This window comes from Phasianus colchicus, chromosome Z, assembly GCF_987193195.1.
Source record: "Phasianus colchicus chromosome Z, bPhaCol1.hap1.1, whole genome shotgun sequence".
NCBI classification, from domain to species: Eukaryota; Metazoa; Chordata; class Aves; order Galliformes; family Phasianidae; genus Phasianus; species Phasianus colchicus.
The window spans coordinates 22544353-22614908 of record NC_143476.1 but is presented as its reverse complement, the minus strand read 5'-3'; the positions used below and the strand labels follow the sequence as shown (position 1 = coordinate 22614908).

General features: G+C 49.0%; 4 protein-coding genes and 1 pseudogene across 4 annotated transcripts; all 5 read left to right on the top strand.

Moving 5' to 3' along the window:
- The first annotated feature begins 20730 nt into the window (after positions 1 to 20730).
- LOC149912718 (uncharacterized) lies at positions 20731 to 22748 on the top strand. Its single transcript, XM_090131374.1, has one exon. The coding sequence runs from the start codon at positions 20814 to 20816 to the stop codon at positions 21723 to 21725; it is 912 nt and encodes a 303-aa protein (XP_089987500.1). The 5' UTR covers positions 20731 to 20813; the 3' UTR covers positions 21726 to 22748.
- A 3492-nt stretch (positions 22749 to 26240) lies between these two features.
- On the top strand, positions 26241 to 31527 carry LOC149912717 (uncharacterized). The gene has a single exon (XM_090132002.1). The coding sequence runs from the start codon at positions 29890 to 29892 to the stop codon at positions 30799 to 30801; it is 912 nt and encodes a 303-aa protein (XP_089988128.1). The 5' UTR covers positions 26241 to 29889; the 3' UTR covers positions 30802 to 31527.
- A 6824-nt stretch (positions 31528 to 38351) lies between these two features.
- Positions 38352 to 40542, top strand: LOC149912716 (uncharacterized). Its single transcript, XM_090131969.1, has one exon. The coding sequence runs from the start codon at positions 38905 to 38907 to the stop codon at positions 39814 to 39816; it is 912 nt and encodes a 303-aa protein (XP_089988095.1). The 5' UTR covers positions 38352 to 38904; the 3' UTR covers positions 39817 to 40542.
- Positions 40543 to 43135: 2593 nt separating this feature from the next.
- Positions 43136 to 50216, top strand: LOC149912715 (uncharacterized). The gene has a single exon (XM_090131967.1). The coding sequence runs from the start codon at positions 47940 to 47942 to the stop codon at positions 48849 to 48851; it is 912 nt and encodes a 303-aa protein (XP_089988093.1). The 5' UTR covers positions 43136 to 47939; the 3' UTR covers positions 48852 to 50216.
- A 6727-nt stretch (positions 50217 to 56943) lies between these two features.
- Positions 56944 to 58330, top strand: LOC116234841 (uncharacterized; annotated as a pseudogene).
- Positions 58331 to 70556: the final 12226 nt, after the last annotated feature.

The window sequence follows — 70556 nt, the reverse complement described above, 5'->3', positions numbered from 1 at the left end:
TGTATCTGCTTATCTGAATGCATGTGAATGGCATTTTTGGTATTTGCTTTGCTAGATGGTCGTGCAGATGTATGTTCCTGTTGTTTACAAATCTGAATATCCATGAACAAGTCAAATGTTCATAGCACCAAATCTGTGAATATGAACCCTGGAGGAAAAATGTCTTCTCGTTCTCACTGTGATGAACGAGAACTTCTTTAAGTGGTGTTTTAATCTGAACTAATGAACATGTCTAGGGTTGTGGCACTTGCTGTTCGGAGTTATTGCAGTGCTGATTCAGTGCTACTGGAGTCTAAGTCTAGACACTGAAAATTACCCTAAAATGCTAGATAGATTCCTGTCTACCAAATGAACCTGTCTAACTCTCTAGTTTGTAAATTCATTCACATGATATTGGTGATAGCAACTGAGTCAGGTATTTCCCAGGTGGATTTCTAAGAATCTTGGTCATTGTTAATACATTCAGACAAAGCACAGGCAAGGCTCACATGCTTAAGGCTCTTGTTTCAAATGGTGCAAGTAGGTGTGCACACTGCTAAGTACAGACCACTTCTGATTCAGGATGTGCAACTCCAGGATGAACTTCCTATCTAGGCAGGAATAAGGAGTGAAATCAGTGTGAGTGAAGGAGTTGTTTAACATGAGGAGTACTAGAGACAGGCAGACATTTGCAGAAATGAGAATGAGGAGGAGAAGGAGGGAAGAATGCTGAAGGTGGCTGGAAAAGCCTGGAGACTGGGTATGAGCAGAGAACCTGAGGCTAGGAAAGGAAGAGGCTGATGGAGACTTCACAAGAACTGCTTGAAGATAAGGCCTATCAAGTGGGAACCAAACTGGATGAGGGTACTGGAAGGCAAGCTAAGATGTAGAGGAACCTGATACCACATGCATGCAGATCAGTGGTGGTGCCCTGAGGAGCAGTGTGAAGCTTATCTGTAGGATTGGAGGACATGCTAAAAGAGGAGCAGAAAACAATTTTTCATACAGTGAGTAGAAGATGAAATGAAGGTAGGGTGAGATAATGGAGTTGCTGCAGCAAAAAGGAAATTGCCAGGCAAAAGAACTGTGCAAGGTATTTGGCAAGCACCTGCATCCATGCCCTGCTCTTGAGAAGCTGCCAGTGAAGGTCAGAGACCTGTGGAGTCTGCAGCATGGCAAGAAGTGATGAGGAAGTGATGAGTGTCTGTAGAATAGAAATTGGTAGTGTCTGGTGACAAATCTCTAATGGAAGGAACTAGCACAGTCCTGGCTGTTCATTTAAGATTGCAGTTATTTGGGAAGGCAAAGAAAAAGACTGGAGTAATAAAGCATCCTCTAAATGCTGTGTCTTCTGCCAAAAGTAACCATTACCAAGTATGATAGACTGATCTCCTGAGAGTTCATGAAAATAGGAGAATGTTGCCTTGGTCTAATGTGTCCATAATGGCTCTCCTCTATTTTGAAGTGACACCACACCTCTGGGGGAAGCTGTTTTGGATAATGATTTGTCAGATCTTGTTTGCAGGCCAGATCTACTGTCAAGTTACAGTTCTGAGATTTGAGCCCAGGTACAATGGACATCTCTTGTGGAGCAGAAGGGCAAAAACTCTATCTTGGCTCTCAGGTTTTTGTGAAAGAGGGGCCTTACAGTATTGTCTAACTTCTTGTTTGCTAAGCTGGAGCTATCATCCAGAAAGTTACCAAAGAAATGACTGTCACATGGAAGTGAAGTGAAGACACAAGAGTTAAAATTTGAAGTTTAAAATTGCTTTTCTATCTTCCAGTGTCTTGGTCTTCTGTGATCTTCCAATATTTAAAATTTGTTTATAAACGAGAGATAAATCAAATTTTTACAGAGGTAGATAGTCCCCCCCACCACATTTAGCCATAGAATTGGGCCAAACTGGCCCCAAAACCTGGTGGCAGGCTGGAAGGCCTACTGAGCGCCAGTATTCCATGGCTCAGATGCCTGTGAGCTGGGCATCTTACTCATTGAAAGTTTGAGAATAGGTTGAGATTGTTTCAGCCCCAAGACTTCTGATCATTCTCTTTACCAGGTAAAAAACTGCCCCACTACTGAGAGCACCAGCTGTCCTTCAGGGAACTCCAGAGGGAACCAGCTACTATATGGTTTGATTGCTCTTTCGCCGTCTACACCTGGATTGGGTGACCAGTGGCCATGTCAGGACGTCCACCAGAGTTTCCTGTGGCTTTGTCCTGCTCAGGCATAGTTCATCATCTTTCGGGTCCTAGCTCATGCACTCATGAGTGTCATGCTCCACTTGCCTGGCGAGGTGGGTGAGACGGACCGGTGGTGTGCCCAGGGGCCTTTTGCAGATTTCACAGTACATGTTTACTCTTTCCATTTCATGTTCTGGGCCGATCAATATTTTGAGCCTGATGGTGGTGGTTGGTCCAACACATTTATGCTGAGCTTTCACAGATCCCCAGGTTTGGTGTACCTTGAAACATTAATTGTGCTGTGGGCTTTCATGTGAGTGCGTGCTGGACTTTTTGATCCTTGTTTCAAGACGGGTTGAAGTGGGTAGCCAACATCGCTGCAGACCCCAGGCAGTCCAGTGTGGCCTGAGCCCTGCGGCACTCAGCACTGTCCTCCCCGGTCGGACAGCGGCGTGATGGGTTGTTCCCCCAACAAATGGGCAAAGGAACGAAGGAAGGCGGTTCCCCCGAGTGCCCCACCTCGCTGACACTGGGTTGGAGGTGTGTGCCCCAGTTGGACCTGGGGTGGGGAACAAGAGAGTGGCGACGGTCCTCTCTGTTGGCCCCAGGATTCGGTGACACGCAGGGCCCTGCAGCTCTCACACCTGCCACTGCTCTCTCTGCAAGAATGTGTAGTTTTCTGAGAAAAACATGCATTTCTCATGCCTGTCTCTGTTTCATACTACTTCTGACACATCACGGATGCTAATAACACTTCCAAATTTAGTGATTCTGTGAATTCAAGAGGGTCGTCTTACAGCATCATTAAAATATTAGGAAATATCTGGCCAGGAATTCAATATCTGACCAGTACTTTTGACAAATATTGCCACCTGTCTTGATTCACTACTGTTCAACAGTGCCTTTTCTATGCTACTAGCATTTCATGCTGGTGAAATTTATGCAGCAGCATTCACAACTAAGAAAATCTGAGTTACATTTTGGGTAACATAATACATAATAATAATTACAGGTTTTGCTTCCAAAACCACAAAGAAACTTCACTGCTTAGGTCCACCTCTGCAGAGAATATATTAAGGCTTATAGGTATGAAAGCTGATACAAATTCAAGTAGCAGTTATATAGCCATTACTGGGTTAGCTGCTGTATTTGACAGTATAGCTGTTACTTAGCCATAGCTAACTCTGTTAGAAAAGTAGAAATAACAATGTTGGGGTTTTTCATTTTTCTTTTTTTCATTTTTTTTTTAAATATTTATTTTGGTGTGTGGAAGTTGTTAGAAAATAACATAGCTGATCTTGTACTAGGCTTACATGACCAGGTTTTGGTAGCAGGAGCTGCTGGAGGGCCCATGCCCACTGAGCCCAACAGTTCTCCATGTCAGAGCAGCACTGCTCCAGCACTTTGGTAAAAGTAATCTTTATGTGCAGCTCACAATCCAGCCATCCAAGCAATACCTGCTGTTTGTTTTTACTGCTGATGTGGCATGGATCCTCCATACAGGTATCACAATTGGAGAGGGCACTGTGAATTTCATTCAGCTGTCTTGACTGCAGACATGATGAAACAAAATGGACAGAGTGTAGCTTGTAAACAAGTGAAAACATCCTGTTCTACTGGCCATTCGGTAGATAACAGTGGATGGCAAGAAGGCCATGTGTGCACCAAGGCAGAAGCCTAATTTTAGTTCTACATGAGTGAAGAGCCATAAGCAGGGCTGCTTGGATGCCCCATCTCCTTCATGGAGAAAAGCACATCTATCCCTCACATGTTTATGGAGAAGGAGTCACACTTTTGAAACCTGGTCACATTACATTGGCACTAAAAATAGTACAGATGTGTACTTCATGCTTTATGTAACAGACCTGGTACTGCTTAGCTGATCAGAATTCTGGAGATGATTTGTGAAAGAGCAGTTGAGATGTTTTTTGCAATGGTTCATTATGCAGTAGAGATCTAACAAAGGCAGCTTTACAAAAATGCAAGTTTTGTTTGCCTTTGGGAATGGCTGTGTCTCAACCTCAATCTCAGCAGGAAGTTATTGTGATCTGTAAATTGTTCCGAGTTGCCCATCAGAACAGGTTGCATGCCACCGAAATCATACCTGGCCATCAGCTTCTCTAATTCATGTGATCATCTTTTCAAAAGTTATGACTGCCTTTCTGAGACCTGATGAATCGACAGGGTGACCTTTCAATGTTCAGACAGTATGTTCGGGCTCTTTAGGGCAAAGTGAAAATGCAGCCTTCTTAAAATGGAAGAGGAGCTGTCCTTACTCATTTTTTTTCCCCAGTCATAGCCCTCAGTGAAGTGGGAGTAAGAGAGTAGTGACACAGTGCTGTGAACACATGACATACCCATTTAGCTTGTAGGAACAGTTCTGTTCCTGTCTTGCATTCCCCATGGAGCAGGGGAGGGAGCAGGTGGGAGACCATGCTTTGAGCCCACATTCCTTCTCTGAGTGCCACTCTTGGCTAGCTTTTCCTGCCATAGCACTAACAGCAGTCCTTACTCAAAGTTCTGGAAACAGAATTGTCATGCTTTTTATTTTTATTTTTATTTTTATTTTTATTTTTATTTTTATTTTTATTTTTATTTTTATTTTTATTTTTATTTTTATTTTTATTTTTATTTTTATTTTTATTTTTATTTTTATTATTTTTTAAATTATTGTTATTATTATAAATGCCAGTCAATTTATAACTTGACTTCCCTGGAGCAGTTTGGAGCTGGAGCAAATACTGGTGGTGATTCTTGGCTTGAGGCAGGTGTAGATGCACTATGAAAGTTGCCATCAATCAATCAGCACACCCGCTGGCATCTTTACTCATGCAGAGAGGAGGAGGGATGTGCCCATGAGTCTGATTATAGATATCCAAGGGAGGGAAGTGTAGGAAACTGTGACTATCTGCTTGTAATTTGAAGATTAATTTAGACAAGTGCAGGTGTAGGAAACTAATCACTAACTTGGGGATGAACACTGCTTAATATTCATTTCTTTGTCTTCAGGAACTACCTACACACTCTCTGTGAGTCTGGAGTGAGAGCCTTTGTGGGAGCAGTTTCTGAAGGAGGCTAGCCTGTCAGGACAGAACAGGACTTAAAACTAAAGTGGGTCTTGATGGAACAAACTCCCCTGTGTCTGTCAGACCTTGTCTAGCTGAGGCTTGCTAATTGGAGCCATTAAATTGGAGATTTGATCTCCAGCCCTCTGGACGGAGAGCAGGCTGCCTGGTGCCAGCTGACCAGTAATACTGAGTGGCTCCAGTGTACAATCTGAGCCATAATGTCTCAGCTGGCCTGCTGCTCCAGGGGTTTTGTGCCACTTGGTGCTCCCTGGTTGTTTCCCTCGAGACTCTTCAGAGCAGCAATTTATGAAACTGCCTTGCCTGCTGGTTAGATGCTGAGGACATTGGCTGCCTTTAGGTTTCTTTTCTTTTTTCTAAGGATGCTCAGCTGTGATACAAGGACCAGGGAGGGAAGCAGAGGACAACCTTTCTCCTCATTATGCCAGCAAGGTGTGAGGAGATGTGTGGACGTCTGGACTTATTCCCATCAGCTTGTCTTCAAGCAGCTGGCTGGGGCTGTGTGAAGGGTAGGATGAAAGCGAAGGAGATGTCACAATTTCTCCTATTAAACAGAATAGGATGGAGACCTTGCTGGCATCTTCAGAGTAGAATGCTCTCATACATTTCTTCCTGAGACAAAGGGAAGAAGTTGTTCACTGAATTTGCAGGCAGCAGCTGACATACTGCTTGTTTGCTTGTTCTAGAAACTGTGTTGCTACTGCTCTTATTTGTATCATCTGAAATAATGTACATCTTACAGCTTTTTTTATTTTGCACTGTACAGGGAGCGAGAAACTATTCTTCGATGCTTAAGTGCTAGATGGCTTTCTTTATCATGGACTGCTGAGTGCCCCTAATGTAGAGGACATTAACCTTCAACTCCTGCCTGCATAACTGTTTCTTCTTCACTCTGGCATCCTTCTACTTTATTTAGTGCTAAGCCAAGAATTTTGCACCAAGGGGGTTATATATATTTATGTTGGAGCTAGTACTTGACACCTCTTTGTTCTTACTGGTGGGAAGCATCTTTGAGCCTCAAGAAGGCAGTTACGCTTGTCTGCTGTGTCACCTGCATTATTGCTATTAATAACAAATATGTGACATTTAAACAGAGGCTTTTCATGTGCAAAGTACTTCATAAACAATTTCGGACTCCCCAGATAACCTATGTTGAAAGGGGTAAAGTTGTATAGAAAAGCATTTGAAAGACGGAAAATGATAATGCAGACCTTCCCACCATGGTTCTGTGCTGGGTGCGTTATTACTATTTATTAAATACCGACAATTCCCCCAAAATTGCTGTTAAAATGAGAATCTCACTGAACTAGAGTAAAGTCCCACTAAACCAAGACAAATTCTGAGACTCCAGAATTATGGACTATACCTTTAAGGTCTGATCACTCAACAGACAAAGGGCAATCAGATTTTTCACCCAATGTTTTCCCCTCCATTTTATTTCCCCCTTGCACTGAACATCATAATTTCTGACTATAGAGGATGCAGTAAAATATATTTCCTGGACTAAATTTGCATCTGCTGGCAAAATGCTGTGCAACATCTGTCCCAAGCTTGACAGAAACTGTGCTGCCAACACAGGCTGTGCCCAGCTAAGTTTGTAGTTAATTTAATCATTTTTAGGAGTGCATATGAGAACAGCAATCTAACACAGAGCTCCCAGCTTGTACTCAGGCAATCTGCTGACTCACGGTGATGCTGTCTGAAGCAAGGAGGACAGTTCTGAGCCTGCAAGGGCTGAACAGTAAAGTTTGCCCAGCCTGCCTAAGTGTGAGTCAGGAGCTCTTAATCACAAAGAAGAGTAAATGGGCTTGATCAGCAGTCTCTCTCAAATGCTTCTGAACTTTTCTATACCAGTTTGGGGATCAAAATCAAACTATTTGTGACAGACATGGGATGGGAAGGTGTGGTCATTTAATTTGCCTTGTAGGCATGACATTACAGTTCCCTTCTAGGGGCATCTCGCAGTACTGCAGAGAGCTGGGAAGAGCTGTTAGCTCTGGATAATCCTGCTCTGGGAGGGATTTCCAAAGTGATGGCTCTGTGTAACCTCCCCCAAGTTCCCAGGACAAGCCACCATCTGCCATTCCCCCGAGTCAGCGCAGGATTGACACCAACCTTCCACGCTCTTCTGTACTGCTCCAAAAAGACCTTTTATTTAAGAGTCCTGTTTTGTCAATCCATGTAAACCTAAAAAGTATAAAAATTAGAATCAGTGCAAGTTTTTCATATAAATATGGAGTCTGCAGATAGCAAGAGAGAGAGAAGCAGAAGAAGAAAGGAAGAAAGACAAACCAGTCCAAGCCCAATCCTCGGGATCTTGACTCCACTCACCCCATATAACACCTATAACACATATAATTATCCTCACATGGAAGAGAGAAACATGGAAGCTCCCTTTCTCTCTGTCTCTCACTTTTTTTTTTACTCCTTCTTTCTATTTTCTTGTTAATCTCAGAGAGTGCTATCTTTAGTCAGCCACTCTCGCTGTGAGTTTCTTTAACTTATAATTGGACTGTCTCCCAGATTCTGGGGAATCCTTTTGTGAGAAGGATTTCTGAGTCTACAGGCCCTGTCTGATGGAATAGGAGCTGTCAAATTAGCAAAGGACTAATGGAAGATACCGTTTTTTTGTGAGTTGTGGAAGCCTTTTTTAACAGACTTACTTAAAGACCTATATAATAAATTATTGCAGGCTCACATTTCAACATTTTCTGTCAAGTAAAACTGTGAATTCATGAATATCACAATAGATGTACATATCTCACCAATTTGGACTTCAGCTTGTTGCTGTTCAACTTAGAGGTCCCAAATCTATAGGCATTATTTGAGCTTACCTCCCCCTATTTATTAATTTTATTTAGATAGTTAGTTAGTTAGTTTTGCAGTCTTTTTGAGTGCACATGCGGTCTTAGTCACATGCATACCACTGCATGTAATTCAATTATGATGATAACAGAAAGGAAAAAGTGAAGAATTATTTTTAAGATGTTTTACTGGAAAACCAAAGAGAAAGATGTTACCATATGCAAACTCAGAGAGAATCACAGTGTTTACTAAAAGGGTGTTTAAAGGTAGGCTTAAAGGTGAAGAGGTTCTGTGTAAGAAAATCAGAAGTCTTCATGTGATAGCATATTGTTAAAGTCTGTAACTGGCAAAGATACACCTGAGAGTCATGCAAAGTATTTTAAATGACTTTGCTCTCTCTTACTGCACCTCCAGCAGTGTGACTGTATTACTACAGAAAACAAAAAGAGGGAAATGCAGCTACATACAGCTAGTGTAGCTTAACTTCTTTCAGATCACTTCTGTCTCAACTTTTCACCCAAGTTTGTGGTCTTCCATGCTTGAAATGTATCAGAGCAGCAAAAGTCAGATCAAATGTCTTACATAACTGCTTATAAAAGTCAGCAAAAACTAAATATAGTCATCTAATGCCAGAAATGCCTGTTGATCATGACTGAGATGTGCACTAAGAAAATAGGTAGCGGATTTGGAAAAATAAAAGAAAATCTAAAAAACAGAGAAAATCTATGTCCTGTATAGCAGGAAATAATTTTTTTTTTTCCCTGAAAATTAGAGTTATTTTGTTAATGAATTACAGAAAATGTGAAGTGTTACATCTGCACTTGGACGTCTCCCAAATGGACCTGTTAATTGCATACAATTACATAATGACTCCCATTTCCTGGGTCATATTTTGACACATTGAATCTCTGAATAATCTGATTAAGCCAAAGAAAAGGGCAGAATCTAGAAAACATGCATATCCCCACTGAGTCTGCAGTGTACTGATGTACTACACTTGGATAGGAGAAGTGTCTTCCTGCTGTCTCCTTGGCTTTCAGTGTGTCCATTTTCCATTAAAGCCTTACTTTTCACACAGTGTTGTGCATAGCCTGACGGAGCTGGGCTACGTTGTTTGTTCTGAAGTGCTGTTGTGAGTCAGTAACCGAAGATGCATCCAGAGCAAGACATGGAGCAGTCCAACAGTGGCATGAGTTCTTCCAGGTCTGACAAAAAAACTTTGCACAGGTGCTGATTGTGACCTCCACCACCAGGGGGGAACTGCAAAACTGAACACTTAGTGCTGAGCCACAGAAGCTCTAGGTTTGTTTGTTTGTTTGTTTGTTTTCCTTTTTTTAATTTTATGTTGGCTTTTCTCTTCCCCTTATACATTTACTTCATTCTGTCTCTTCAAGGCAGATGGATTCAACACTAAGCAACAACAGCAGAGAACATCTCCATGCCAGCTCACATGGTCCTTTTCCTCTCTGTCCTCCATAGGGAAGAGTTCCCAAACTTGGTTTCAAACAAAAGGTTTGCCAGCTGCGGGGGTTAATGTGTGAGAGCTCTGATCATCTGCTAGTGATGCAGAATACCACTTTATGACAACCTTGTTTAATGTTTTGTACTTTCAGTGCTTCAGATGATCTTTTTAGTCTGTTTCTTTTTAGTATTATAATTAATATTTAATTATAATTAAATGTGCTACATTATAAATAATTTAATACATTATTTATACATAGATGAATATTTTAAGCCAAGCTTCCTGGAGGGAAAAGACTATGGAGAAATATGCGTGGGCGTATTTGCTAGTTTTTCTGTTCCCTTCCAAAATTTTGAAGCTGTCAGCTACTTTTAAGCCAAGTTCACACCAGGCAGAGGTCTCAAACAAAAATTGCTTTAAACTTTTGATAAAATGGTTATCAAAGTTAAATGAATGCAAAAGACTGGTGTTTCAGTCACTACTCAAGATACCAGAAACCTACTTAAAAGACTCATGCTCCTCTGCTGCCTTTTCTTAGCCATAGAAATACTTTTTTGTACTGGAAACCTTCTATCACATACCAGCATCAGTGTGGTCAATGTGATTTTCTTAAATTGCTTCAGATCCTTAGTTTTTCTCAGCACTTTTGGTGCTATCTGCTCCTGTCCTTCATTTTATCAGTCATCTACCTAACTCCAGCATCGTTTGCTATTTCCTCATCTCTCCATTCTAAGTAAAAATTTCATGTCCACCCGTTGATCAATGCTTTGTTGAAATCCAGGTGAAAGAACACTCGCAAATTTCCTTTCTCTAGGAAGTAGGTGATTAGTGACAGACACCAATTCAGTGCGATGTGAACTGCATATGATAAAAGCACAAATTCTGTATTTCTCCTTCCCCCACTTCAGAAGTGCTTGTTATGTGCTCTAAGACTTGTTTACTATTGGCTTGAATACAAACAAGACAAAAGCCTAGGTGCTTTCTTCCTACAGGCCCTTCCTACATGCAACAGAGTTCATGTTGTGGTTTAACACTAGTAGGCAGCAACATTACCACTCAGCCCCTCTCTTGCTCTCTCTTCTCAGCAGATTGGGGGAAAGAAAATGAGATGAAGAAAAAAAATACTTCTGGGTTTGAGGTAATGGCAGTTTAATGAAAGGAAAGAAAAGGCCACGAAGAAAAAAAAATAATAATTATCTACTTGTCACCAGCAAGTGATGCCCAGCCATCTTTTGGGGGCATGGCCTTGTTACACATAGCAGCTGCGTGGATAGACAAATACCTTCACAGTGAGTGCCCCCAGCTTCTTCTTCCCCCAGCTTTTTTTTTGCTGAAACTGATATCACACAGAATGGAGTGTCCCTCCTGTCAACTTGGCTCAACTATCCTGCCTGTGTCCCCCGACCTCTTGCCCACCTTGGCCTGCTGCCCCTGGGGGCAGCTGGAGAGCCAGCCCCAGTGCTGTGCTACACTGCTTGGCTGCAGTCCCAGAACAGCAACAGTGCTGCTCTGACTTCAGATGCAAGGCACAGCATTGCGTGGGCCACTTTGGGGAAGATAGCTTGAGCCTGGCCAGATCCAGCAAAATCTTTCAGTAGAGCTCCTGATTGATAGGTTTTTTAAAGATTTTTTTCTGAAGTTTGGAAAGGAGTCATCAGAGTTTCTGCTGGTTAAACACAACCCACTATACCTGGAAAGGAAGGACTCCAAGAGTTCCTCCTATATTAGAGTGAATATCTGTCAGTTGAGTATCTTCCTAGAATAGAATAATTAAGGCTGGACAAAACCTGTTAGATCATCTAGACCAACTGTCAGTGCATATCCACCACATCACTAAACCATGTCCCTCAGTGTTACATGCGCACAATTTTTGAACACCTCCGGGTACGGTGACACCACCACCTCCCTGGGCTGCCTGTGCCACAGCATCGCCACCATTTTGAGGAAAGATTTTTTCCTAATCTCCTAATATGCATCCTTCTTGTTAACAGTGATTGCAGGCACAAGGAAACAGAAGTGTGGAATGATCCTTCCTCCCAGATGCCTTTACAGTTTGTCCCCAAATTCTTCACTCTGCAAACGTTTTTTTTTTAAGTTGTTTTGGAAGTTACATGAACCATCAGACAGCCTCCACTGACAGCAATTTATTTCTGCAACATGCTTTCTCTTGATCCTGTCTCAGAATTTGTGACAGACTTGTGACTGAGTGGCGCTGCAGGTGTTTTTATCTTCTATACCTTCAGTTGCAGGAAGGGATACTGAGAGGATCAAAAAAACCCACCTCATAAATTAATGGCTTAGAGGCTGGTGCAATCACAGGAATTTTGGTATTTTGACCATGGGGCATTTACTCGGCACCTGGCATGATGGCTGCAGATGGAAGGAGCCAGTCTCCAAAGGGTGAGAGGATCCTAGCCGAGGAACTGATGGGACTCATTGAAAAGTCTTTAAACTAGGTATGAAGGAGGAAGGGGACAAAATGAGGGTCACTGGGGTTGAGCAGGTAGTTTGGCTCACACCAAACCTGATGGGTGAAGTACAAAAGATGGAAAAGGGCAGGGGGATGCTGTTGTTCTAGGGAATCCTAGATCCTCTAGAAAGAAGGTGAGACAGAAAGCACAGCTGGCGTGCCTTTATAACAATGCACGCAGCCTGGGAAATAAGCAGATTGAGAGCCCATGGGTTAGAATTAGGGATAGGACTAATAAAGGCCAGCTAGTGATAGAGGTATACTACAGGTATACTACTAGAGGTATACCTGATAAAGGGAAGACTGTTGACAAGGCCTTCTTGCTTCAGCTGCAGGAGGCATCGTGCTCATGGGCTCTTGTCCTGCTGAGGGACTTCAACCATCTGGATATCTGTTGGAAAGACGACACAGTAACATGCAAGAGATACAGGAGACTCCTGGAATCCACTGATGGTAACTTTCTGGTTCAGGTACTGGACAGACTGACCGGAGATGAAGTGTTGCTGGACCTGCTGTTCACCAATGCAGAGGAGATCATTAAAGGCATTAGTGTTGGAGGCAGCCTGGGCTGTGGTGACCATGCCCTGGTTGAGTTTGTGATCTCAAGGAATATGGGCCTGGTAAAGAGTGGGGTCAGGACCCTGAACTTTGGAAGAGCGAACTTTAGGCTGTTCAAGGAATTGTTGGCCAAGATCCCTTGGGGTGCTGTCTTTAAAGACAAAGATGTTGAGAAAAGCTGGCTATTGTTTAAGGATGCCTTTCTGAGAGCACAAGAGCTCTTCATCCTTCTGAATAAGAAAGCGGGCAGAGGAGTTAGGAAACCAGCATTGCTCACCAAGGACCTGCTGGGCAAACTGAGGGCAAAGAAAGGTGCATATAAGCACTGGAAACAAAGGTGTATCACCTGGGAAGAATACAGGGATACCGTCTGGACTTGTGGACATGGGATCAGGAGATCCAAGGCACAGGCAGAACTGAAGTTGGCAAGGGATGTGAAAAACAGTATGAAGATATTCTACAGGTACATTGGCCAGAAGAGACAGGCCAAAATGAGTGTACCTCCTTTGGTAAATGTAAAAGGAGAACTGGCTTGAAATGGATGAAGAGAAGACTGAGGTACTGAATGAGCTCTTTGCCTCAGTCTTTACCGGCAGCCAAGATTCTAATATTTCTCATGTCCCTGAATGCTGCATCTCTAAACCTCTAGGTGGGGACTAGAAGAGTAAATCCCCTCCCACTGTAAGGGCAGAGAAAGTCTGAGACTGCCTCATGAGACTGAATGTGTACAAGTCTATGGGGCCAGATGGCATGCATCCCAGGGTTCTGAAAGAACTGGCTGCTGAAAGAACTTTTCACACATGAGACTTCTCATGTTTGAGAAGTCATGGCTGTCAGGCGAGGTCCCGAATGACTGGAGGAAGGGTCACATCACTCCCATTTATAAGAAAGGGAGCAAGGAGGAACTGGGGAACTACAGGCTGGTGAGTCTCACCTCTGTACCTGGGAAAATCATGGAACAGATCGTCCTGGATGACATGCTTGATCACATGGGGAATGAGTGTGTGATCCGAGGCAGCCAGCACGGCTTCACCAGGGGAAGGTCATTCCTAACCAATTTGGTGACCTTCTATGATGGATGATGGCATTGGTGGACAAGGGAAAGGCGACCGATGTCATTTACCTGGACTTGAGCAAGGACTTTGACATGGTCCCCCACCACATCCTTATCTCCAAATTGGAAGGATGTGGATATGAGGGGTGGACCACTCAATGGACAAGGAATTTGTTGAAAGGCCACAGACAAATGGTGGTAATTAATAGTTTTGTGTCCAAGTGGAGGCTGGTAATGAGCAGTGTCCGCCAGGAGTCTGGCTTGGGACTGGTGCTCTTTAATATCTTTATCAATGACATCAAAGATGGAACTGAATGTATCCTCAGCAAGTTTGCTGATGATACCAAGATGAGTGGTGTGGTTGACGCAGTGGAAGGAAGTGATGCCATTCAGAGGGATGTCAACAGGCTTGAAAGATGGGCCCTAGTGAATATAATGAAGTTCAACACAGAAAAGTACAAGGTTTGGCACTTAGGCCAGAGGAATCCCGGGCATCTATACAGACTGGAAGGGGCGGTCCTTGAGAGTAGCCCTACAGAGAATGACCTGGGGGTCTATGTGGATGAAAAACTGAACATGAGCCACCAGCGTGCTCTTGCAAGTCAGAAAACAAATGGTATCCTGGGCTCCAGCAGAAGAGGGATGGCCAGCAGGGAGGTGATTGTACCTCTCTATTCTGTCCTCGTGACACCCCATCTGGAGTACTGCATCCAGGTCCGGAGCCCCCAGTACAAGAAAGAAAAGGGGGTCCAAAGGAAGGCCACAAAGATGATTAGAGGGCTGGAGCACCTCCCCTACGAAGACAGGCTGAGGGAGCTGGGCTTGTTCAGCCTGGAGAAAAGAAGGCTGCAGGGTAACCTCATTGCAGCCTCTCAGTACCTAAAGGGAGCCTACAAACAGGAGGGGAATCAACTCTTTGAAAGGGAAAATAACAGCGGGACAAGGGGAAATGGTTTTAAGTTGAGGGAGGGAAGATTTAGGTGGGATGTCAGGGGGAAGTTCTTCACAGAGAGAGTGGTGAGGTGCTGAAACAGACTGCCCAGAGAGGCTGTGGATGCCCCATCCCTGGAGGTGTTCAAGGCCAGGTTGGATGGGGCCCTGGGCAGCCTGGTCTAGTATTAAATGTGGAGATTGGTGGCCCTGCATGTAGTGGGGGGTTGGAGAGTCATGATCCTTGAGGTACCTTCCAATCTGGTCCCTTCCAATCTGTGATTCGTCTGCACCTGAAAATCTTCTTTATACTGTGCAGATTTGATTAATTTCCCTTTTAAAAAGAATTTTATATTATTACCATTTCTCGTTAATACATGTCTGCTAGTGTTATACTTCCACATAATCCAAATTTCTGCTTCCCATCCATACAGCAACTACTGGCAAATGAGTTTGAGAATGGCACAGACCCTTGTCTCCATTTCACTTCTCATCCCTCAGCCATGACATTGCTCCCAAATACAAGGGAATAGGTGCCAAACACACTGCTGCCAAACACAAACTGTCAGAAATGTATGTCTTAACTCTCACAGAGCACTTCTGTGTCCCCATTTGAAGCACATTACTTCATAGCCAAAATGAGTGATTCAAACAGTCTCTTCTCACAGGCCTGGCAGTGTAAGATGTTCTGTCTGGAACTTGTTTGAATGAATCAAACTATCTCTACCTAGACTTTTATTGAACTGCAAGAAACAGGCACTGTGAGGATCAAACTGCTACCATCGGAAGGTCTAAAGACTGATCACAAATTTTAGTCACTAAGAATAACTGATTTTTCTCCATAAAAGTAAATACAAATGAATGCAGCTGAATTAGAATATGAATCAGGTCAGAAAAACCTAACCTAATTAAGCAAATTTTCTGTATCTGTCCTGATGCTTCACCCATGTAAGAAACATTACATTGTTCATCCTATATATGTATATCTGTCTTGCATCATAGCCTTTGTGTTTTGACTTTCTTCCTGTGGATGTGAACTGAGATAACTCATGAACAAGAAGAATATGCAGGGCAGTTTTCAGCAGCACGACAGCTGACCAGAACACTGAAAAGGGCTTCAGGGATTTTAGTTCTGCCAAAGACCTTTCTGTAGCTCCAGCTTCAATTGAACTCAGGCCACCTGCCCACATTTGGTCTGCCTGCTCTAGAGTGCAAGCTGTCCAACACAAATGCACAACACCTGTCGTATTGACACCCTGGGGTCCACTAAAACTAACAAAGGATCGTTCTCCTTTTCAAGATGATTGATTTCAGTAAACCAATGTTCCTGCCTTTGTTTTTTCTCTCAGTCACAGTTCTTATAGTCACAGTAATAAATGTGTATTAACCCTCTACAAGTCTGTACTTGCAGAAACATCATGTATGAATAAAAATTTATTATCTTCTCTTTATCCTAACAGCAGCCAGATGAGGACTAAAATCACCATTACTTGGCTAGAATGTGATTGAATTACAGAAAAATCTCTGAATAAGACTTGAAATCTGAGCAAGGTTGCTCTGGTATATGAGATGAAGCAGAACTTGCTGATGAAGATGAATTTATGACAGTGATCCCAATTTACTCTCTTTCCTCTCAAGATTTATCTGCATAATCACATCTCAAGATGGAGTGCATCCACTCAAAGGTTGATCAGACATGTTCCTTCCTGAAGGAGTGTGCAGCTGGTACAAGAATGAACTAAATGTGGCTTCGTGCTCTGTGGAAGTCTTCTCTGTTGTTCCTCCCGTTTTGTTGGCAGTAAAAGCAGTGCAATTCTGTCTCTATTTTGGCATGGAGCTCAATGTGTCCAGGTTTGACCCGATAGTAATGCAAAAGCTTTTGCTCATGACGCAGCTGAAGTAAAATCACCAGTAAAAGCTGTTTGTAGCTGTTTGCTGAGTGCTTGATTGCAAAGTTTTCCTGTCAGTTCTGAGGGAACACTATTCAGACAACTTCTGAGCATTACCTTTGGTAAAGGACATCTGAGGTCAGAGCAGGAAAATGATGGGTCTGGATTTTTTCAATGACAGTTGAAATTATTTGCATTTCTATTCAGAGGAGTGTAGGGTTCCTCTCCTCCCTCTCAGAAAGGTCAAGGGCAATCGTGTCTGTCAAAAAACTGTGTTATAAAGTGAATAGTTCCTGCAGGATAATTCCTTTGTACATGCCAGAGGCCTGAACTTCCACTTCTCAGAGGATGTTTTTTGTTGAATTCTAGATGTAAAACTAAGACTGTGTCTGGAAGCTGCGTTCAGTGGGAAATACAGGTGTACTGAATTCAGTCTTCAATGTGTAGACATTCCATCTGGACTGTGGTCCTGTGATATACTCAGGGTCTTATTTTACTACTTTACTATGGTGTGCAGACAATAAAAAATGTTACAGTCCCCAAACAGATAAATAGAGTGAAACAGCTTGTGTTCGGACAGGCAAGGCACAGCAAATATAAATGGCTTTGCTCAACATACTGCTATGGCTGTGTAAAGAGGTGTATGGCCAACTTCTGAACCTCCAGACAATGGCAGTTCTTCCTTCTATGTGCATTTCTGGAGACTGACTGTACCTTTTCCCTGTTCTATTATTCTTCTGCCTTGCCTTTTTTCCTTAGCGAATGTAGTTTTGGTAAGCATTCTTCCTTCAGGACTAAAGCTCAGCTTAAGGACTGTGGTGCAAAACCCACAGGAAAGCTGAGGAGTCTTATTTTATTTTATTTTATTTTTTTGAGAAAGAGGACTACCAAGATACAGAGATGTGTTCGTGATTCTTGGAGCAAGCAACATTGTGTAGCAGTATTCTTTAAGAAACACACATACAAAATTATATTTTCTTGAACAGTTTGTGCTATGTCATGTGCCAGGTGTGACATAATGAGGTTGGGAACAAGGGGATAGATATTCTTTGACATTAGGCACATAAATTTATGTGGCTTTCCCATAGAAACAAAAGTATTGATGTAGAAGAGACAGAGAGGCTGGGAAAAGGTGGTGTCAGGATGAGTGATAATACTAGGTTAAATAAAGTGATCTGCTGCAATCTCTTTACCAGAGGAAAGTAAGGAGAGTCAGTCTTATACCACACTGTCTTCTACAGCATTCTTGATGTCAGTGTAGTGTCAACTCTTCATGTATGTGTCACAAGCTCAGTTCTCCAGTCAAAGCATTAGATCTGTCCCTGAATTATCTCTCAAAAGTGCTCACTTTCTCTCAGGCCTTTCCTTTTATCTTCTTGTATTAGTGGGACAGAGGCTTCCTATGATAATCTGAAAGATTGCTTCATCCGTTTTTCTGTGTCTGCTGTTATTCTGCAGAGTACTGGGATAAAAAGGGGACACATGACAGAGTTCAGGTGGAAAATATGCACAATGAAGGCTGACACTGCAGTTGTGGGCAGGCTGCATATGTTGAAAGTGTTTCTTGAATGAACAGATGGACAAGTCAGTAAGAGTAAATCAAATTCTCAGAAAACCCTAGTGAAGTTTTCCAAGCAGGATGCTTGTAAACCAACTTGGTACCTGTGTGTGAAGTATGTATAGGAATGTCCTGGAAAAGCATAAGTATGAATTTTGTCCACGGTTCCACATTTCTAAGGAAATGAAGAGCCATCCTTTGGGCAAGGCCACAGAGAAAATGTTCTCATTTTTCTTCATGTACTGAAAATGCTTTTGTAATGGTAATGAGGCAAAAATTTGAGGGTGGCGACAATTCACTGCTACTTTCTGTCTCCCACCATTTTTTAAATTCCATACTCCTTATTCCCAGCTACAGACTGAACTGGTACTCTGACACAGGTATTTCCTGAGACATACAGGTATTTTTGTTCTGGTGCAAGACTGTATTTCAACATGAGTAATGAGAAGTGGCAGGAACATCTTGTCCTGCTAAGTGCTTGTGTGTTTCTTTCGCATTCTGCATTCTACAAAAGAGAATGACCAAGACGACTAAACCTTTTGCTTGTGTCTATAATTATACAAGAGCCTTGTTGCATATGTTGTTTTTATTTGTCCTTCAAGATGTCTGTAATGTTGTTTTCTCCACTTTGCATTTGTACATAAGGCATTTGCAATGAGATGATTGAGCAAGACAGCCTGAAAAAGCTTGAAAATATTAAAAATTAATCTTGGCAGATAATTTGGAAAAGAATATGCAAAGGTAGATTGTTTTTGTTTATTGTGATTTTAATCCATTCTTTCTGGATACAAATAAAAAGATTTTATACACACACATACATATACATGCAAATTGCTTGATACAACTTGTTTGAAGTATCTCTAGCAGTTAAATACCCCTGCCAGCCTGGTAGTGCTCCTCATCAGTAGGTGAAGTATGGTGTGTAAATAGTAGAGTGAGTACTTTACTGCTATGTTAGAACTTTCTATGGGGATGTGGCACTATACTCAGACTACTGTGACCTACCACTGCTTTCCCAGCTGTAACTCCTTCCAGGCTTCAGTGCAGAGTGGAGTAAAGGATTCTCTGTTTTGCTGCAATGAACAGGCATTGCTGCAGGTTGTCAGGTGTCCTGAGCTGAGCAGCCAACCATACAGCAAGGGAAACATCGTTTGCTGTAACACAACCTAAGTGAATCATTGGCATTGCACATGCATATTGGTAATGCTATCTGTCAGTGAATACTAAGCATCACCTCAGAACAACGTATTACTTTTGTCTGGAAAAAACAGGTTTGGGGGAGATGTGGTATATCAGTGTTTAGACATGGTTGCTGCAAAAGAAAATTCTAATGAGTGGTATCAGTTTCATGGCAAGGCAGGAAATGCTGCCTGCTGCTGGCAGGTCCTAGTTTTCTGTTGGTTTTCCATGAATTTACCACACACAGAATCATAGAAACATTAAGGCTGGAATAGACCTCTGAGACCAAGTCCAACCACTAGCCCATCTGAATGCCGAACCTCATTAGGTTCAACAAGGCCATGTGCAAGGTGCTGCATTTGGGCCAGGGTAATCCCAGAAGTTTATACAGATTGGGCAAAGAACCCCTTGAGAGCAGCCCTGCAGAGAAGGACTTGGGGGTCCTGGCAGACCAGAAGCTGGACATGAGCCAGCAGTGTGCTCTTGAAGCCCAGAATGCCAACTCTGTTCTGGACTGCATTGAAAAAGGGGTGGCCAGCAGGGAGAAGGAGGTGATTGTCCCCCTCTACTCAGCTCCTGTGAGGCCCCATCTGCAGTACTGCATCCAGGCCTGGGCCTCCAGTACAGGAAGGACGTGGAGCTCTTGGAGGGGGTCCAGAGAAGGGCCACTAACATGATCAGAGGGCTGGAGCACCTCTCCTGTGAGGAAAGGTTGAGAGAACTGGGAATCACCATTCTGTGATTCTGTGATTCTATGATTCTATGACTCTATGATTCTCCTTTTCTGCCCCATTCGGAACTGCTGCTGGCAACACAAGTGTTTCCTGCTCGGCAAGTGCTCCAGCCTCACTGCTTCCATAGCTTTCATTGAGCCCCTCTGGATGGACAGTGTCACTCCTTGTATCAGTGCAATCCTAGAAAGGAGGCAAAGCCTGGGTTAGGCTTGGTGCGTGCTGGGCAGAGGGGATCAGCCCTGCTGGCCCCAGCTAGGGGAGAAGAACAGGAGAAAATCTCCTTGTGCCTTGAACACAACTGCAAAATTCTGACAGCGAACAGACACCATATAGGGAACAGAACGGACAGAAGCACTGCGGAAAACCCGGATGCCATTGCTGGGATTGGAGTGCTGCAGATGACGCTCGCCCGTTGTGACGTCACTGGCACCGCTCCCCTACGTGAGGGATAGTGACATACGCAGCAGGGGATTGTGACCTCTTGGCCCTGGCTGCCTGTAGCCGGGCACAGAGTCTCTCACTCTGGCTTGTGCCCGCACTCCAGCCGAGCGTGTCCGTGAGGTTTGGAGCGAGGAGCAAGGATAGCCTTGGTGCTGGTCTCGTGCTCTGGGAGCTGCCGACAGCCGCTCTCAGTGCTCGTCCCCAGAGCCACTACAGCTTCTTCCCTGCCCTGCCTGGCTCAGGCAGCCGGGGCACCCAGGAGGCCGCAGCAGCAAAGGGAACCGGTAAGGGGACGCCTCAGCCTGGGCGGCCCAGCTGGGAGGGTTTCCTTCCTGAGGGACCCGGGCACTTGTTCCTCCGCTGGCGGGCTCAGCGAGTGACCGTGGCCTCTCTTCTTCTCCTAGCGTGACCCCTGCTGCTGCAGCAGCGGGGTGAGGAGCAGCCCCTCATCCCCTTCGCACTCCTGTCCACCCAGCAGCTGGACAGCATGGCCACCGAGCTGGACCGTCGCTGCCCCATTTGCCTGGACAGCATGGATGACGCCAGCTACGTGATGCCGTGCCTGCACCAGTTCTGCTTTGGCTGCATCCGGAGGTGGGCTGAGAGCAGGCCCACGTGCCCCCTCTGCAAACGCAGGGTGGAGTCCATCCTGCACTCGGTGCGCGCAGACGACAGCTTTCAAGAGGTTGTCGTCGGACAGCAGGAGAGGGCCAGAACAGCACCCCGCCAGGCAGCACCAGCACAAGAGCCACCAGCGGTGCCCATTTCCCACCAGCCTCCAGCTGTGCTCCGGCCCCTGCTGCCCTGGCTGCGCCAGGAGCTGGGGCAGCTCTTTGGGGCTGACCACAGGGCAGCCGCTGCAGCACAGCGCCGTGTCATCTCTGGCCTGTGCTTATTTGGTCTGGACGGGGGAGCGCTGACTTTGTGGCTGTTCGGCTCCCTGAGAAGCCAGACCGCCAGCTTTGTGCGACGGCTCGTCGTGCAAGCTGCATATGCGTGCAATGGGCTGGTGCAACGTGTGCCTGGCCCGGAGGCCTCCCGTGCTGCCACAGGACAGGAGGGCAGCCGCGCAGCTGCCCGTGGTGCAGCTGCCTCCCAGGCACAGACCCCACAGCCCTCCAGCAGCACTGGGGAAGACAACGTGGAGGAGGAGCATCCTGTGCCCTCGACCGCTGCCCTCAGTGAGGGGCCCAGCCAGCCTCCATCCCTCCCGGCTCCATCGAGGACCGGCCAACAAGCAGCCCAGGAGGAGCTGGGGGAGGCAGTGCCGGTTCCCTCCAGCACCAACAGGGCCAGGGAGCGCTCACGCAGGGCGCCTCGGCGAGCCCCGAAGAGGAGGGCCCACGACTCTGGGACCTCTGCACCTCCTGCCAAGAGGCCACCCCGCCGGCAGCACTAGGACACCGGCCCAGCAGCTGGCGAGAACAGGGCCGGGCCTGCAGCTGGGGCACAACCAGCCCTCAGGGGCTCGGACTGTGTCAGACCACAGAATCACAGCATGGCCCGGGTTGGAAGGGACCTCAGAGATCGGCGATCTCCAACCCCCCCGCCACAGGCAGGGCCACCAACCTCCACACGGAACACCAGACCAGGCTGCCCGAGGCCCCTCCAACCTGGCTTTGAACACCTCCAGGGACGGGGCATCCGCAACTTCTCTGGGCAGCCTCACCACTCTCCCTGTAAAGAACTTCCCCCTGACATCCCACCTAAATCTTCCCTCCTTCAACTTCAAACCTTTTCCCCTTGTCCTGCTGTTATCTACCCTTTCAAAGAGCTGACTCTGCAATAAAAGTACAGAAAAGTCTCCGTGTTGCTACCAGTGCCTTTGTCAGCGCTGTGCACGGGGGAGGTCTGACCTCTGCTGGGCCTGGAGGCCTCCCACGCTGCTGTTACCGTTTCTTTAGAACCTCCCTTAACACATTGCAAGGGCATCCGTTGAGAGAGCAGGCACTGCTTTATTTCTATGCAGGGCACAAGGTGGCTCATCTCCACCCATCAAACACACCCGTCTCCCTGCACTGTCTTCTACTTGCAGTCCCAAAGGTTTCACTCCACACTGCTCCCATTGATACACAACGTGCTTACAAGGTTACACAGGCATAACTGAGCCTCCTGCGCCTGCGCAGAGGTTTTGGGGTCTTTGATGGTTGTTTGGGAAGGTGTCCCCCTCCTCACTTTGAGCTCGCTTGGGCGCAGGTTTTCTGAGGTGCTCTGCTCGTGAAGAAGCTAAATTGCTTGTGACAGGTTCTTGGCAATACCCAGCAAAGTATTTGCAAGTAGGCCCACAGTCACATGCAGAGGGAGGAATGGCACTCGCTCAAGTGGTGAAGGGGCTCTCTGGCCACGCCGCACTCATGGCTCCAAACACGCTCTCCTGTCTATCCCTAGATATAAGGGGTAATCCCTAGACAGAAGTCCGTGACAGGGGGGCCCGTGACAGGCCGGAGAGGGGGGGGGAAGGGCAGAGAGCTAGCAGATAGTTGTACCGAAGAGCAAACACAACGGCAGTAATCTGAGGAGGAACGGCAACTTACAAAATCGGCCAAATCAAACCAAACGAGAGAGACAAGAGTACCCGAAGTACGAGTCAAACCACGGAAGTGCAAGAGAAGCACGTGCTTTTCTCCGTGGGAGCTGAGACGGCTGAGCCGGGGCCGGAAGGAGAGGCAGACGCTCGGGTCCTGTCTGGACTCCACCTCACTTCCTCTTCCCTCCAGGTCGGTCCTCTGGGGATGCTGCCCTACCCCTCCTCTCCTCTCCTCTCCTCTCCTCTCCTCTCCTCTCCTCTCCTCTCCTCTCCTCTCCTCTCCTCTCCTCTCCTCTCCTCTCCTCTCCTCTCCTCTCCTCTCCTCTCCTCTCCTCTCCTCTCCTCTCCTCTCCTCTCCTCTCCTCTCCTCTCCTCTCCTCTCCTCTCCTCTCCTCTCCTCTCCTCTCCTCTCCTCTCCTCTCCTCTCCTCTCCTCTCCTCTCCTCTCCTCTCCTCTCCTCTCCTCTCCTCTCCTCTCCTCTCCTCTCCTCTCCTCTCCTCTCCTCTCCCCTCCCCTCCCCTCCCCTCCCCTCCCCTCCCCTCCCCTCCCCTCCCCTCCCCTCCCCTCCCCTCCCCTCCCCTCCCCTCCCCTCCCCTCCCCTCCCCTCCCCTCCCCTCCCCTCCCCTCCCCTCCCCTCCCCTCCCCTCCCCTCCCCTCCCCTCCCCTCCCCTCCCCTCCCCTCCCCTCCCATCAGGATACTCCCAATGCCCATAAGGGACGGTCAGCGGGACCAGAACATTAACTCTTTAACTCCCACTGGTCCACGTGATGTTCTGATGTGGAACACTGGCAACAAAAAATCACCAAACCATGACGTCTCCCTACAGTGGCTGGCCCTTCCGTGAGCCCACAGTGGGTCCATCCCTTCCGGTCGCACAGGGAGCACAAGTGCCAACACCTTGCCTGCGCTCCCTAGGCCAGCCTCACCCTTCCACCAGGTGCTCAACCACCAGTGCAAGCCACGACTTAACAGTTCCCCTCACTAGGCGTGAGGACGCCTAGTGTCCACCTAGCTTCTACTGGTTGGTTACTGTGCTGGAATCATGGCCCTGTTTCGAGGACGTTGCTTTTGTGATAGAGGTCTTGTGGTCAGGAGGGACATTTAGCACAGAGAAGCAATACGCCTGGAAGTAAGTATGAGCAAGCGCCTTGATTAGGCAAAATGGCAGAAATGCAAGGGCACTGCTCTTATTAAGCAGTACGCCTGCAAGATACAAGCAGAATGATAACTGCGATCAAAAATGGCGAATTACTGGCTCTAACACATCGCTGTCCCAGGGCAGGAGGGCAGCCCCACAGCTGCCCCTGGCCCAGCTGCTGCCCCAGCAGAAACTCCTGCCTCTGGCCCAGAGCCCTCCTGCAGTATGGAACAGCGTCCATGAGGTCCCACCTGCAGCTTTCTCCCACTTTTTCAAGGGAGAACTTGTCAAGCATGGCTCCTTGCCTTCCAGTCTTGCAGGACCTCTTTCCCTTCGTGACTCAACAGCCACGGGGCCTGGCCCTGCATACCTGCTGAGGCGAGGGCCACTCAATCGGCTTCACAGAACCATGCAAAATTAAGGCTGGAGAAGAACTCAAAGCTAACCAAACCCAACTGTCAGCTCATCCTCACCGCGCCCACTGAACCTCGTCTCTAAGCACCACATCTACGTGCTGCTCGATCTCCTTCAGGGACAGTGATTCCATCACTTCCCCGCGCAGCCTGTTCTAGCGCCTCAGCACTCTTTCAGATAAGAAATTCTTCCCCTATGCACTTCTTCATAATTTTCTCGGTCCTCCGCTACCAGCGATGGTGGAAGGTCTGCAAATCCTAATGTAATACATCCAACTGAAACATTAACGAAGAATGTAGTACTCCTTTCATGGAATAACTTCCTTACAATAAAATGATCAAATAGCTGTCTTTTCTTTCTTTGAGTTGTAGATTTGTAGAATCATGAAAGGGCCACTTCCTCTGGAAGAGTTAAAAAAATGTAAACTTTGAGCATGTTCTTTTTTTCTTGTTCAAAATTATTTCTATCGAAGCTGGAGGGCCAGGATTACCATTGATCATTACCATCTCATTGCTGATAGCCACCAGTGTGTTTGCTGGCTGTCGCCCCGGGTAAATTAACATTCAAATATCTGATTGGAGTACTTTTTCTTCTTTCCTCAACTTCGCCTACTAAATTAGGGCCAAAAAGTCTGGTTCTAATTCTGCACGTGGAGATCATCCTTCTTAAGGAGCCCACCATATATCTGACAGGGGCCGAGGATGAGCTCTGACATATCTGTAGGGCTTCACCAGTATAGAAGCTGTTACAAATCCCTGAATATGCACTGTTTCCCGTCTCTTCTAGCTCACAGATGCTGGCTCGGAGCAAATGGAGCAGGCAGCTTCTGTCCGTGAGGGACCTGAGAAGAAAGACAGAGCTATGAACTTTCAGGGACTTGTACCTGAAATACAATGTCACCTTCATTGTATTCACGGCAGCTCCTCCATATTCTTATTAGATGGCAGTTCCCTGCTGCATTGCAGAAGGGATACGTACCCTGAGAAGTGCTTTGACAAAGTGCCATCCCGAGGGACCTAGACAGTGGGCCCAGGTGAACCTCACGAGGTTCAACAGATCCCAATGCAAGGTCTTGCACCGGGGTCAAAGTGGGCAGCCCCCACTATCAGTACAAGCTGGGCGTTGAAAGAATAGAGCACAGCCCTGCTAAAAAGGACCTGGGGCTATCGATAGATGCCTGGACATGAGCCAGCAATGTGCAGAAAGCCAACCGTATCCTGGGCTGCATCAAAAGAAGTGTGGTCAGCTGGGAGAGGGAAGTGCTCCTGCCCTCCTGCTGGTGAGACCTGACCTGGAGTATTGCATCCAGGTGTGGAGTTCTCAGTACAGGAGAGACACGGACCTGTTGGAGCGTGTCCAGGGGAGGGCTGCAAACATGATCCAAGGGATGGAACACTTTGTCTCTTCCCCGCTCCCCCTAGTCCAGTGATCCAATATCAGCCAGTTTCACTGTTTATTCTCATTTATTCTCACTCATTCTCATTTTTCCCATCAGGGGGAAGTTCTTTACTATGAGAGTGGTGAGGTGCTGAAACAGGCTGTCCAGAGAAGTTGTGGATGCCTGGAGGTGTTCAAGGCCAGGTTGGATGGGGCCTTGGGCAGCCCGGTCTGGTATTAAATGGGGAGCTTGGTGGCTCTGCCTGTTGCAGGGGGTTGGAGATTCTTGAGTGGTCCTTGAGGTCCCTTCTAACCTCGGCCATTCTGTGATTCTGTGAGTCTGAAGTTCAGATGCTCTGCTGTAACAAAAAATATCTGCAGGAAAAAAAAAATTCTTGTTGTCACCACAAGCAGGTATACAGCCTGTGACTGTTGCCTGCTGTCCCAGTGAAACAGTACTGCCATTGTTAGTAAGAAACCTAATGTTAGCTTTGCAGGAGCTTTGGTGGGCTATTAGGGTTGTTACCCTCTTGTGCAAATTTTTAGTGCAAACTGGAAGTCAATACCAGCCGTTTTTTGTTGCGATACACGTAGCTTCAATGTGCAATAATACCAAAGACCTCAAAAATACATGCACAGGCTGAAAACGTAAGCTACAAGACTAAACAGCACTCTGGTCTGCTTCTGGTTACGGAAGATGTACTACCATAAGAGCTGGGAAAGAATACAGAATAGAACCAAGAAGCAGTCCAACAGCACAATAAGGGCACCTTACGTGTCCTGGGGAAGTTACGTCCACCAGCACTGCACAGCATACAGTCCCAGGAGCTGAGCACAACGGCTTACAACGCAACCTGAGGGGCAGTCTGACAGAATGGCATCTGATGCAGATGAAACAAAGGCGTGTCACTGAATTCTTCCGTGTGGAAACAATGGCATCCGCTGACATTCATCGACATTTGCTGCATGTTTGCGGAGACCACAAAGTGGATGTGAGCACAGTGAGGCGGTGGGTGGTACGTTTCAGCAGTGGTGACATCAACAAGGAGCAGAGGTGTATCTGTTCTGTGGAGCTGATGGCGACTATTTCTGTAAGGAGAACTCAGAACACCTACTGAACTCTGAGGAAAAAACAGGGGCTTCGGACCACAAGACACGTTGCTTGGTTGCAGTAATACCTGCTCATGAGCAAGCGCTGTAGGGAAAATCAGAATTCTGTGAGAACTGGTATTTTAGAGGTTTGCTTTAAGAAATGCTTCTTAACGAACTGCTTTTTCAGTCAGCTAATTTTTGGGGGGAACTTTGTCAATCTCTGCTTGCATATACATTCTGTGCTAATGCCGCACTCGCAAGTTGTGTTGTACAGCCAGTAATGGGTCTGAGGCGGCTTAATAAATGGCTGGTTAACATTTACAGCCATGAAATTCATCAGCCTACGCTACGGCTTGCATCAGCATACAACTCCTCAAGAAGGCAATGCACTATTCCATTTGCAATGGGGCAGGGGGCGGTAGGTGGTGCTAAATGTGCGTAGGAAAGGTCTTGGAAATCCCATTCAGCTTCACCCTGCAAAAAACACACGTACCACACAATCATAATAAATGCCATGTGAGCCTTCGGTTCCATTAGAACTTCACAGAGAGGCCCACCGTGTGTCTGCATGTCTGCTACGGCATGTTTTTGGAGTAAAACAGTCTCAGAGGCAGCCTTTGTCCAAACGCTGAGGTCGACATTGTTTCTCTGGTGCCTCTGTATGGCCAGTTGGAGGCACGGACTCAGGACAGGTAGCTAAATCCCTGAAGACTTTTAGGAAGCGTACAAAAGCACAGGACTATGACACAGATATCCAGGCCTTTGGAGACAGCAAACTTTATCCACAAATTTATTTCTAAGGAGAAAATTGTGTCTTTGTTCCCATTCCTATCAGTTTTCTAAACCATTCTCTTACCACGGTGATGGCGGTCTTCTCCTTTTTTGAACCTCTTGAGATTTCTGGTATGATTTTGCTTTTGTGTAGGACAAAGGTAAATAAACTAAGTAATCTATATTTCTCTGATCCTGTCACAGAAAATCTAAATGTTTAAAACCAAGCTGTGTGACCAATCAAAATATCACGATCTAAGTTTCTCTGGAAGAGAGAATTTCCAAACAAAATTACTTTGGTGCAATTAGATGCATCACCAGGGGAAAGCAAGCAATACCACCATGAGCTTAAAGAAGCAGAACATCTTCCAATCAGAAATCCCTTAGCTTTCCAAAACATGTGCCCCCCTTCTTAATAAAATGAAGTGTTAGTAATAATAATAGAAAGAAAATGTATCTTCTGTCCTCCTTCCTGCGAACGGGAATGGGGTTGTCTTTCTTTCTACAGAGTGAGAACTTGCAGCAGCGGAGCTGTTGACTGCAGTGCCACGTTTTCTCTCATCAGGATGCAGAAACTTTTCTGGCATTCTCACTGCCTCATTACCAAGTTTAACCACCAGAAGTGGAACTTCACTGGTGTGGCCTATTTTCTTTTCTAAGAGCATCATACGTTCAGCAAAATCTGTGGATGTTCTTTGCTTATATGAAGGTTAATGGGTAGGGTCAACATAAATGACCCACCAGAATGTCTCTATCTCGCAGTGATCTTGATTGCTTAAAGTCTACTCCCTTAAAGATTATTGCTTGAAGTCAGTACCCTAAACACCAAGCTTTGAAGTTCTCCAGCAGTTTGCACTAGGTAGAACAAGCCAGTTAGTTAACCTCCCACCCGTCCTCCTAGATTTTGAAAGATTCTCTTGGAAGAACTAAATCTCTTGATGAACTAAATGATTCTCGTGATGAACTACATGGTGAAGGTTGATTTCTCATGTGGCAGTGCCTAGACATTGTTGCAAAGAAGGACGTCATTGCTACATTTTTCTTTCTGGATTAGACCGTGTGTCCATAAGCTTGCAACAGTTGTGCACTCAGCTGCGCGTATGGATTCTGATGTCTCGCTGGTGTGATTTTTCTGTCTCCAGCCTGATCCTCCCAATTGCATGCCAACTGTTCATGTCAACTGCCTCCGAACTGGTGCTGGCAACGCAAGCCTTTCTTGCAGGACAAGTGCTCCAGCTTCACTGCCTCAGTAGTCTCCCTGGATGGGCAGTGTCACTCCTGGCTGCAGTCCTAGAAAGGAGACAGAGCCTGGATTAGGCCTGGTGCGTGCTGGGCAGAGGGGATCAGCCCTGCTGCCCCCAGCTAGGGGAGAAGAACAGGAGAAAATCTCCAGGGGCGAGCCACGGGCCGTCTTTGACTTGGTGTAGGAGGAACCAATGCACGGAGGGGGCAGGGCAGCAGTGTTGGCCTGTGGGGAGAGCCAGTTAGGCCCGTGTCCTGTTGCCTCAGAGGAAGACAGGGGTTTTGTTGAAGGCACCCCAGTGCTGTATGGATCTGGAGATTTGTCACAGCTGGGGCGATGTGGGAAGACTCGGTCAAAGCCTTGAACACAACTGCAAAATTCTGACAGCGAACAGACACAATATAGGGAACGGAACGGACAGAGGCACTGCGGAAAACCCGGATGCCATTGCTGGGCTTGGAGTGCTGCAGATGACGCTCGCCCGTTGTGACGTCACTGGCACCGCTCCCCTACGTGAGGGATAGTGACATACGCAGCAGGGGATTGTGACCTCTTGGCCCTGGCTGCCTGTAGCCGGGCACAGAGTCTCTCACTCTGGCTTGTGCCCGCACTCCAGCCGAGCGTGTCCGTGAGGTTTGGAGCGAGGAGCAAGGATAGCCTTGGTGCTGGTCTCGTGCTCTGGGAGCTGCCGACAGCCGCTCTCAGTGCTCGTCCCCAGAGCCACTACAGCTTCTTCCCCGCCCTGCCTGGCTCAGGCAGCCGGGGCACCCAGGAGGCCGCAGCAGCAAAGGGAACCGGTAAGGGGACGCCTCAGCCTGGGCGGCCCAGCTGGGAGGGTTTCCTTCCTGAGGGACCCGGGCACTTGTTCCTCCGCTGGCGGGCTCAGCAAGTGACCGTGGCCTCTCTTCTTCTCCTAGCGTGACCCCTGCTGCTGCAGCAGCGGGGTGAGGAGCAGCCCCTCATCCCCTTAGCTCTCCTGTCCACCCAGCAGCTGGGCAGCATGGCCACCGAGCTGGACCGTCGCTGCCCCATTTGCCTGGACAGCATGGATGACGCCAGCTACACGATGCCGTGCCTGCACCAGTTCTGCTTTGGCTGCATCCGGCGGTGGGCTGAGAGCAGGCCCACGTGCCCCCTCTGCAAACGCAGGGTGGAGTCCATCCTGCACTCGGTGCGCGCAGACGACAGCTTTCAAGAGGTTGTCGTCGGACAGCAGGAGAGGGCCAGAACAGCACCCCGCCAGGCAGCACCAGCACAAGAGCCACCAGCGGTGCCCATTTCCCGCCAGCCTCCAGCTGTGCTCCGGCCCCTGCTGCCCTGGCTGCGCCAGGAGCTGGGGCAGCTCTTTGGGGCTGACCACAGGGCAGCCGCTGCAGCACAGCGCCGTGTCATCTCTGGCCTGTGCTTATTTGGTCTGAACGGGGGAGCGCTGACTTTGTGGCTGTTCGGCTCCCTGCGAAGCCAGACCGCCAGCTTTGTGCAACGGCTCGTCCTGCAAGCTGCATATGCATGCAATGGGCTGGTGCAACGTGTGCCTGGCCCGGAGGCCTCCCGTGCTGCCACGGGACAGGAGGGCAGCCGCGCAGCTGCCCGTGGTGCAGCTGCCTCCCAGGCACAGATCCCACAGCCCTCCAGCAGCACTGGGGAAGACAACGTGGAGGAGGAGCATCCTGTGCCCTCGACCGCTGCCCTCAGTGAGGGGCCCAGCCAGCCTCCATCCCTCCCGGCTCCATCCAGGACCGGCCAACAAACAGCCCAGGAGGAGCCGGGGGAGGCAGTGCCGGGTCCCTCCAGCACCAACAGGGCCAGGGAGCGCTCACGCAGGGCGCCTCGGCGAGCCCCAAAGAGGAGGGCCCAAGACTCTGGGGCCTCCGCACCTCCTGCCAAGAGGCCACCCCGCCGGCAGCACTAGGACACCGGCCCAGCAGCTGGCGAGAACAGGGCCGGGCCTGCAGCTGGGGCACAACCAGCCCTCAGGGGCTCGGACTGTGTCAGACCACAGAATCACAGCATGGCCCGGGTTGGAAGGGACCTCAGAGATCGGCGATCTCCAACCCCCCCGCCACAGGCAGGGCCACCAACCTCCACACGGAACACCAGACCAGGCTGCCCGAGGCCCCTCCAACCTGGCTTTGAACACCTCCAGGGACGGGGCATCCGCAACTTCTCTGGGCAGCCTCACCACTCTCCCTGTAAAGAACTTCCCCCTGACATCCCACCTAAATCTTCCCTCCTTCAACTTCAAACCTTTTCCCCTTGTCCTGCTGTTATCTACCCTTTCAAAGAGCTGACTCTGCAATAAAAGTACAGAAAAGTCTCCGTGTTGCTACCAGTGCCTTTGTCAGCGCTGTGCACGGGGGAGGTCTGACCTCTGCTGGGCCTGGAGGCCTCCCACGCTGCTGTTACCGTTTCTTTAGAACCTCCCTTAACACACTGCAAGGGCATCCGTTGAGAGAGCAGGCACTGCTTTATTTCTACGCAGGGCACAAGGTGGCTCATCTCCACCCATCAAACACACCCGTCTCCCTGCACTGTCTTCTACTTGCAGTCCCAAAGGTTTCACTCCACACTGCTCCCATTGATACACAACGTGCTTACAAGGTTACACAGGCATAACTGAGCCTCCTGCGTCTGCGCAGAGGTTTTGGGGTCTTTGATGGTTGTTTGGGAAGGTGTCCCCCTCCTCACTTTGAGCTCGCTTGGGCGCAGGTTTTCTGAGGTGCTCTGCTCGTGAAGAAGCTAAATTGCTTGTGACAGGTTCTTGGCAATACCCAGCAAAGTATTTGCAAGTAGGCCCACAGTCACATGCAGAGGGAGGAATGGCACTCGCTCAAGTGGTGAAGGGGCTCTCTGGCCACGCCGCACTCATGGCTCCAAACACGCTCTCCTGTCTATCCCTAGATATAAGGGGTTATCCCTAGACAGAAGTCCGTGACAGGGGGGCCCGTGACAGGCCGGAGAGGGGGGGGAAGGGCAGAGAGCTAGCAGATAGTTGTACCGAAGAGAAAACACAACGGCAGTAATCTGAGGAGGAACGGCAACTTACAAAATCGGCCAAATCAAACCAAACGAGAGAGACAAGAGTACCCGAAGTACGAGTCAAACCACGGAAGTGCAAGAGAAGCACGTGCTTTTCTCCGCGGGAGCTGAGACGGCTGAGCCGGGGCCGGAAGGAGAGGCAGACGCTCGGGTCCTGTCTGGACTCCACCTCACTTCCTCTTCCCTCCAGGTCGGTCCTCTGGGGGTGCTGCCCTACCCCTCCTCTCCTCTCCTCTCCTCTCCTCTCCTCTCCTCTCCTCTCCTCTCCTCTCCTCTCCTCTCCTCTCCTCTCCTCTCCTCTCCTCTCCTCTCCTCTCCTCTCCTCTCCTCTCCTCTCCTCTCCTCTCCTCTCCTCTCCTCTCCTCTCCTCTCCTCTCCTCTCCTCTCCTCTCCTCTCCTCTCCTCTCCTCTCCTCTCCTCTCCTCTCCTCTCCTCTCCTCTCCTCTCCTCTCCTCTCCTCTCCTCTCCTCTCCTCTCCTCTCCTCTCCTCTCCTCTCCTCTCCCCTCCCCTCCCCTCCCCTCCCCTCCCCTCCCCTCCCCTCCCCTCCCCTCCCCTCCCCTCCCCTCCCCTCCCCTCCCCTCCCCTCCCCTCCCCTCCCCTCCCCTCCCCTCCCCTCCCCTCCCCTCCCATCAGGATACTCCCAATGCCCATAAGGGACGGTCAGCGGGACCAGAACATTAACTCTTTAACTCCCACTGGTCCACGTGATGTTCTGATGTGGAACACTGGCAACAAAAAATCACCAAACCATGACGTCTCCCTACAGTGGCTGGCCCTTCCGTGAGCCCACAGTGGGTCCATCCCTTCCGGTCGCACAGGGAGCACAAGTGCCAACACCTTGCCTGCGCTCCCTAGGCCAGCCTCACCCTTCCACCAGGTGCTCAACCACCAGTGCAAGCCACGACTTAACAGTTCCCCTCACTAGGCGTGAGGACGCCTAGTGTCCACCTAGCTTCTACTGGTTGGTTACTGTGCTGGAATCATGGCCCTGTTTCGAGGACGTTGCTTTTGTGATAGAGGTCTTGTGGTCAGGAGGGACATTTAGCACAGAGAAGCAATACGCCTGGAAGTAAGTATGAGCAAGCGCCTTGATTAGGCAAAATGGCAGAAATGCAAGGGCACTGCTCTTATTAAGCAGTACGCCTGCAAGATACAAGCAGAATGATAACTGCGATCAAAAATGGCGAATTACTGGCTCTAACACATCGCTGTCCCAGGGCAGGAGGGCAGCCCCACAGCTGCCCCTGGCCCAGCTGCTGCCCCAGCAGAAACTCCTGCCTCTGGCCCAGAGCCCTCCTGCAGTATGGAACAGCGTCCATGAGGTCCCACCTGCAGCTTTCTCCCACTTTTTCAAGGGAGAACTTGTCAAGCATGGCTCCTTGCCTTCCAGTCTTGCAGGACCTCTTTCCCTTCGTGACTCAACAGCCACGGGGCCTGGCCCTGCATACCTGCTGAGGCGAGGGCCACTCAATCGGCTTCACAGAACCATGCAAAATTAAGGCTGGAGAAGAACTCAAAGCTAACCAAACCCAACTGTCAGCTCATCCTCACCGCGCCCACTGAACCTCGTCTCTAAGCACCACATCTACGTGCTGCTCGATCTCCTTCAGGGACAGTGATTCCATCACTTCCCCGCGCAGCCTGTTCTAGCGCCTCAGCACTCTTTCAGATAAGAAATTCTTCCCCTATGCACTTCTTCATAATTTTCTCGGTCCTCCGCTACCAGCGATGGTGGAAGGTCTGCAAATCCTAATGTAATACATCCAACTGAAACATTAACGAAGAATGTAGTACTCCTTTCATGGAATAACTTCCTTACAATAAAATGATCAAATAGCTGTCTTTTCTTTCTTTGAGTTGTAGATTTGTAGAATCATGAAAGGGCCACTTCCTCTGGAAGAGTTAAAAAAATGTAAACTTTGAGCATGTTCTTTTTTTCTTGTTCAAAATTATTTCTATCGAAGCTGGAGGGCCAGGATTACCATTGATCATTACCATCTCATTGCTGATAGCCACCAGTGTGTTTGCTGGCTGTCGCCCCGGGTAAATTAACATTCAAATATCTGATTGGAGTACTTTTTCTTCTTTCCTCAACTTCGCCTACTAAATTAGGGCCAAAAAGTCTGGTTCTAATTCTGCACGTGGAGATCATCCTTCTTAAGGAGCCCACCATATATCTGACAGGGGCCGAGGATGAGCTCTGACATATCTGTAGGGCTTCACCAGTATAGAAGCTGTTACAAATCCCTGAATATGCACTGTTTCCCGTCTCTTCTAGCTCACAGATGCTGGCTCGGAGCAAATGGAGCAGGCAGCTTCTGTCCGTGAGGGACCTGAGAAGAAAGACAGAGCTATGAACTTTCAGGGACTTGTACCTGAAATACAATGTCACCTTCATTGTATTCACGGCAGCTCCTCCATATTCTTATTAGATGGCAGTTCCCTGCTGCATTGCAGAAGGGATACGTACCCTGAGAAGTGCTTTGACAAAGTGCCATCCCGAGGGACCTAGACAGTGGGCCCAGGTGAACCTCACGAGGTTCAACAGATCCCAATGCAAGGTCTTGCACCGGGGTCAAAGTGGGCAGCCCCCACTATCAGTACAAGCTGGGCGTTGAAAGAATAGAGCACAGCCCTGCTAAAAAGGACCTGGGGCTATCGATAGATGCCTGGACATGAGCCAGCAATGTGCAGAAAGCCAACCGTATCCTGGGCTGCATCAAAAGAAGTGTGGTCAGCTGGGAGAGGGAAGTGCTCCTGCCCTCCTGCTGGTGAGACCTGACCTGGAGTATTGCATCCAGGTGTGGAGTTCTCAGTACAGGAGAGACACGGACCTGTTGGAGCGTGTCCAGGGGAGGGCTGCAAACATGATCCAAGGGATGGAACACTTTGTCTCTTCCCCGCTCCCCCTAGTCCAGTGATCCAATATCAGCCAGTTTCACTGTTTATTCTCATTTATTCTCACTCATTCTCATTTTTCCCATCAGGGGGAAGTTCTTTACTATGAGAGTGGTGAGGTGCTGAAACAGGCTGTCCAGAGAAGTTGTGGATGCCTGGAGGTGTTCAAGGCCAGGTTGGATGGGGCCTTGGGCAGCCCGGTCTGGTATTAAATGGGGAGCTTGGTGGCTCTGCCTGTTGCAGGGGGTTGGAGATTCTTGAGTGGTCCTTGAGGTCCCTTCTAACCTCGGCCATTCTGTGATTCTGTGAGTCTGAAGTTCAGATGCTCTGCTGTAACAAAAAATATCTGCAGGAAAAAAAAAATTCTTGTTGTCACCACAAGCAGGTATACAGCCTGTGACTGTTGCCTGCTGTCCCAGTGAAACGGTACTGCCATTGTTAGTAAGAAACCTAATGTTAGCTTTGCAGGAGCTTTGGTGGGCTATTAGGGTTGTTACCCTCTTGTGCAAATTTTTAGTGCAAACTGGAAGTCAATACCAGCCGTTTTTTGTTGCGATACACGTAGCTTCAATGTGCAATAATACCAAAGACCTCAAAAATACATGCACAGGCTGAAAACGTAAGCTACAAGACTAAACAGCACTCTGGTCTGCTTCTGGTTACGGAAGATGTACTACCATAAGAGCTGGGAAAGAATACAGAATAGAACCAAGAAGCAGTCCAACAGCACAATAAGGGCACCTTACGTGTCCTGGGGAAGTTACGTCCACCAGCACTGCACAGCATACAGTCCCAGGAGCTGAGCACAACGGCTTACAACGCAACCTGAGGGGCAGTCTGACAGAATGGCATCTGATGCAGATGAAACAAAGGCGTGTCACTGAATTCTTCCGTGTGGAAACAATGGCATCCGCTGACATTCATCGACATTTGCTGCATGTTTGCGGAGACCACAAAGTGGATGTGAGCACAGTGAGGCGGTGGGTGGTACGTTTCAGCAGTGGTGACATCAACAAGGAGCAGAGGTGTATCTGTTCTGTGGAGCTGATGGCGACTATTTCTGTAAGGAGAACTCAGAACACCTACTGAACTCTGAGGAAAAAACAGGGGCTTCGGACCACAAGACACGTTGCTTGGTTGCAGTAATACCTGCTCATGAGCAAGCGCTGTAGGGAAAATCAGAATTCTGTGAGAACTGGTATTTTAGAGGTTTGCTTTAAGAAATGCTTCTTAACGAACTGCTTTTTCAGTCAGCTAATTTTTGGGGGGAACTTTGTCAATCTCTGCTTGCATATACATTCTGTGCTAATGCCGCACTCGCAAGTTGTGTTGTACAGCCAGTAATGGGTCTGAGGCGGCTTAATAAATGGCTGGTTAACATTTACAGCCATGAAATTCATCAGCCTACGCTACGGCTTGCATCAGCATACAACTCCTCAAGAAGGCAATGCACTATTCCATTTGCAATGGGGCAGGGGGCGGTAGGTGGTGCTAAATGTGCGTAGGAAAGGTCTTGGAAATCCCATTCAGCTTCACCCTGCAAAAAACACACGTACCACACAATCATAATAAATGCCATGTGAGCCTTCGGTTCCATTAGAACTTCACAGAGAGGCCCACCGTGTGTCTGCATGTCTGCTACGGCATGTTTTTGGAGTAAAACAGTCTCAGAGGCAGCCTTTGTCCAAACGCTGAGGTCGACATTGTTTCTCTGGTGCCTCTGTATGGCCAGTTGGAGGCACGGACTCAGGACAGGTAGCTAAATCCCTGAAGACTTTTAGGAAGCGTACAAAAGCACAGGACTATGACACAGATATCCAGGCCTTTGGAGACAGCAAACTTTATCCACAAATTTATTTCTAAGGAGAAAATTGTGTCTTTGTTCCCATTCCTATCAGTTTTCTAAACCATTCTCTTACCACGGTGATGGCGGTCTTCTCCTTTTTTGAACCTCTTGAGATTTCTGGTATGATTTTGCTTTTGTGTAGGACAAAGGTAAATAAACTAAGTAATCTATATTTCTCTGATCCTGTCACAGAAAATCTAAATGTTTAAAACCAAGCTGTGTGACCAATCAAAATATCACGATCTAAGTTTCTCTGGAAGAGAGAATTTCCAAACAAAATTACTTTGGTGCAATTAGATGCATCACCAGGGGAAAGCAAGCAATACCACCATGAGCTTAAAGAAGCAGAACATCTTCCAATCAGAAATCCCTTAGCTTTCCAAAACATGTGCCCCCCTTCTTAATAAAATGAAGTGTTAGTAATAATAATAGAAAGAAAATGTATCTTCTGTCCTCCTTCCTGCGAACGGGAATGGGGTTGTCTTTCTTTCTACAGAGTGAGAACTTGCAGCAGCGGAGCTGTTGACTGCAGTGCCACGTTTTCTCTCATCAGGATGCAGAAACTTTTCTGGCATTCTCACTGCCTCATTACCAAGTTTAACCACCAGAAGTGGAACTTCACTGGTGTGGCCTATTTTCTTTTCTAAGAGCATCATACGTTCAGCAAAATCTGTGGATGTTCTTTGCTTATATGAAGGTTAATGGGTAGGGTCAACATAAATGACCCACCAGAATGTCTCTATCTCGCAGTGATCTTGATTGCTTAAAGTCTACTCCCTTAAAGATTATTGCTTGAAGTCAGTACCCTAAACACCAAGCTTTGAAGTTCTCCAGCAGTTTGCACTAGGTAGAACAAGCCAGTTAGTTAACCTCCCACCCGTCCTCCTAGATTTTGAAAGATTCTCTTGGAAGAACTAAATCTCTTGATGAACTAAATGATTCTCGTGATGAACTACATGGTGAAGGTTGATTTCTCATGTGGCAGTGCCTAGACATTGTTGCAAAGAAGGACGTCATTGCTACATTTTTCTTTCTGGATTAGACCGTGTGTCCATAAGCTTGCAACAGTTGTGCACTCAGCTGCGCGTATGGATTCTGATGTCTCGCTGGTGTGATTTTTCTGTCTCCAGCCTGATCCTCCCAATTGCATGCCAACTGTTCATGTCAACTGCCTCCGAACTGGTGCTGGCAACGCAAGCCTTTCTTGCAGGACAAGTGCTCCAGCTTCACTGCCTCAGTAGTCTCCCTGGATGGGCAGTGTCACTCCTGGCTGCAGTCCTAGAAAGGAGACAGAGCCTGGATTAGGCCTGGTGCGTGCTGGGCAGAGGGGATCAGCCCTGCTGCCCCCAGCTAGGGGAGAAGAACAGGAGAAAATCTCCAGGGGCGAGCCACGGGCCGTCTTTGACTTGGTGTAGGAGGAACCAATGCACGGAGGGGGCAGGGCAGCAGTGTTGGCCTGTGGGGAGAGCCAGTTAGGCCCGTGTCCTGTTGCCTCAGAGGAAGACAGGGGTTTTGTTGAAGGCACCCCAGTGCTGTATGGATCTGGAGATTTGTCACAGCTGGGGCGATGTGGGAAGACTCGGTCAAAGCCTTGAACACAACTGCAAAATTCTGACAGCGAACAGACACAATACAGGGAACGGAACGGACAGAGGCACTGCGGAAAACCCGGATGCCATTGCTGGGATTGGAGTGCTGCAGATGACGCTCGCCCGTTGTGACGTCACTGGCACCGCTCCCCTACGTGAGGGATAGTGACATACGCAGCAGGGGATTGTGACCTCTTGGCCCTGGCTGCCTGTAGCCGGGCACAGAGTCTCTCACTCTGGCTTGTGCCCGCACTCCAGCCGAGCGTGTCCGTGAGGTTTGGAGCGAGGAGCAAGGATAGCCTTGGTGCTGGTCTCGTGCTCTGGGAGCTGCCGACAGCCGCTCTCAGTGCTCGTCCCCAGAGCCACTACAGCTTCTTCCCCGCCCTGCCTGGCTCAGGCAGCCGGGGCACCCAGGAGGCCGCAGCAGCAAAGGGAACCGGTAAGGGGACGCCTCAGCCTGGGCGGCCCAGCTGGGAGGGTTTCCTTCCTGAGGGACCCGGGCACTTGTTCCTCCGCTGGCGGGCTCAGCGAGTGACCGTGGCCTCTCTTCTTCTCCTAGCGTGACCCCTGCTGCTGCAGCAGCGGGGTGAGGAGCAGCCCCTCATCCCCTTAGCTCTCCTGTCCACCCAGCAGCTGGGCAGCATGGCCACCGAGCTGGACCGTCGCTGCCCCATTTGCCTGGACAGCATGGATGACGCCAGCTACACGATGCCGTGCCTGCACCAGTTCTGCTTTGGCTGCATCCGGCGGTGGGCTGAGAGCAGGCCCACGTGCCCCCTCTGCAAACGCAGGGTGGAGTCCATCCTGCACTCGGTGCGCGCAGACGACAGCTTTCAAGAGGTTGTCGTCGGACAGCAGGAGAGGGCCAGAACAGCACCCCGCCAGGCAGCACCAGCACAAGAGCCACCAGCGGTGCCCATTTCCCGCCAGCCTCCAGCTGTGCTCCGGCCCCTGCTGCCCTGGCTGCGCCAGGAGCTGGGGCAGCTCTTTGGGGCTGACCACAGGGCAGCCGCTGCAGCACAGCGCCGTGTCATCTCTGGCCTGTGCTTATTTGGTCTGAACGGGGGAGCGCTGACTTTGTGGCTGTTCGGCTCCCTGCGAAGCCAGACCGCCAGCTTTGTGCAACGGCTCGTCCTGCAAGCTGCATATGCATGCAATGGGCTGGTGCAACGTGTGCCTGGCCCGGAGGCCTCCCGTGCTGCCACGGGACAGGAGGGCAGCCGCGCAGCTGCCCGTGGTGCAGCTGCCTCCCAGGCACAGATCCCACAGCCCTCCAGCAGCACTGGGGAAGACAACGTGGAGGAGGAGCATCCTGTGCCCTCGACCGCTGCCCTCAGTGAGGGGCCCAGCCAGCCTCCATCCCTCCCGGCTCCATCCAGGACCGGCCAACAAACAGCCCAGGAGGAGCCGGGGGAGGCAGTGCCGGGTCCCTCCAGCACCAACAGGGCCAGGGAGCGCTCACGCAGGGCGCCTCGGCGAGCCCCAAAGAGGAGGGCCCAAGACTCTGGGGCCTCCGCACCTCCTGCCAAGAGGCCACCCCGCCGGCAGCACTAGGACACCGGCCCAGCAGCTGGCGAGAACAGGGCCGGGCCTGCAGCTGGGGCACAACCAGCCCTCAGGGGCTCGGACTGTGTCAGACCACAGAATCACAGCATGGCCCGGGTTGGAAGGGACCTCAGAGATCGGCGATCTCCAACCCCCCCGCCACAGGCAGGGCCACCAACCTCCACACGGAACACCAGACCAGGCTGCCCGAGGCCCCTCCAACCTGGCTTTGAACACCTCCAGGGACGGGGCATCCGCAACTTCTCTGGGCAGCCTCACCACTCTCCCTGTAAAGAACTTCCCCCTGACATCCCACCTAAATCTTCCCTCCTTCAACTTCAAACCTTTTCCCCTTGTCCTGCTGTTATCTACCCTTTCAAAGAGCTGACTCTGCAATAAAAGTACAGAAAAGTCTCCGTGTTGCTACCAGTGCCTTTGTCAGCGCTGTGCACGGGGGAGGTCTGACCTCTGCTGGGCCTGGAGGCCTCCCACGCTGCTGTTACCGTTTCTTTAGAACCTCCCTTAACACACTGCAAGGGCATCCGTTGAGAGAGCAGGCACTGCTTTATTTCTACGCAGGGCACAAGGTGGCTCATCTCCACCCATCAAACACACCCGTCTCCCTGCACTGTCTTCTACTTGCAGTCCCAAAGGTTTCACTCCACACTGCTCCCATTGATACACAACGTGCTTACAAGGTTACACAGGCATAACTGAGCCTCCTGCGTCTGCGCAGAGGTTTTGGGGTCTTTGATGGTTGTTTGGGAAGGTGTCCCCCTCCTCACTTTGAGCTCGCTTGGGCGCAGGTTTTCTGAGGTGCTCTGCTCGTGAAGAAGCTAAATTGCTTGTGACAGGTTCTTGGCAATACCCAGCAAAGTATTTGCAAGTAGGCCCACAGTCACATGCAGAGGGAGGAATGGCACTCGCTCAAGTGGTGAAGGGGCTCTCTGGCCACGCCGCACTCATGGCTCCAAACACGCTCTCCTGTCTATCCCTAGATATAAGGGGTTATCCCTAGACAGAAGTCCGTGACAGGGGGGCCCGTGACAGGCCGGAGAGGGGGGGGGAAGGGCAGAGAGCTAGCAGATAGTTGTACCGAAGAGAAAACACAACGGCAGTAATCTGAGGAGGAACGGCAACTTACAAAATCGGCCAAATCAAACCAAACGAGAGAGACAAGAGTACCCGAAGTACGAGTCAAACCACGGAAGTGCAAGAGAAGCACGTGCTTTTCTCCGCGGGAGCTGAGACGGCTGAGCCGGGGCCGGAAGGAGAGGCAGACGCTCGGGTCCTGTCTGGACTCCACCTCACTTCCTCTTCCCTCCAGGTCGGTCCTCTGGGGGTGCTGCCCTACCCCTCCTCTCCTCTCCTCTCCTCTCCTCTCCTCTCCTCTCCTCTCCTCTCCTCTCCTCTCCTCTCCTCTCCTCTCCTCTCCTCTCCTCTCCTCTCCTCTCCTCTCCTCTCCTCTCCTCTCCTCTCCTCTCCTCTCCTCTCCTCTCCTCTCCTCTCCTCTCCTCTCCTCTCCTCTCCTCTCCTCTCCTCTCCTCTCCTCTCCTCTCCTCTCCTCTCCTCTCCTCTCCTCTCCTCTCCTCTCCTCTCCTCTCCTCTCCTCTCCTCTCCTCTCCTCTCCTCTCCTCTCCTCTCCTCTCCTCTCCTCTCCTCTCCTCTCCTCTCCTCTCCTCTCCTCTCCTCTCCTCTCCCCTCCCCTCCCCTCCCCTCCCCTCCCCTCCCCTCCCCTCCCCTCCCCTCCCCTCCCCTCCCCTCCCCTCCCCTCCCCTCCCCTCCCATCAGGATACTCCCAATGCCCATAAGGGACGGTCAGCGGGACCAGAACATTAACTCTTTAACTCCCACTGGTCCACGTGATGTTCTGATGTGGAACACTGGCAACAAAAAATCACCAAACCATGACGTCTCCCTACAGTGGCTGGCCCTTCCGTGAGCCCACAGTGGGTCCATCCCTTCCGGTCGCACAGGGAGCACAAGTGCCAACACCTTGCCTGCGCTCCCTAGGCCAGCCTCACCCTTCCACCAGGTGCTCAACCACCAGTGCAAGCCACGACTTAACAGTTCCCCTCACTAGGCGTGAGGACGCCTAGTGTCCACCTAGCTTCTACTGGTTGGTTACTGTGCTGGAATCATGGCCCTGTTTCGAGGACGTTGCTTTTGTGATAGAGGTCTTGTGGTCAGGAGGGACATTTAGCACAGAGAAGCAATACGCCTGGAAGTAAGTATGAGCAAGCGCCTTGATTAGGCAAAATGGCAGAAATGCAAGGGCACTGCTCTTATTAAGCAGTACGCCTGCAAGATACAAGCAGAATGATAACTGCGATCAAAAATGGCGAATTACTGGCTCTAACACATCGCTGTCCCAGGGCAGGAGGGCAGCCCCACAGCTGCCCCTGGCCCAGCTGCTGCCCCAGCAGAAACTCCTGCCTCTGGCCCAGAGCCCTCCTGCAGTATGGAACAGCGTCCATGAGGTCCCACCTGCAGCTTTCTCCCACTTTTTCAAGGGAGAACTTGTCAAGCATGGCTCCTTGCCTTCCAGTCTTGCAGGACCTCTTTCCCTTCGTGACTCAACAGCCACGGGGCCTGGCCCTGCATACCTGCTGAGGCGAGGGCCACTCAATCGGCTTCACAGAACCATGCAAAATTAAGGCTGGAGAAGAACTCAAAGCTAACCAAACCCAACTGTCAGCTCATCCTCACCGCGCCCACTGAACCTCGTCTCTAAGCACCACATCTACGTGCTGCTCGATCTCCTTCAGGGACAGTGATTCCATCACTTCCCCGCGCAGCCTGTTCTAGCGCCTCAGCACTCTTTCAGATAAGAAATTCTTCCCCTATGCACTTCTTCATAATTTTCTCGGTCCTCCGCTACCAGCGATGGTGGAAGGTCTGCAAATCCTAATGTAATACATCCAACTGAAACATTAACGAAGAATGTAGTACTCCTTTCATGGAATAACTTCCTTACAATAAAATGATCAAATAGCTGTCTTTTCTTTCTTTGAGTTGTAGATTTGTAGAATCATGAAAGGGCCACTTCCTCTGGAAGAGTTAAAAAAATGTAAACTTTGAGCATGTTCTTTTTTTCTTGTTCAAAATTATTTCTATCGAAGCTGGAGGGCCAGGATTACCATTGATCATTACCATCTCATTGCTGATAGCCACCAGTGTGTTTGCTGGCTGTCGCCCCGGGTAAATTAACATTCAAATATCTGATTGGAGTACTTTTTCTTCTTTCCTCAACTTCGCCTACTAAATTAGGGCCAAAAAGTCTGGTTCTAATTCTGCACGTGGAGATCATCCTTCTTAAGGAGCCCACCATATATCTGACAGGGGCCGAGGATGAGCTCTGACATATCTGTAGGGCTTCACCAGTATAGAAGCTGTTACAAATCCCTGAATATGCACTGTTTCCCGTCTCTTCTAGCTCACAGATGCTGGCTCGGAGCAAATGGAGCAGGCAGCTTCTGTCCGTGAGGGACCTGAGAAGAAAGACAGAGCTATGAACTTTCAGGGACTTGTACCTGAAATACAATGTCACCTTCATTGTATTCACGGCAGCTCCTCCATATTCTTATTAGATGGCAGTTCCCTGCTGCATTGCAGAAGGGATACGTACCCTGAGAAGTGCTTTGACAAAGTGCCATCCCGAGGGACCTAGACAGTGGGCCCAGGTGAACCTCACGAGGTTCAACAGATCCCAATGCAAGGTCTTGCACCGGGGTCAAAGTGGGCAGCCCCCACTATCAGTACAAGCTGGGCGTTGAAAGAATAGAGCACAGCCCTGCTAAAAAGGACCTGGGGCTATCGATAGATGCCTGGACATGAGCCAGCAATGTGCAGAAAGCCAACCGTATCCTGGGCTGCATCAAAAGAAGTGTGGTCAGCTGGGAGAGGGAAGTGCTCCTGCCCTCCTGCTGGTGAGACCTGACCTGGAGTATTGCATCCAGGTGTGGAGTTCTCAGTACAGGAGAGACACGGACCTGTTGGAGCGTGTCCAGGGGAGGGCTGCAAACATGATCCAAGGGATGGAACACTTTGTCTCTTCCCCGCTCCCCCTAGTCCAGTGATCCAATATCAGCCAGTTTCACTGTTTATTCTCATTTATTCTCACTCATTCTCATTTTTCCCATCAGGGGGAAGTTCTTTACTATGAGAGTGGTGAGGTGCTGAAACAGGCTGTCCAGAGAAGTTGTGGATGCCTGGAGGTGTTCAAGGCCAGGTTGGATGGGGCCTTGGGCAGCCCGGTCTGGTATTAAATGGGGAGCTTGGTGGCTCTGCCTGTTGCAGGGGGTTGGAGATTCTTGAGTGGTCCTTGAGGTCCCTTCTAACCTCGGCCATTCTGTGATTCTGTGAGTCTGAAGTTCAGATGCTCTGCTGTAACAAAAAATATCTGCAGGAAAAAAAAATTCTTGTTGTCACCACAAGCAGGTATACAGCCTGTGACTGTTGCCTGCTGTCCCCGTAAAACAGTACTGCCATTGTTAGTAAGAAACCTAATGTTAGCTTTGCAGGAGCTTTGGTGGGCTATTAGGGTTGTTACCCTCTTGTGCAAATTTTTAGTGCAAACTGGAAGTCAATACCAGCCGTTTTTTGTTGCGATACACGTAGCTTCAATGTGCAATAATACCAAAGACCTCAAAAATACATGCACAGGCTGAAAACGTAAGCTACAAGACTAAACAGCACTCTGGTCTGCTTCTGGTTACGGAAGATGTACTACCATAAGAGCTGGGAAAGAATACAGAATAGAACCAAGAAGCAGTCCAACAGCACAATAAGGGCACCTTACGTGTCCTGGGGAAGTTACGTCCACCAGCACTGCACAGCATACAGTCCCAGGAGCTGAGCACAACGGCTTACAACGCAACCTGAGGGGCAGTCTGACAGAATGGCATCTGATGCAGATGAAACAAAGGCGTGTCACTGAATTCTTCCGTGTGGAAACAATGGCATCCGCTGACATTCATCGACATTTGCTGCATGTTTGCGGAGACCACAAAGTGGATGTGAGCACAGTGAGGCGGTGGGTGGTACGTTTCAGCAGTGGTGACATCAACAAGGAGCAGAGGTGTATCTGTTCTGTGGAGCTGATGGCGACTATTTCTGTAAGGAGAACTCAGAACACCTACTGAACTCTGAGGAAAAAACAGGGGCTTCGGACCACAAGACACGTTGCTTGGTTGCAGTAATACCTGCTCATGAGCAAGCGCTGTAGGGAAAATCAGAATTCTGTGAGAACTGGTATTTTAGAGGTTTGCTTTAAGAAATGCTTCTTAACGAACTGCTTTTTCAGTCAGCTAATTTTTGGGGGGAACTTTGTCAATCTCTGCTTGCATATACATTCTGTGCTAATGCCGCACTCGCAAGTTGTGTTGTACAGCCAGTAATGGGTCTGAGGCGGCTTAATAAATGGCTGGTTAACATTTACAGCCATGAAATTCATCAGCCTACGCTACGGCTTGCATCAGCATACAACTCCTCAAGAAGGCAATGCACTATTCCATTTGCAATGGGGCAGGGGGCGGTAGGTGGTGCTAAATGTGCGTAGGAAAGGTCTTGGAAATCCCATTCAGCTTCACCCTGCAAAAAACACACGTACCACACAATCATAATAAATGCCATGTGAGCCTTCGGTTCCATTAGAACTTCACAGAGAGGCCCACCGTGTGTCTGCATGTCTGCTACGGCATGTTTTTGGAGTAAAACAGTCTCAGAGGCAGCCTTTGTCCAAACGCTGAGGTCGACATTGTTTCTCTGGTGCCTCTGTATGGCCAGTTGGAGGCACGGACTCAGGACAGGTAGCTAAATCCCTGAAGACTTTTAGGAAGCGTACAAAAGCACAGGACTATGACACAGATATCCAGGCCTTTGGAGACAGCAAACTTTATCCACAAATTTATTTCTAAGGAGAAAATTGTGTCTTTGTTCCCATTCCTATCAGTTTTCTAAACCATTCTCTTACCACGGTGATGGCGGTCTTCTCCTTTTTTGAACCTCTTGAGATTTCTGGTATGATTTTGCTTTTGTGTAGGACAAAGGTAAATAAACTAAGTAATCTATATTTCTCTGATCCTGTCACAGAAAATCTAAATGTTTAAAACCAAGCTGTGTGACCAATCAAAATATCACGATCTAAGTTTCTCTGGAAGAGAGAATTTCCAAACAAAATTACTTTGGTGCAATTAGATGCATCACCAGGGGAAAGCAAGCAATACCACCATGAGCTTAAAGAAGCAGAACATCTTCCAATCAGAAATCCCTTAGCTTTCCAAAACATGTGCCCCCCTTCTTAATAAAATGAAGTGTTAGTAATAATAATAGAAAGAAAATGTATCTTCTGTCCTCCTTCCTGCGAACGGGAATGGGGTTGTCTTTCTTTCTACAGAGTGAGAACTTGCAGCAGCGGAGCTGTTGACTGCAGTGCCACGTTTTCTCTCATCAGGATGCAGAAACTTTTCTGGCATTCTCACTGCCTCATTACCAAGTTTAACCACCAGAAGTGGAACTTCACTGGTGTGGCCTATTTTCTTTTCTAAGAGCATCATACGTTCAGCAAAATCTGTGGATGTTCTTTGCTTATATGAAGGTTAATGGGTAGGGTCAACATAAATGACCCACCAGAATGTCTCTATCTCGCAGTGATCTTGATTGCTTAAAGTCTACTCCCTTAAAGATTATTGCTTGAAGTCAGTACCCTAAACACCAAGCTTTGAAGTTCTCCAGCAGTTTGCACTAGGTAGAACAAGCCAGTTAGTTAACCTCCCACCCGTCCTCCTAGATTTTGAAAGATTCTCTTGGAAGAACTAAATCTCTTGATGAACTAAATGATTCTCGTGATGAACTACATGGTGAAGGTTGATTTCTCATGTGGCAGTGCCTAGACATTGTTGCAAAGAAGGACGTCATTGCTACATTTTTCTTTCTGGATTAGACCGTGTGTCCATAAGCTTGCAACAGTTGTGCACTCAGCTGCGCGTATGGATTCTGATGTCTCGCTGGTGTGATTTTTCTGTCTCCAGCCTGATCCTCCCAATTGCATGCCAACTGTTCATGTCAACTGCCTCCGAACTGGTGCTGGCAACGCAAGCCTTTCTTGCAGGACAAGTGCTCCAGCTTCACTGCCTCAGTAGTCTCCCTGGATGGGCAGTGTCACTCCTGGCTGCAGTCCTAGAAAGGAGACAGAGCCTGGATTAGGCCTGGTGCGTGCTGGGCAGAGGGGATCAGCCCTGCTGCCCCCAGCTAGGGGAGAAGAACAGGAGAAAATCTCCAGGGGCGAGCCACGGGCCGTCTTTGACTTGGTGTAGGAGGAACCAATGCACGGAGGGGGCAGGGCAGCAGTGTTGGCCTGTGGGGAGAGCCAGTTAGGCCCGTGTCCTGTTGCCTCAGAGGAAGACAGGGGTTTTGTTGAAGGCACCCCAGTGCTGTATGGATCTGGAGATTTGTCACAGCTGGGGCGATGTGGGAAGACTCGGTCAAAGCCTTGAACACAACTGCAAAATTCTGACAGCGAACAGACACAATATAGGGAACGGAACGGACAGAGGCACTGCGGAAAACCCGGATGCCATTGCTGGGCTTGGAGTGCTGCAGATGACGCTCGCCCGTTGTGACGTCACTGGCACCGCTCCCCTACGTGAGGGATAGTGACATACGCAGCAGGGGATTGTGACCTCTTGGCCCTGGCTGCCTGTAGCCGGGCACAGAGTCTCTCACTCTGGCTTGTGCCCGCACTCCAGCCGAGCGTGTCCGTGAGGTTTGGAGCGAGGAGCAAGGATAGCCTTGGTGCTGGTCTCGTGCTCTGGGAGCTGCCGACAGCCGCTCTCAGTGCTCGTCCCCAGAGCCACTACAGCTTCTTCCCCGCCCTGCCTGGCTCAGGCAGCCGGGGCACCCAGGAGGCCGCAGCAGCAAAGGGAACCGGTAAGGGGACGCCTCAGCCTGGGCGGCCCAGCTGGGAGGGTTTCCTTCCTGAGGGACCCGGGCACTTGTTCCTCCGCTGGCGGGCTCAGCGAGTGACCGTGGCCTCTCTTCTTCTCCTAGCGTGACCCCTGCTGCTGCAGCAGCGGGGTGAGGAGCAGCCCCTCATCCCCTTAGCTCTCCTGTCCACCCAGCAGCTGGGCAGCATGGCCACCGAGCTGGACCGTCGCTGCCCCATTTGCCTGGACAGCATGGATGACGCCAGCTACACGATGCCGTGCCTGCACCAGTTCTGCTTTGGCTGCATCCGGCGGTGGGCTGAGAGCAGGCCCACGTGCCCCCTCTGCAAACGCAGGGTGGAGTCCATCCTGCACTCGGTGCGCGCAGACGACAGCTTTCAAGAGGTTGTCGTCGGACAGCAGGAGAGGGCCAGAACAGCACCCCGCCAGGCAGCACCAGCACAAGAGCCACCAGCGGTGCCCATTTCCCGCCAGCCTCCAGCTGTGCTCCGGCCCCTGCTGCCCTGGCTGCGCCAGGAGCTGGGGCAGCTCTTTGGGGCTGACCACAGGGCAGCCGCTGCAGCACAGCGCCGTGTCATCTCTGGCCTGTGCTTATTTGGTCTGAACGGGGGAGCGCTGACTTTGTGGCTGTTCGGCTCCCTGCGAAGCCAGACCGCCAGCTTTGTGCAACGGCTCGTCCTGCAAGCTGCATATGCATGCAATGGGCTGGTGCAACGTGTGCCTGGCCCGGAGGCCTCCCGTGCTGCCACGGGACAGGAGGGCAGCCGCGCAGCTGCCCGTGGTGCAGCTGCCTCCCAGGCACAGATCCCACAGCCCTCCAGCAGCACTGGGGAAGACAACGTGGAGGAGGAGCATCCTGTGCCCTCGACCGCTGCCCTCAGTGAGGGGCCCAGCCAGCCTCCATCCCTCCCGGCTCCATCCAGGACCGGCCAACAAACAGCCCAGGAGGAGCCGGGGGAGGCAGTGCCGGGTCCCTCCAGCACCAACAGGGCCAGGGAGCGCTCACGCAGGGCGCCTCGGCGAGCCCCAAAGAGGAGGGCCCAAGACTCTGGGGCCTCCGCACCTCCTGCCAAGAGGCCACCCCGCCGGCAGCACTAGGACACCGGCCCAGCAGCTAGCGAGAACAGGGCCGGGCCTGCAGCTGGGGCACAACCAGCCCTCAGGGGCTCGGACTGTGTCAGACCACAGAATCACAGCATGGCCCGGGTTGGAAGGGACCTCAGAGATCGGCGATCTCCAACCCCCCCGCCACAGGCAGGGCCACCAACCTCCACACGGAACACCAGACCAGGCTGCCCGAGGCCCCTCCAACCTGGCTTTGAACACCTCCAGGGACGGGGCATCCGCAACTTCTCTGGGCAGCCTCACCACTCTCCCTGTAAAGAACTTCCCCCTGACATCCCACCTAAATCTTCCCTCCTTCAACTTCAAACCTTTTCCCCTTGTCCTGCTGTTATCTACCCTTTCAAAGAGCTGACTCTGCAATAAAAGTACAGAAAAGTCTCCGTGTTGCTACCAGTGCCTTTGTCAGCGCTGTGCACGGGGGAGGTCTGACCTCTGCTGGGCCTGGAGGCCTCCCACGCTGCTGTTACCGTTTCTTTAGAACCTCCCTTAACACACTGCAAGGGCATCCGTTGAGAGAGCAGGCACTGCTTTATTTCTACGCAGGGCACAAGGTGGCTCATCTCCACCCATCAAACACACCCGTCTCCCTGCACTGTCTTCTACTTGCAGTCCCAAAGGTTTCACTCCACACTGCTCCCATTGATACACAACGTGCTTACAAGGTTACACAGGCATAACTGAGCCTCCTGCGCCTGCGCAGAGGTTTTGGGGTCTTTGATGGTTGTTTGGGAAGGTGTCCCCCTCCTCACTTTGAGCTCGCTTGGGCGCAGGTTTTCTGAGGTGCTCTGCTCGTGAAGAAGCTAAATTGCTTGTGACAGGTTCTTGGCAATACCCAGCAAAGTATTTGCAAGTAGGCCCACAGTCACATGCAGAGGGAGGAATGGCACTCGCTCAAGTGGTGAAGGGGCTCTCTGGCCACGCCGCACTCATGGCTCCAAACACGCTCTCCTGTCTATCCCTAGATATAAGGGGTTATCCCTAGACAGAAGTCCGTGACAGGGGGGCCCGTGACAGGCCGGAGAGGGGGGGGGAAGGGCAGAGAGCTAGCAGATAGTTGTACCGAAGAGAAAACACAACGGCAGTAATCTGAGGAGGAACGGCAACTTACAAAATCGGCCAAATCAAACCAAACGAGAGAGACAAGAGTACCCGAAGTACGAGTCAAACCACGGAAGTGCAAGAGAAGCACGTGCTTTTCTCCGCGGGAGCTGAGACGGCTGAGCCGGGGCCGGAAGGAGAGGCAGACGCTCGGGTCCTGTCTGGACTCCACCTCACTTCCTCTTCCCTCCAGGTCGGTCCTCTGGGGATGCTGCCCTACCCCTCCTCTCCTCTCCTCTCCTCTCCTCTCCTCTCCTCTCCTCTCCTCTCCTCTCCTCTCCTCTCCTCTCCTCTCCTCTCCTCTCCTCTCCTCTCCTCTCCTCTCCTCTCCTCTCCTCTCCTCTCCTCTCCTCTCCTCTCCTCTCCTCTCCTCTCCTCTCCTCTCCTCTCCTCTCCTCTCCTCTCCTCTCCTCTCCTCTCCCCTCCTCTCCTCTCCCCTCCTCTCCTCTCCCCTCCTCTCCCCTCCCCTCCCCTCCCCTCCCCTCCCCTCCCCTCCCCTCCCCTCCCCTCCCCTCCCCTCCCCTCCCCTCCCCTCCCCTCCCCTCCCCTCCCCTCCCCTCCCCTCCCCTCCCCTCCCCTCCCCTCCCCTCCCCTCCCCTCCCCTCCCCTCCCCTCCCCTCCCCTCCCCTCCCCTCCCCTCCCCTCCCCTCCCCTCCCCTCCCCTCCCCTTCCTTTCCCCTCCCCTCCCCTCCCCTCCCATCAGGATACTCCCAATGCCCATAAGGGACGGTCAGCGGGACCAGAACATTAACTCTTTAACTCCCACTGGTCCACGTGATGTTCTGATGTGGAACACTGGCAACAAAAAATCACCAAACCATGACGTCTCCCTACAGTGGCTGGCCCTTCCGTGAGCCCACAGTGGGTCCATCCCTTCCGGTCGCACAGGGAGCACAAGTGCCAACACCTTGCCTGCGCTCCCTAGGCCAGCCTCACCCTTCCACCAGGTGCTCAACCACCAGTGCAAGCCACGACTTAACAGTTCCCCTCACTAGGCGTGAGGACGCCTAGTGTCCACCTAGCTTCTACTGGTTGGTTACTGTGCTGGAATCATGGCCCTGTTTCGAGGACGTTGCTTTTGTGATAGAGGTCTTGTGGTCAGGAGGGACATTTAGCACAGAGAAGCAATACGCCTGGAAGTAAGTATGAGCAAGCGCCTTGATTAGGCAAAATGGCAGAAATGCAAGGGCACTGCTCTTATTAAGCAGTACGCCTGCAAGATACAAGCAGAATGATAACTGCGATCAAAAATGGCGAATTACTGGCTCTAACACATCGCTGTCCCAGGGCAGGAGGGCAGCCCCACAGCTGCCCCTGGCCCAGCTGCTGCCCCAGCAGAAACTCCTGCCTCTGGCCCAGAGCCCTCCTGCAGTATGGAACAGCGTCCATGAGGTCCCACCTGCAGCTTTCTCCCACTTTTTCAAGGGAGAACTTGTCAAGCATGGCTCCTTGCCTTCCAGTCTTGCAGGACCTCTTTCCCTTCGTGACTCAACAGCCACGGGGCCTGGCCCTGCATACCTGCTGAGGCGAGGGCCACTCAATCGGCTTCACAGAACCATGCAAAATTAAGGCTGGAGAAGAACTCAAAGCTAACCAAACCCAACTGTCAGCTCATCCTCACCGCGCCCACTGAACCTCGTCTCTAAGCACCACATCTACGTGCTGCTCGATCTCCTTCAGGGACAGTGATTCCATCACTTCCCCGCGCAGCCTGTTCTAGCGCCTCAGCACTCTTTCAGATAAGAAATTCTTCCCCTATGCACTTCTTCATAATTTTCTCGGTCCTCCGCTACCAGCGATGGTGGAAGGTCTGCAAATCCTAATGTAATACATCCAACTGAAACATTAACGAAGAATGTAGTACTCCTTTCATGGAATAACTTCCTTACAATGAAATGATCAAATAGCTGTCTTTTCTTTCTTTGAGTTGTAGATTTGTAGAATCATGAAAGGGCCACTTCCTCTGGAAGAGTTAAAAAAATGTAAACTTTGAGCATGTTCTTTTTTTCTTGTTCAAAATTATTTCTATCGAAGCTGGAGGGCCAGGATTACCATTGATCATTACCATCTCATTGCTGATAGCCACCAGTGTGTTTGCTGGCTGTCGCCCCGGGTAAATTAACATTCAAATATCTGATTGGAGTACTTTTTCTTCTTTCCTCAACTTCGCCTACTAAATTAGGGCCAAAAAGTCTGGTTCTAATTCTGCACGTGGAGATCATCCTTCTTAAGGAGCCCACCATATATCTGACAGGGGCCGAGGATGAGCTCTGACATATCTGTAGGGCTTCACCAGTATAGAAGCTGTTACAAATCCCTGAATATGCACTGTTTCCCGTCTCTTCTAGCTCACAGATGCTGGCTCGGAGCAAATGGAGCAGGCAGCTTCTGTCCGTGAGGGACCTGAGAAGAAAGACAGAGCTATGAACTTTCAGGGACTTGTACCTGAAATACAATGTCACCTTCATTGTATTCACGGCAGCTCCTCCATATTCTTATTAGATGGCAGTTCCCTGCTGCATTGCAGAAGGGATACGTACCCTGAGAAGTGCTTTGACAAAGTGCCATCCCGAGGGACCTAGACAGTGGGCCCAGGTGAACCTCACGAGGTTCAACAGATCCCAATGCAAGGTCTTGCACCGGGGTCAAAGTGGGCAGCCCCCACTATCAGTACAAGCTGGGCGTTGAAAGAATAGAGCACAGCCCTGCTAAAAAGGACCTGGGGCTATCGATAGATGCCTGGACATGAGCCAGCAATGTGCAGAAAGCCAACCGTATCCTGGGCTGCATCAAAAGAAGTGTGGTCAGCTGGGAGAGGGAAGTGCTCCTGCCCTCCTGCTGGTGAGACCTGACCTGGAGTATTGCATCCAGGTGTGGAGTTCTCAGTACAGGAGAGACACGGACCTGTTGGAGCGTGTCCAGGGGAGGGCTGCAAACATGATCCAAGGGATGGAACACTTTGTCTCTTCCCCGCTCCCCCTAGTCCAGTGATCCAATATCAGCCAGTTTCACTGTTTATTCTCATTTATTCTCACTCATTCTCATTTTTCCCATCAGGGGGAAGTTCTTTACTATGAGAGTGGTGAGGTGCTGAAACAGGCTGTCCAGAGAAGTTGTGGATGCCTGGAGGTGTTCAAGGCCAGGTTGGATGGGGCCTTGGGCAGCCCGGTCTGGTATTAAATGGGGAGCTTGGTGGCTCTGCCTGTTGCAGGGGGTTGGAGATTCTTGAGTGGTCCTTGAGGTCCCTTCTAACCTCGGCCATTCTGTGATTCTGTGAGTCTGAAGTTCAGATGCTCTGCTGTAACAAAAAATATCTGCAGGAAAAAAAAAATTCTTGTTGTCACCACAAGCAGGTATACAGCCTGTGACTGTTGCCTGCTGTCCCAGTGAAACGGTACTGCCATTGTTAGTAAGAAACCTAATGTTAGCTTTGCAGGAGCTTTGGTGGGCTATTAGGGTTGTTACCCTCTTGTGCAAATTTTTAGTGCAAACTGGAAGTCAATACCAGCCGTTTTTTGTTGCGATACACGTAGCTTCAATGTGCAATAATACCAAAGACCTCAAAAATACATGCACAGGCTGAAAACGTAAGCTACAAGACTAAACAGCACTCTGGTCTGCTTCTGGTTACGGAAGATGTACTACCATAAGAGCTGGGAAAGAATACAGAATAGAACCAAGAAGCAGTCCAACAGCACAATAAGGGCACCTTACGTGTCCTGGGGAAGTTACGTCCACCAGCACTGCACAGCATACAGTCCCAGGAGCTGAGCACAACGGCTTACAACGCAACCTGAGGGGCAGTCTGACAGAATGGCATCTGATGCAGATGAAACAAAGGCGTGTCACTGAATTCTTCCGTGTGGAAACAATGGCATCCGCTGACATTCATCGACATTTGCTGCATGTTTGCGGAGACCACAAAGTGGATGTGAGCACAGTGAGGCGGTGGGTGGTACGTTTCAGCAGTGGTGACATCAACAAGGAGCAGAGGTGTATCTGTTCTGTGGAGCTGATGGCGACTATTTCTGTAAGGAGAACTCAGAACACCTACTGAACTCTGAGGAAAAAACAGGGGCTTCGGACCACAAGACACGTTGCTTGGTTGCAGTAATACCTGCTCATGAGCAAGCGCTGTAGGGAAAATCAGAATTCTGTGAGAACTGGTATTTTAGAGGTTTGCTTTAAGAAATGCTTCTTAACGAACTGCTTTTTCAGTCAGCTAATTTTTGGGGGGAACTTTGTCAATCTCTGCTTGCATATACATTCTGTGCTAATGCCGCACTCGCAAGTTGTGTTGTACAGCCAGTAATGGGTCTGAGGCGGCTTAATAAATGGCTGGTTAACATTTACAGCCATGAAATTCATCAGCCTACGCTACGGCTTGCATCAGCATACAACTCCTCAAGAAGGCAATGCACTATTCCATTTGCAATGGGGCAGGGGGCGGTAGGTGGTGCTAAATGTGCGTAGGAAAGGTCTTGGAAATCCCATTCAGCTTCACCCTGCAAAAAACACACGTACCACACAATCATAATAAATGCCATGTGAGCCTTCGGTTCCATTAGAACTTCACAGAGAGGCCCACCGTGTGTCTGCATGTCTGCTACGGCATGTTTTTGGAGTAAAACAGTCTCAGAGGCAGCCTTTGTCCAAACGCTGAGGTCGACATTGTTTCTCTGGTGCCTCTGTATGGCCAGTTGGAGGCACGGACTCAGGACAGGTAGCTAAATCCCTGAAGACTTTTAGGAAGCGTACAAAAGCACAGGACTATGACACAGATATCCAGGCCTTTGGAGACAGCAAACTTTATCCACAAATTTATTTCTAAGGAGAAAATTGTGTCTTTGTTCCCATTCCTATCAGTTTTCTAAACCATTCTCTTACCACGGTGATGGCGGTCTTCTCCTTTTTTGAACCTCTTGAGATTTCTGGTATGATTTTGCTTTTGTGTAGGACAAAGGTAAATAAACTAAGTAATCTATATTTCTCTGATCCTGTCACAGAAAATCTAAATGTTTAAAACCAAGCTGTGTGACCAATCAAAATATCACGATCTAAGTTTCTCTGGAAGAGAGAATTTCCAAACAAAATTACTTTGGTGCAATTAGATGCATCACCAGGGGAAAGCAAGCAATACCACCATGAGCTTAAAGAAGCAGAACATCTTCCAATCAGAAATCCCTTAGCTTTCCAAAACATGTGCCCCCCTTCTTAATAAAATGAAGTGTTAGTAATAATAATAGAAAGAAAATGTATCTTCTGTCCTCCTTCCTGCGAACGGGAATGGGGTTGTCTTTCTTTCTACAGAGTGAGAACTTGCAGCAGCGGAGCTGTTGACTGCAGTGCCACGTTTTCTCTCATCAGGATGCAGAAACTTTTCTGGCATTCTCACTGCCTCATTACCAAGTTTAACCACCAGAAGTGGAACTTCACTGGTGTGGCCTATTTTCTTTTCTAAGAGCATCATACGTTCAGCAAAATCTGTGGATGTTCTTTGCTTATATGAAGGTTAATGGGTAGGGTCAACATAAATGACCCACCAGAATGTCTCTATCTCGCAGTGATCTTGATTGCTTAAAGTCTACTCCCTTAAAGATTATTGCTTGAAGTCAGTACCCTAAACACCAAGCTTTGAAGTTCTCCAGCAGTTTGCACTAGGTAGAACAAGCCAGTTAGTTAACCTCCCACCCGTCCTCCTAGATTTTGAAAGATTCTCTTGGAAGAACTAAATCTCTTGATGAACTAAATGATTCTCGTGATGAACTACATGGTGAAGGTTGATTTCTCATGTGGCAGTGCCTAGACATTGTTGCAAAGAAGGACGTCATTGCTACATTTTTCTTTCTGGATTAGACCGTGTGTCCATAAGCTTGCAACAGTTGTGCACTCAGCTGCGCGTATGGATTCTGATGTCTCGCTGGTGTGATTTTTCTGTCTCCAGCCTGATCCTCCCAATTGCATGCCAACTGTTCATGTCAACTGCCTCCGAACTGGTGCTGGCAACGCAAGCCTTTCTTGCAGGACAAGTGCTCCAGCTTCACTGCCTCAGTAGTCTCCCTGGATGGGCAGTGTCACTCCTGGCTGCAGTCCTAGAAAGGAGACAGAGCCTGGATTAGGCCTGGTGCGTGCTGGGCAGAGGGGATCAGCCCTGCTGCCCCCAGCTAGGGGAGAAGAACAGGAGAAAATCTCCAGGGGCGAGCCACGGGCCGTCTTTGACTTGGTGTAGGAGGAACCAATGCACGGAGGGGGCAGGGCAGCAGTGTTGGCCTGTGGGGAGAGCCAGTTAGGCCCGTGTCCTGTTGCCTCAGAGGAAGACAGGGGTTTTGTTGAAGGCACCCCAGTGCTGTATGGATCTGGAGATTTGTCACAGCTGGGGCGATGTGGGAAGACTCGGTCAAAGCCTTGAACACAACTGCAAAATTCTGACAGCGAACAGACACAATATAGGGAACGGAACGGACAGAGGCACTGCGGAAAACCCGGATGCCATTGCTGGGCTTGGAGTGCTGCAGATGACGCTCGCCCGTTGTGACGTCACTGGCACCGCTCCCCTACGTGAGGGATAGTGACATACGCAGCAGGGGATTGTGACCTCTTGGCCCTGGCTGCCTGTAGCCGGGCACAGAGTCTCTCACTCTGGCTTGTGCCCGCACTCCAGCCGAGCGTGTCCGTGAGGTTTGGAGCGAGGAGCAAGGATAGCCTTGGTGCTGGTCTCGTGCTCTGGGAGCTGCCGACAGCCGCTCTCAGTGCTCGTCCCCAGAGCCACTACAGCTTCTTCCCCGCCCTGCCTGGCTCAGGCAGCCGGGGCACCCAGGAGGCCGCAGCAGCAAAGGGAACCGGTAAGGGGACGCCTCAGCCTGGGCGGCCCAGCTGGGAGGGTTTCCTTCCTGAGGGACCCGGGCACTTGTTCCTCCGCTGGCGGGCTCAGCAAGTGACCGTGGCCTCTCTTCTTCTCCTAGCGTGACCCCTGCTGCTGCAGCAGCGGGGTGAGGAGCAGCCCCTCATCCCCTTCGCACTCCTGTCCACCCAGCAGCTGGACAGCATGGCCACCGAGCTGGACCGTCGCTGCCCCATTTGCTGGACAGCATGGATGACGCCAGCTACGTGATGCCGTGCCTGCACCAGTTCTGCTTTGGCTGCATCCGGAGGTGGGCTGAGAGCAGGCCCACGTGCCCCCTCTGCAAACGCAGGGTGGAGTCCATCCTGCACTCGGTGCGCGCAGACGACAGCTTTCAAGAGGTTGTCGTCGGACAGCAGGAGAGGGCCAGAACAGCACCCCGCCAGGCAGCACCAGCACAAGAGCCACCAGCGGTGCCCATTTCCCGCCAGCCTCCAGCTGTGCTCCGGCCCCTGCTGCCCTGGCTGCGCCAGGAGCTGGGGCAGCTCTTTGGGGCTGACCACAGGGCAGCCGCTGCAGCACAGCGCCGTGTCATCTCTGGCCTGTGCTTATTTGGTCTGAACGGGGGAGCGCTGACTTTGTGGCTGTTCGGCTCCCTGAGAAGCCAGACCGCCAGCTTTGTGCGACGGCTCGTCGTGCAAGCTGCATATGCGTGCAATGGGCTGGTGCAACGTGTGCCTGGCCCGGAGGCCTCCCGTGCTGCCACAGGACAGGAGGGCAGCCGCGCAGCTGCCCGTGGTGCAGCTGCCTCCCAGGCACAGATCCCACAGCCCTCCAGCAGCACTGGGGAAGACAACGTGGAGGAGGAGCATCCTGTGCCCTCGACCGCTGCCCTCAGTGAGGGGCCCAGCCAGCCTCCATCCCTCCCGGCTCCATCCAGGACCGGCCAACAAGCAGCCCAGGAGGAGCCGGGGGAGGCAGTGCCGGGTCCCTCCAGCACCAACAGGGCCAGGGAGCGCTCACGCAGGGCGCCTCGGCGAGCCCCAAAGAGGAGGGCCCAAGACTCTGGGACCTCTGCACCTCCTGCCAAGAGGCCACCCCGCCGGCAGCACTAGGACACCGGCCCAGCAGCTGGCGAGAACAGGGCCGGGCCTGCAGCTGGGGCACAACCAGCCCTCAGGGGCTCGGACTGTGTCAGACCACAGAATCACAGCATGGCCCGGGTTGGAAGGGACCTCAAAGATTGGCGATCTCCAACCCCCCCCGCCACAGGCAGGGCCACCAACCTCCACATGTAACACCCGACCAGGCTGCCCGAGGCCCCTCCAACCTGGCCTTGCTCACCTCCAGGGACAGGGCATCCGCAACTTCTCTGGGCAGCCTCACCACTCTCCCTGTAAAGAACTTCCCCCTGACATCCCACCTAAATCTTCCCTCCTTCAACTTCAAACCTTTTCCCCTTGTCCTGCTGTTATCTACCCTTTCAAAGAGCTGACTCTGCAATAAAAGTACAGAAAAGTCTCCGTGTTGCTACCAGTGCCTTTGTCAGCGCTGTGCATGGGGGAGGCCAGACCTCTGCTGGGCCTGGAGGCCTCCCATGCTGCTGTTACCGTTTCTTTAGAACCTCCCTTAACACACTGCAAGGGCAAACGTTGCTTTATTTCTACGCAGGGCACAAGGTGGCTCATCTTCACCAATCATGTTCAGCCTTTACCAGTGCCTTACCACTCTTTCTGAAAAGAAATTTTTCCGAATATGCATCCTGAGCCTCCGCTGGCATAGTATGAGGCCATTACATCTCATCCTATCACTGTTACCTGGGAGAAGAGGCTGAACCTCACCTCACTGAAATCTCCTTTCAGGTCATTGTAGAGAGCTATAAGGTCCCCCCCGAGCTTCCTCTTCTCCTGACTGAACAATCCCACCTCCCTCAGCTGCTCCCCATAAGACTTGTGCCCAAGATCCCTCACCAGCTTTGTTGCTCTTCCCTGGGCACACTCCAGTACCTCCATGTCGTTCTTGCAGTGAAGAGCGCAAGACCAAACATAGTATTGGAGGTGTGGCTTTACCAGTCTGAATAATGGGCTGATCATCTTCCTGCTCCTGATGGCCACACTATGTTTGATACAAGCCAAGAAGCTCTTGGTCTTCGCCACATGGCAGGCTTCTGGCTCATGTTCAGACAGCTATTGACCTAGTACCTTGGACCTAGATAGGTACTAGATTAGTACCTATTGACCTAGATCCTTTTCTGCCATGCAGCTTTCCAGCCACTCTGCCCCAAGCCTGTAGCACTGAATGGGGTTGTTGTGACCAAAGTGCAGGATCCAGCACTTGGTCTTCATAGAATCACAGAATCACCAAGGTTGGAAAGATCTTCAAGATCATCCAGTCCAACCATCTACCTATCACCAACAGTACTCGCTAAACCATGTTCTTAACACAAAATCCAAACATTCCTTGAACACCTCCAGGGTCGGTGACTCCACCACCTCCCTGGGCAGCCCATTCCAGTGCTTGACCCCTGTTTTAGCCTAAATATCCCCTGGCACAGCCCGAAGCCATTCCCGTCACCCTCACTGTAAAGAAGTTCTTGCGCACATTGGTGCGGAACTTCCTATGCTCCAGCTTCTGGCCATTTCCCCTTGTCCTGTCTCCGCACACTGCTGAAAAGAGTCTGCCCTCGCCACTTTGCCCCCCACACCTTAGATACTTATAGAACTGGATCAGGTCCCCTCTCAGTCTTCTCTTCTTAAGGCTAAACAGACCCAGATCACTTAGCCTTTCTTCATAGGGGAGATGCTCCAGGCCCTTCACCATCTTTGTGGCTCTCCGCTGGACTCTTTCCAAGAGATCCCTGTCTTTTTTGTACTGAGGAGCCCAGAACTGGACACAGTACTCCAGATGAGGCCTTACCAGCGCAGAATAGAGGGGGAGGATCACCTCCCTCGACCTGCTGGCCACGCTCTTTTTAATGCACCCCAGAATGCCATTGGCCTTTTTGGCCACAAGGGCACACTGCTGGCTCATGGCCAACCTGTCGTCCACCAGGACACCCAGGTCCGTCTCCGCAGAGCTCCTCTCCAGCAGGTCATCCCCCAACCTGTACCGGTGCATGCAATTATTCCTCCCCAGATGCAAGACTCTACACTTGCTTTTGTTAAACCTCATCTGGTTTCTTACTGCCCAGCTCTCTAGCCTGTCCAGGTCTCGATGAATGGCAGCACAGCCTTCGGGTGTGTCAGCCAATCCTCCCAACTTCTAATCATCAGCAAACCTGCTGAGGTTGGCCACTATCCCCTCATCAAGGTCATTGATGAAGATGTTGAGCAAGACCGGACCCAGCACCGACCCCTGGGGAACACCGCTGGTTACAGGTCTCCAACCAGACTCTGCACTGCCAATGACAACCCTCTGTGCTCTGCCAGTCAGCCAGTTCTCAACCCACCTCACTGTCCACTCATCTATCCCGCACTTCCTCAGCTTCGTTATAAGGATGTCGTGGGAGACAGTGTCAAATGCCTTGCTGAAATCAAGGTAGACTACATCCACTGCTCTCCCCCCATCCACCCAGCCAGTGACAACATCATAGAAGGCTACCAGGTTGGTCAAGCACGACCTCCCCCTGGTGAACCCGTGCTGACTACTCCTGATAACCTCCTTTTCTTCCAGTTGTCTGGAGATGGCATCCAGCACAATCTGTTCCATCACCTTTCCAGGGACAGAGGTGAGGCTGACTGGCCTGTAATTACCTGGATCTTCCTTCTTGCCCTTTTTGAAGACCGGAGTGACATTGGCTATCCTCCAGTCTTCAGGCACCTCCCCCATTCTCCAAGACCTCTCAAAGATGATAGAGAGCGGTTCAGCAATCACCTCTGCCAGCTCCCTCAGCACCCGTGGATGCACCCCATCGGGTCCCATGGATTTATGAACATCGGTGTTGCCTAGGCGCTCTCGGACCGCCTCTTCCCTGACTAAAGGGAAGTCTTCCATTCCCCAGACCTTCTCACTAACCACCAGGGCCTGGGATTCCCGAGGGGGAGCTTTTTCACTGAAGACAGAAGCAAAGAAGGTGTTCAGTATCTCCGCCTTCTCAGCATCCCCCGTTACCAGAATACCCCCCTCACTTAGTAGGGGACCTACATTCTCCCTAGTCTTCCTTTTACTGTTAACATACTTAAAAAAGCCTTTTTTGTTATCCTTTACCACCTTTGCTAGATTCAATTCCAATAAGGTCTCCCCTGAGCTTCCTCTTCTCCAAATTGAGCAATCCCAGCTCCTTCAACCGCTCCTCATAAGGCCTGTGCTCCAGACCCCTCACCAGCTTTGTTGCCCTTCTTTGAGCCTGCTCCAGGGCCTCAATGTCTTTCTTGCAGTGAGGGGCCCAAAACTGGACACAGTACTCAAGGTGCAGCCTCACCAAAGCTGAGTACAGGGGGACAATCACTTTGCTGTTCCTGCTGGCAACACCATTCCTGATGCAAGCTAAGATGCCATTGGCCTTCTTGGCCACCCGGGCATACTGCTGGCTGATGTTCAGTCAAGCATCAGTCAATACCCCCAGGTCATTTCCTCTACACAGTCTTCCAGCAACTCCACCCTAAGCCTGTAGTGTTGCCTGGGGTTGTTGTGGCCAAAGTGCAGGACCTGGCATTTGGCCTTGTTGAACCTCATCCCATTGGCTTCAGCCCAGCTATCCAGCCTGTCCAGATCCCTCTGTAGGGCCTCACAACCTCCAGGCAGATCAACACTTCCAGCCAGCTTGGTGTCATCTGCAAACTTACTGAGGTGCACTCTATGCCCTCATCCAGGTCATCAGTAAAAATACTGAAGAGGACAGGCCTCAGCACCGACCGCTGAGACCACTAGTGACCAGTCACCAGCTGGATTTAGCTCCATTCACTACCACTGTCTGAGCTCAGCCTTCCATCCGGTTCCTTATCCAGCCAAAAGTGTACCTGTCCAAGCCACAAGCTGCCAGCTTCTGCAGGAGAATACTGTGGGAGACAGTGTCAAAGGCCTTGCTGAAGTCTAGGTAGACTACATCAACAGCTTTTCCCTCGTCTACCAGACAGGTCACTAGACCGTAGAAGGAGATCAGGTTGGTCAATCAGGACCTGCCCTTCGTGAACCATACTGGCTAGGCCTGATCTCCCAGTTGTCCCGCACATGCCACGTGATCTCCCTCAAGACAATCTGCTCCATAATCTTCCCTGGCACCAAGGTCAAGCTAACAGGCCTGTAGCTCCCTGTATTCTCCTTACAACTCTTCTCGTAGATGGCAGTCACGTTGGCAAGCCTCCAGTCTTCCAGGACCTCACCAGTCAACAAAGAATGCTGATAGATAATGGCGAGCAGCTTGGCTATCACCTCCACCAGTTCCCTCATCACTCTCAGGTGAATCCCATCTGGCCCCATGGATTTGTAACAGTCCAGCTGGAGTAGTAGGTCTCTGACTGCATCGTCCCAAATCGCAGGGGGGTTCTATCTGCACTCCGGTCGAGACTACCAAGTCAGAGAGTGGAGTACGCTGAGGATAACTGGTCTGACCTTTAAAGACAGACATAAAGCTCATCTAATCTTGTGCTTTGCTTGGGCATGGTGGAGGCACGATGTAAAAATCCAATCCCTGTAAGTGACTGGGGATAGTGGGGGAAAATCTCAGGATTTGTTAATAGCTCCACTAGGGCAAGGGTGGCTCACACAGTTGGTAGGGAGTCCCTTAGCATTCTGTATATGCTGTTTTTGGTTTCCTCCTGGCAGCAACCCAAATGGCAAGCCAAAGAACATTTCACAGTGTGCTTTGGATTCATGTAGGCAGGGCTTTGCTAAACTGAATGTGGGAATGCAGGAAAATGGAGAAATTCAGCCACCTGTCAGAATTTTTAAAGTTAAATGAAGAAGGGAAAATTTTAATCTCATGGCTCTTGGGAATCTTCCCCTTGCAGCACATGTCACAGGAAGGACTTTTTCTGACTAGACAAAAGGGTTGCTAGCTCTTTGCTGACATACTGGGGCAAGCACATTGCTCTGTGCAAAGCAGAAGTTCATTGCAGGGCAACGAGAAGTTCAGGGAAGTGAATGAGAGGAGGAAGAGGAACTTTAAGAAATTTTTGTGGTTTGTGATTGTTACCCTGGAGTGCATTTGTAACTCTTCCTTTCTTTCTGAAAACATTTCTTGCTGCTCAACAGAGAACTGAAAACCTATGAGCAGATTTGATGATACAAACATGGAAAATCATTGACATACTGAAAAAAAGATATAATTTCTCTGTGGAGACCATGAAAATAACTAAGCAGTTATATTCTTGATGTTGCAAAGCCATTCCTGTGTTTCTCTCTTCTTCTTCTTCTTCTTCTTCTTCTTCTTCTTCTTCTTCTTTTTCTTTGTGTGTGTGTGTGTGTGTGTCTTGCAGATCAAAGAGTGACATTTTGCTGTTTTTAGGAAACCACATCTAAGGAAAACACAAAGTCGGTGACAGAACTTTTTCTCTTAATGTTACTCCTCTGGGGCAAAAATCAAGACAGGATAGCCAGAATTGTTACTGCACTGAGAGAAGTAGGATGTACACCTGTATTTCCCCATAGTTGAAGCAAAGAGCACAGTCTCCTGTAACGCACTGAGCATAGGCAGCATACAGACATCTCCTGAATTCATTTTTTTTTCAGGTGTTATGATAGAACATAAATCTTCTGTTTAAAACAATGAACAGTTATTCCTTATTGATTCCTGCAGAGATCAAGCCCTTAAACTCAATTAGTCTTGCTATGGGCAAGGAAGACACCCTTCTTACTTTTTAGTTAATCTAGGAATACATTGCTAGTGTGAGATATTAAGAGTTTATTCAGTATTAATCCAGGTCTAATTGTTATAAAAATGAAGGAGTAGCTGTGCAGTGAGAGAACTTCTATAGCTGTGTTAGGCTCACTCGTCCACTGCTCCCCTGTGCCCTAGAGTCAGGAGTTTCACACGGATGGTGGAAGTGGGGGGATATTCTTTCTTTGTTCTTTTTACTATCCCTAGATGTGTTTTAGTCCAGCTCCAGGCCTGCACTATTTGAACTGTCTCTGGTCAAGCTGTTCATAATTACAGGTTGTCCAAGTCCTCTGCTATCTTACTAGGCCTGTATTTCTCTGTGCTTCATCCTCATGTTATATTGTGCACTTCTCATTCTGAACAGAGTACTTTTTTCTGAAGTGTCTTCTACATACACTTGTATTTCTACCACAGTAAAAGAAACACTTTCACTTGATTAGCCATAGAGGGAAGCTGCTGTTTCTAGCCTCTTTTTGGAAATGCTTGTCTGCTCCTAAATTTAGGCTGAGATTATTTCTGTGCAGGGTGCTCCACAGGTAGACTTGAGAACACAGAAGACCTCTACTCAGTCCTTAGCATCACCACAGGGGTCCTGGGTGCCCTCTGCTTTATCACCAAGTCTAACTGTGATGGGGTCTTTCCGTGCTCATATCTTGTTGTAGGGAGTGGGAGCAGGGTAGCCATGTCAGCAAGAGCTCACTGCAGCCACAGGAATCAGGTAAGTGCAAAGGAGGATGGATGGGCAGGGCCCTCTGTGAAAGTGAGTTGCACATACAAAGATGCACAGTGGTGGGTTTAGCACTGCAGTACTACAGCTTAAGCACCTGAACAGAGCTTTACATGTTTTAAACTCTCTTCTCCTTCCCCCAAAGCTATATTCTGTGAATGGGCTGTGAAAAACCATGCAGAAGGCATAGTCCCATCCATGGACCTTAACACGGGATGCCTTGTCCATTGTGCAACATGAAGGAACATGGTTCAGCCCATGAACAAAGCTCAGGGAGAAGAGTGGAAGTATTATGGGCTGGAAGGTACCAGAGTATCTGTGCATGCAGATACCCAACCCTCACCTGTATTAATGTGGCAGAAATTTGAAAAACCATTGACACAAGAAAATGAGAGTACAAGTTTAAAGAAGTTGCTGATGAAAAACAGATGTTATGACACATCACAAAAATCAAATAAACAAAAAGTCAGCAAACCCAGGACCACTGGGCAATGAATCAATAAGGCAGGCTGCTAATCTGGAAGAAGATGGGGAAGTTAGAAGGAAGAATGTGGCTAGGAGAACTAAAGAAGGTATATAAGGAGAAGCAAATAATGTTCTTGCTGTTCATGGGATCTGCTGAGCAGTTTTGAACCAGATTGGTACGGCAAAAGAGAGAAATAGATATTTTTGCTATGACCACGTGAGTGCCTGAACTGTTTTTCTGCTCAGCATTGACTCTGAGGTGTTTTCCTAACACTGAGACCACCTAGGGGGAACTTCCTTCCTTCCTACAGCTCTGAAGTTCAATTCAGAAGAAATAAATGGTGACCTGAAAGTAAGCTTTTAGTTTCAGCTTCTCCAAATGAAAATACTGCCTGCAAAACTGCATTTTCATCACACCAGAGGTTTCCATGGAAAGGAAGATCCCAACATACAGTAAATTAATGGAGGCAAAAATCCAAAAGCATTGCAGGAATCACAGTGCTTTTAGATCACTTATGCACTCACCTCTTACCTTTGTCTTTCCTCAAGGCTGAGCCCTGATAAAGTTACTTTAAGAGGGTTCAGTAGTGAAAGATGTAACAAAATTTGTTTATCCATAACCACAGACAATCAGTCCGTGTATAGTCAAGGGTAAGTGTAATTATTTTACCTTCAAATTCTTGCCTACTCAAAATACCTTTATTCACAGCAAGTGGTCTTAGTTCTATGGCTCAGAACAAACAAAAATGTAAGACAGAAAACTCTATGTGTATTTGATTTATGCAATTCTGAATGATTTCTTTGATCTTTTTGTGATTCAACAGGCTGCTAAGCATATCTTTAGCTTTAATTTTCAGATGAAAATGAGACAATTTTTTGTCAGAGGAAAGTGTCATTGTGATGAACAATGGCCTGCTTTGGTCCTGTTACTGATGCTACAGTATTGCTTGAAGATCTTCCTGTGCTAAGAATGCTGCTGTGCATTTATGTGGCAGCACAAACATACCTTTATGATGTTTGTCTCCAAGTCTCTGATGGTGAATACTGAAAAACAAAAGAGGCTTTTCCTTCAGGAGATGACAGATGAAACCCACATCTCTGAGTACTTTGTTCTCATAACATGAAGCCTGCTCATGTGTCGGTTTTGTCCATTTCATGCATTGGCTCTTCTTTCATCTGTGTCCTAATGATGCCTTCTGGTAGAACTGGCTTTTGAATAGAAACCATGGTAGATCATCACGGCCTGTCTGAAGTGCTGAGCATGTCCTGCTGAGGGACACCATATGCAGTTTTTGACAGAAAAAAAATACTGCCCATAGGCATTTGGGTAAAGAACTAAAAGAGAATGCTGCCAGCTGAACTCAGCAGTGAGGGTAATAGGCTTGATTCCTACTGCAGGATGAGGAGCCATTGACCAGCATCACCAGTCCCACTGGAATTTGATCACTGAGCACTTTTCTTACCTGAGTTACAACTCCCTCCAAGTTGGAAATTTAAGGTTTTTCAGGAGACTGTGTTGATGGAAAGAGCTCCTGAACTGGAATTTGATATGTTTGGCAAAGTAAACAAAAACCACCAAACAAACTGTAGTGCTTCTTACTTCATTTACATTGACCACAAAATCCTGGAATCCCAGAATGCCAGAATCCCAGAATATACATTGAGATGCAAGGGACCCACCAGGATCATCACATACAATTCATGGCTTCAAAAACTCCTCTCCTTATCACATACCCTGCCCTAAACAGAAATACTTGATCATCTCCTCCATCCAGCTACTCTGATAACAGACCTCATCTCTTCCTGCTTATTATAGGCTCTTTTCCATTTGCCCAGACCCGAGCCTATCAAGTATTTGGTAACTGTTATATACAGACCCCTTTCCAGTCCTGCAGTGCTGGGGAAAACAATGTAAAAGCAGTGCAGAGTTAACGCCATCACTGTAAAAAAACCTAAATGCTTTAGGTATATGCAGTTTTGCTCCTATTTGTGCTTGGATGAAGCAGAGAATAAATACACTTTCTGCGACTCATCTGTGTTAATGAATTTTACCAGGTGGATTTGCAGCCAGCCAGATGATTAGGCAGTGTATGTTGTTTAGCTCTAGGCAGAAAAAGGGCTTAGAATAGGCAGGACACAGTATGGTGTTCTGGCCCATTTGGTTTGTCCAGTATTTTAGTAACTATAAAAGACCAATGAATACTCTGTTCATCTGATACTATTTTATCTGGTGTGTTCACATCTCTGCCTGTTGTACTATAAGACTTTCAGAGCATATACTTGGCTTACCTTTCTGGCTCTGTGTGAGTCATCTGAGTGCATTTCTTTATTTTTTGTTATTACTTATAAGAATAGAATTACCAAGTGATAGCCATTATGAAGAGGAAAATACACGTAAGTGGCATTCATGGCAGCTATATTCCAGTTTCACTCTATGATACTGAATTGGTTTAACTGTATCTTAATTTGCTGTTTCTTCCTCTTCCCCTTCCCCTTCCCCTTCTCCTTCTCCTTCTTCTCCTTCCTCTTCCCCTCTCTTTCCCCTACCCTCCCCCTCCCCCTTCCCCTTCCTTTCCCTTTTCCCTTTTAGTAGTATGAGAGAATGAGCAATAAATCTTTTCAGCAGTCTGTTCTCTTCTGCCTAATTCCAGCAGTATTAAAACAATCGACTCTCTTCTGATTCTATTCAGAGTTGACATGTAGCTGCTAGGAAAAAACTGTTCAAGGTAATATGGTGGTAATTTTTTTTTTTTAAACATATTTACAAAAGACTGTATAAAACAACCCTCTCAAATCATTACCCCTTTCTTTTTTAACTTGACAACATTATCCAAAATCAAATGTCTTAGGATAGTTCCCATTCAGTTAAACATGGCATAGGTGTTCAGCTAGAGAAACAAGTAACAAGTAAATCAATATTATTGATCTATTTCAGCCAAGACTCTGGAAACAAACAAAAAATTATTAGAAGTATATCTTCATGCCAAGTGTCTCTGTGTAAATGACACAGACAAGTAATTAAAATAAGAAAGTCACTGTACTGAATGAAGGAATAGGATGGAGAAGTTGAGCAGCTTCATGAGGTTATTTCATTTGCACACATGCACAAAGGAGTAGTTTAAAGCAGAATCAGAATCACTTTTTCCCTATATCTCACTGGGAACTTTATGGGGGCTTCTCTTTAACTTAAGTACAATTATAATTGTGCCATCCTTCCAGTACTCAGCATGCTTCCCCATGCTGTATAAGAGGAGATAAAAACCTACTTGTTCCTAAACATCAGTGTGAAAAAGCTTGAATGTGTCCTCCTGTCTTGGTGGCAGTTTATTTCCAGGCTATTTATGAGAGCAGTATCTCAGATCTCTCTTCTGTCACAAGGTGTTGGGGAGGAGCTGAGCATTACATCTGTAAAGTTGTAATAAAGAGAAATGCTCACACTGGTAATTAGCAGCAGCAGCAGACACAAATAATCCAGCTCCTTTTACTTTGTGTTGGCTTCCTTGTTCACTTATAGCCAATGATAAGGAACAGAAAAGATTTTAAGGTGATGTTGGCGATTCCCACAAAGACTTCCCTACAGGCACTGTGTTATTGCTTCAGCAGAAACATCACTTTCTTTGCAGCAATGCAGCCTTGAAACTAACCACATCTGGAATTTACTCCTGAAGCTCTTACCACTCAAGACTGAGTAGGGTATTAAACTATAAATCATCAGCAAGAAACTCAAGCAGTAAAGGTATAAATGCAAAAACTGCATTTCTAGTGTCCCTTAAAAAAACAATCACCAAACCTTCTCCCAGCAAGCTCCTAAATATAGAGATTTGCCAAGATTTGCATTTTTTTTTGCAAGTAGGCTAGTTTTTGGAAGCTTATCAACAGAAGTTGACTTTTACAAAGCCAATCTGACTTAGACAGATCTATGGCCTGGTATGAGATTCCCTCTTTCCAGTGGTCATTAACCGTTTCTTCCCAGCAGGATAATTGCTCCTGTCTGCCTGACACATTTCATTCACTGAGGGATAATGTAATCTGTAGCAGCTGTTTCCAAGCTCTTTCCTAGCACACTGATTCATAGGGTATTCCTTTCAGTGTCAAGTCTAGCTGGTCATACGGAAGCCTAGTGAGGCTGAAGAGACCTGCTATGGATAAGAAATTCACTGAAGCTTTCCTAAATGCTGTAGTGTCTGATCTGGGTGTGCGCAGGAAGAATACCATGTAACCACCCTGCAAGACTGAGCGCTGATGAAGAAGTATTACAGAAGAGTTTCCCTCTGCTGTCAAAATCAGTGTAACATTATAGCACTATGATATGTCCACACACAAGCACAGACCTGGTAGAAAGTATCTGCAATTTGCCATATTCCTTTTCAGTTGATCATCTGTCTGCTTCTGCTGTTTTTATTTATTTATTTTTTTTTAATCTACCTATTTATTTATTTATTTTGCAAGTACAAGTGACATTTTCACAGGTTCTGCAACACTGTATGGTAGGATTTGGGGGAAAAAAAGCCTGAACAGGAGAAAACCAACAGTATCTGCTGCCTCTCCTCAGTAGGGCAGATGTGTTTCTGTTGCGTTCTGCCACAGTGCAGCAGTCAGATGTGCAGCCACCCATTTCCCCTGCTGATTACACTCATGTCAAACAGGGTGCTGATCATGTCACTAGGTCCCCTGCAAATAGGTACATCTACCTAGGATTCGGGCTATTGTCTGTACACACACACCTCAAATATTTTTTCTGTGGTCCTTCTAGCAATGATTGTTTGTGGTTGTATACTGTATTCCTGTGTTCCCTGCAGAACTGGACTTTCTTCTCTGTCCATCCATCAGCATGTTGCTGTTGAGCACATTTTTCTGAGTTGCTGGCATATATTTTCTGCTAGCAAGAGGACTGGAGGAAACAGAAAAAATCACTGTGCTGTGATTCATAAGCAGAAAGGATCTGGATCTGTCTAAGCACTATAGTTGCAAGGTCAAAGATGCTGAGAGTGCTATGGACCATCTCCCTTAATCCATCTGCTATTGTAGGTGGTAATTGAGGCTGGTTTTGGAGCCCCTCTGGAAGAGCTCTCCAGAAGTCTAACAGAGCTGACTATGGTAAGAAAATTAGGAAAGAACTGTGGAACTCACTTGGCCTATCTTCCACTTTGAGCATCCTGCCTTTTTTGTTTGTTTGTTTGTTTTGTTTTGTTTTGTTCTCGGTCTAATTGTGGAGCTATGGATGAAAGTATGAATGACCCTATCTGATAGCAAGAAAATGGTCAACATTTGATGTCTGTATGGCATCTTTGCTGAACCTTTATCTTTTGCTCAATCTTTTCCATCTCTTTTGAATTCATCTGTTTACTGCCTATGTCTGTCTTACTGTTTCCTGCTGCAAAGCCCTCAGTAATATCTGGTTGTTTCCTTTTTTGTTCGAGTCTCAGATCATAAGGTTATGCAATTCCACTGTTAGAAGTGATATATGCTTTATATTAAGTGGAAGAATGGCTATAGTTGCTGTGGCTGCTTTATCAATTTATGCTGTTGTATTTCCTCTTCTTTTTACTATAATGCAATTTTTATTTTCATTGTCTTTTGTTTCCATGATTAAATCAAGCAAATTGAATACAGTTTTTTGTTGTCATGTCTATACTATACAGTCCCTTAGTTACCCATCCAAGGAAAATTGTTCTCTAAAATGAATTCAGCATATTGCCTTGCTTATGTAGCACTTTTAACCCTGAATGG

Coding starts and splice junctions, on each gene's coding strand:
- LOC149912717 (XM_090132002.1), top strand. CDS start 29,890: ATGGCCACCGAGCTGGACCGTCGCTGCCCCATTTGCCTGGACAGCATG.
- LOC149912715 (XM_090131967.1), top strand. CDS start 47,940: ATGGCCACCGAGCTGGACCGTCGCTGCCCCATTTGCCTGGACAGCATG.
- LOC149912716 (XM_090131969.1), top strand. CDS start 38,905: ATGGCCACCGAGCTGGACCGTCGCTGCCCCATTTGCCTGGACAGCATG.
- LOC149912718 (XM_090131374.1), top strand. CDS start 20,814: ATGGCCACCGAGCTGGACCGTCGCTGCCCCATTTGCCTGGACAGCATG.